Source organism: Neomonachus schauinslandi, chromosome 13 (genome assembly GCF_002201575.2).
Source record: "Neomonachus schauinslandi chromosome 13, ASM220157v2, whole genome shotgun sequence".
Classification (NCBI taxonomy): Eukaryota; Metazoa; Chordata; class Mammalia; order Carnivora; family Phocidae; genus Neomonachus; species Neomonachus schauinslandi.
The window spans coordinates 1,082,269-1,154,357 of record NC_058415.1 but is presented as its reverse complement, the minus strand read 5'-3'; the positions used below and the strand labels follow the sequence as shown (position 1 = coordinate 1,154,357).

The 72,089-nt window shown below is 40.3% G+C and overlaps 2 pseudogenes; both read right to left on the bottom strand.

Moving 5' to 3' along the window:
* Nucleotides 1–8,329: 8,329 nt before the first annotated feature.
* Nucleotides 8,330–8,489, bottom strand: LOC123326603 (annotated as a pseudogene).
* A 23,611-nt stretch (nucleotides 8,490–32,100) lies between these two features.
* Nucleotides 32,101–62,352, bottom strand: LOC110584351 (annotated as a pseudogene).
* Nucleotides 62,353–72,089: the final 9,737 nt, after the last annotated feature.

Genomic DNA, 72,089 nt, shown 5'->3' with positions numbered 1-72,089 from the left:
ACCTAGACAAGGATTCTGGGAAGATGGTGGAGTAGGAAGCACCAGGAATCTGTCTCCCATCTAGACAAAAATGGCACTGGCAGAATCTGTCTGATGTAACTATTTTGGAACTTTGGAATGTGTTGAAGCATTGCAACTTCCAGAGGAAGGCTTGGAAGGTAAAATTTTGTTAATTTTGGTCAATTTCAGCTCTTAACACAGCAGCAGCTACCCATCCCCACCCCCAGCCACATGGCAGGCAGCTGTACACATGTTCCTTGAGCAGTTTACATACAGCCTGTAGGAGTAAGGGTGGGAAAAAAGGACACTGTCCTCCAAACATTGGTGATCTGTGCTCTCACTGATGATTGGTGCTTCTGATCACAGAGGTGCAAAGACGTGGGTAGCCATTGTTGTTGAACCTTCCCCCATTGCAAACCCCTCCCTACCCCCAACCCCCACTGAGCTGACTTCCAGGAAATGTGAAGAGAAGTGCCTTTTTCTCACCCCTTCATTTTTCACCTTTCCCCTTTCATGAGCCAGACATTAAAGATTGGATATTCAAAAACAACTGCATGTACAGAGAAGATTTAAAAGTGACTGCACTTGCCCAAGGAAAGTCTCAGAAAAGACCTAAGAAGACATTATGTTTATACCTTAGTCTGATCCATGGTTGTTTGAGACAACCTCAAACAAAACAAAAACAACAACAACAACAACAACAGCCCCAAAACCCTAGGGAGTGGGGAGAACCTGATTGCCAGACTTGCCACATTATTAGATTCAAAATTCCAGTGTTCAACCAAAAACCACATAAAATTCTTTCCCAGAGAAAGAATTGGGAAAGTATGGCCCATTCGAAGGTAAAACCATTTGACAGAAACTGCCCCTGAAATAAACTTAATAAAAGATGTATTAAGGGGCACCTGGGTGGCTCAGTCATTAAGCATCTGCCTTCAGCTCAGGTCATGATCCCAGGGTCCTGGGATTGAGCCCTGCATCAGGCTCCCTGCTCCGCGGGAAGCCTGCTTCTCTCTGCTCCACAGGAAGCCTGCTTCTCCCTCTCCCACTCCCCCTGCTTGTGTTCCCTCTATCGCTGTGTCTCTCCCTGTCAAATAAATAAATAAAATCTTTAAAAAAAATAAAAATAAAAAAACAAAAGATATTAAACAAATACTTTAAAACAACTGTCTTAATGTGCTAAGAGAACTAAAGGAAGATGTAGGGGAAGTCAAGAAAATGAGGTATGAACAAAAAGGAATATCAATAAAGAGACAGAAAACCTAAGAAGGAGAGAGAGAGGCAAATCCTGAAGCTGAAAAATACAATAACTAAAATTTTAAAATTCACTAGAGATATTCAAAAGCAGATTTCAGCAGGCAAGAGAAATAATCAGGAACTTGAAGATAGCAATGGAAATTATCCAGGCTGAAGAAAGAAAAAAGATTAAAGGAAAGGAATGGAACCTAAGGGAAATATGGGACAACACAAAATGTACCCACATACTCATCATGGGAGTCCCAGAAGGGGAAGAGAAAGAGGCAGAGAAAACACTTGAATAGTGGCTGAAAACGTCTCAAATTTGACGAAAGACATGAATATAAACATCCAAGAAGCTCAACAAACTCCAAGTAAGATGAAGTCACAGACCCACACTGAGACACGTACTCAAACTTTCAAAAGACAAAGAACAAATATTGAAAACGGCAAGATGTGATGAGCACTGGGGGGATATACAACTGATGAGTTGTTGAACAATACATCTGAAACTAATGATATACTATATGTTGGCTAATTGAATTTAAATAATAATAAAAAGAAAGCAGCAAAGAGAAGCAAATCATCACATACAAGGATCCTCAATAAGATTATGTGCAGATTTCTTATCAGAAACCATAGAGGCCATAGGACAGTGGGCCAACATATTCAAAGTACTCAAAGAAAAATAATATCAAGCAAGAATCCTATATCCAGCAAAACTGTTCTTCAAAAATGAGGGAGAAATCAAGACATTCCCAGATAAACAAAAGCTGAGGGGGCTTAAGACCACTAGACCTGCCCTGCAAGAACTGCTTGAAGGTGTCCTGCAAAGTGAAACAAAATTATATTAGACTGTAACTCAAAGCCATATGGAGAAATAAAGGTCTCAATAAAAGTAAACACAAGGGCATCTTTAAAAAGTAGTGTTACTGTAAGAATGGTTTGTAACTGTAATTTTTGTTTTCTACATGACTTGAGACTGATGCATTAAAAGAAAAAATCACTATTTTTAAAAATTATTTAATTTATTTATTTGACAGAGAGAGAGGAAGAGAGTGCACAAGCAGGGGGAGCGGCAGGCAGAGGGATAAGCAGGCCTCCCGCTGAGCAAGGAGCCCGATGTGGTACTCAATCTCAGGACCCTGGGATCATGACCTGAGCCAAAGGCAGACGCTTAACTGACTGAGCCACCCAGGTGCCCCTAGGTTAAAAATGTTACTAATGTAAAAGCTAGTATTACTGTACCATTGATTTGCAACTCCACATAATGTTTTCTACATGATTGAGGAAAGTGATGCATTTATTTTTTTATTTTTTTTTTTTTTTAAGATTTTATTTATTTATTTGACAGACAGAGACACAGCGAGAGAGGGAACACAAGCAGGGGGAGTGGGAGAGGAAGAAGTAGACTCCCCGCTGAGCAGGGAGCCCGATGCGGGGCTCGATCCCAGGACCCTGGGATCATGACCTGAGCCGAAGGCAGACACTTAATGACTGAGCCACCCAGGCGCCCCTCAAGTCAGTGTTTTACTTGGTAAACATGTCTGAGACCATGCATCCCTGGCTGCTAAGCGAAAGTGATGCATTTAAAAGAATTATTATGTTTTGGGGCAGGCAATGTATAAAGATGTAATTTTGTGACGTCAACAACTAAAAGAGGCTGAAGTTCTAAAAGAGCTGAGATTTTTATTGGAGTTAAGCTGTTATAAACTACAATTAGAAAGTCACGACTTCAGGATGGTGAATGTAATCTCCATGGTAACTGCACAAAAAGAAATAAAGAATTCAAGAATTTTACAACAAAAATCCAAAACACAGAAGGCAGTAATGCAGAAAATGACCAAAAAACCCCCAACCCTATAGAGTATATACAAAACAAGTAGCATAATGAAAGAAGTGCCTCTTTATCAGTAATCAGTAATTACTTTAAATGTAAATGGATTAAAGTCTCCAAACAACAGTTAGAGATTAGAAGAATGATAAAAACACATGTTCTTTTTTTTTTTTTTCTTTGGTTTGGAAAAACACATGTTCTAACTATATGCTTCTACAAGAGACTCACTTGAGATCCAAAGACCCAGCTTGAAAGTGAAAGAGTGGAAAAGATATTACATGCAAATAGTAGTCAGAAGAGAGCAGGAGTGGCCATACAAATAGCAGACAAAATAGACTTAATCAAAAGGTATACTTTCTTGCTTTGTCAAATATTAGTTGACCATATAGTTATGGGTCCAATTCTGGGTTCTCTTCTGTTCCATTGATCTATGTCTATTTTTGTGCCACTATCATACTGTCTTGATGACTACAGCTTTGTAATATGGCTTGAAATCTGGAATCATGATGCCTCCAGTTTTGTTTTTCTTTTTCAGGATTACATTGGCTATTTGGGGTCTTTTGTAGTTCCATACAAATTTTAGGATTGTTTGTTCTAGCTCTGTGAAAATGCTGGTGTTATTTTGATAGGGATTGCATTAAATGTGTAGATTGCTTTGGGTAGTTTAGACATTTTAATGTTGTTTATTTCCAATCCATGAGCATGGAATGCTTCTCCATTTCTTTGTGTCCTCTTCAATTTCTTTCATAAGTGTTCTGTAGTTTTCAGAATACAGATCTTTTACCTCTTTAGTTAGGTTTATTCCTAGGTATCTCATTGATTTTGGTACAATTGCAAATGGGATTAATTCCTTGATTTCTTTTTCTGCTGCTTCATCATTGGTGTATAGAAAAAGACAGTCTCTTCAACAAATGATGTTGGGCAAACTGGACAGCAACATGCAACAGAATGAAACTGGACCACTTCCTTATACCATACACAAAAATAAATTCAAAATGGATGAAAGACCTAAATGTGAGAAAGGAAACCATCAAAATCCTAGAGGAGAACACAGGCAGAAACTTCTTTGGCCTTGGCCATAACAACTTCTTACTAGACACATTATCAGAGGCAAGGGAAACAAACGCAAAAAAGAACTATTGGGACTTCATCAAGTTAAAATCTTCCGCGCAGTGAAGGAAACAATCAACAAAACTAAAAGGCAGCCTGTGGAACAGGAGAAGATATTTGCAAATGACATATCTGATAAAGGGTTAGTATCCAAAATCTATAAAGAACTTATCAAACTCAACACCCCAAAAAACAAATAATCCAGTTAAGAAATGGGCAGAAGACATGAATAGACACTTTTCCAAAGAAGACAGCTGGATGGCTAACAGACACATGAAAAGATGCTCAACATCATTTATCTTCGGGGAAATACAAATCAAAATAATGATAAGATACCACCTCACACCTATCAGAATGGCTAAAAATTTTTTAAAGATTTATTTATTTATTTATTTATTTATTTATTTATTTATTTGAGAGAGAGAATGAGCAGGGGGAAGGAGCAGAGGGAGAGAGAGAAGCAGACTCCCCGCTGAGCAGGGAGCCCAATGTGGGGCTCAATCCCAGGCCCTCAAGATCATGAGCTGAGCTGAAAGCAGATGCTCAACTGACTGAGCCACCCAGGTGCCCCCAGAATGGCTAAAAGTAACAGCACAAGAAACAACATGTGTTGGCGAGGATGTGGAGAAAGAGAACCTTCTTACACTGTTGGTGGGAATGCAAACTGGTGCAGCTACTCTGGAGAACACTATGGAGATTCCTCAAAAAGTTAAAAATAGAACTACCCACAACTTGCACTACTGGGTATTTACCCAAAGGATACAAAAATACTGATTCCAAGGGACACATGCACCCCGGTGTTTATAAAAAAAAAATTATCAACAATAACCAAATTATGGAAAGAGCCCAAACGTCCATCACGTGATGAATGGGTAAAAAAAAGGTGCAATATATATACACAACAGTTTTACTCAGTCGTAAAAAAGAATGAAATCTTACCATTTGCAATGACATGGATGGAGCTAGAGAGTATTATGTTAAGTGAAATAAGTCAGTCAGAGAAAGACAAATACCATATTATCTTGCTCATATGTGGAATTTAAGAAAGAAAACAGATGAACATATGGGGAGGGTGGGGGGAAGGAGAGAGGAAAATAAACCATAAGAGACTCTTAACAATAGAGAACAAAATGAGGGTTGATGGAAGGGGGGATGGGCTAGATAGGTGAAGGATATTAAGGAGGGCACTTGTTCTGATGAGCACATGTAAGTGATGAATCACTGAATTCTACTCCAAAATCTAGTATTGGAATGTATGCTAAGTAAATTTAAATAAAAATAATAGAAGCATTTTCACCATGGAAAAAAAAATAATAAAGACAAGACAAAAACAAACATTATATGCTAATAAAAGGTTCAATATAGCAAGAAGATATACTAATATAAACATTTATGTACCTAATAAGAGATCATCAATATATTTGAAGAAAAAATTCACAGAAATGAAAGGAGAAATAGAGAGTTCTACAGTAACGAGCAAAGACTGCAATATCCCACTCACAATAATGCACAGAATAACCAGACAGAAGATAAGTAAGAAAATAGAGGACTGGGGCGCCTGGGTGGCTCAGTTGGTTGAGCGACTGCCTTCGGCTCAGATCATGATCCTGGAGTCCCGGGATCGAGTCCCACATCGGGCTCCCTGCTCGGCGGGAAGCCTGCTTCTCCCTCTAACCCTCCCCCCTCTCATGTACTCTCTCTCTCTCATTCTCGCTCTCTCAAATAAATAAATAAATCTTTAAAAAAAAAAAAAAAGAAAGAAAGAAGATAGAGGACTTAACACAATATATCAAATAGATCTAACAGACACAGAATACTCCACCCAACAACAACAGTATACACATTCTTCTCAAGCGCACTTGAGACATTTTCCAGGACAGACTGTATATTAGGGCATAAATTAAGTCTCAGTAGATTTTAAAAGATAAATATCATGCAAAATATCTTCTCCAACTGCAACAGGTTAGAGATAGAAATCAATAATATAAGGAAAACTGGAAAATTCACAAAATTGTGGAAATATAACAACACACTTGTCAGCAACCAATGGATCAAAGAAGAAATCACAAGGGAAATTAAGAGATACTTAAAGATTAATATAATTGAAAACACAACACACCATTACTTATGGGACACAGCAAGAGTAGTATTATGAAATTAGAAAATTGAGGGGCACCTGGGTGGCTCGATCAGTTAAGGGTCCAACTCTTGATCTCAGCTAAGGTCTTAATCTCACACTCATGAATTCAAGCCCCGCATTGGGCTCTTCAGTGGGTATGGAGCCTACTGAAAGAAAAAAAGAAAGAAAGAAAGAAAGAGGAAGGAAGGAAGGAAAAGAAAGAAAGATAGAAAAAGAAAGAAAGAAAGAAAGAAGAAAGAAAGAAAGAAAGAAGAGAAATTAGAAAATTAGGAAAAACAAGAGTGGTCTCAGCAGAGGAAGATGGTGATGTAGTAGGATGACCCCAGGCTTGCCTCCTCACACTAAGATAACTAGATAACTATCAAATCATCCTAAATAACCCAGAAATCCAGCTGAAGTCTGACAAAACAAACTCCACAACTAAAGGGAGAGAAGAGGCCGCATCAAAGAAGGTAGGAAGTGTGGAGATGTAGTTTAAGGGAGGAACAGATGCCTGCTGCTCCCCCTGCTTGTGCTCTCTTTCTCTGTCAAATAAATAAATAAATAAATAAATAAATAAATAAATAAATCTTTAAAAATATATATCTATACCACCCAAAACAATCTACACATTTAATGCAATCCCTATCAAAATACCAACAGCATTTTCCACAGAACCAGAACAAACAATCCTAAAATGTGTATGGAACCACAAAAGACCCTGAATAGCCAAAGCAATCTTGAAAAAGAAAAGCAAAGCTGGAGGCATCACAATTCCAGACTTACAGTTAGTTATATTACAAAGCTGTAGCGATCAAGACAGTATGGTAATGGCACAAAAACAGACAATAGGTCAATGGAAGAGAATAAAAAATCCAGAAATGAACCCACAACTATATGGCCAATTAATCTTTGACAAAGGAGGAAAGAAAATCCAATGGGATAAAGTCAGTCTCCTCAACAAATTGTGCTGGGAAAACAGGACAGCAACATGCAAAAGAACGAAGCTGGACCACTTTCTTACACCATATACAAAAATAAATAAATTCAAAATGGATTAAAGACCTAAATGTGAGACATGAGACCATAAATATCCTAGAAGAGGACACAGGCAGTAACTTCTTTGACATTAGCCACAGCAACTTCTTACTAGATACATCTGTGGAGGCAGGGGAAAAAAAGCAAAAATAAACTATTGGGACTTCATCAAAATAAAAAGCTTCTGCACAATGAAGAAAACAATCAACAAAACTAAAAGGCAACCTGGTAAATGGGAGAAGATATTTGCAAATGACATATCTGATAAAGGTTTAGTATCCAAAATCTATAAAGAACTTATCAAACTCAACACCCCAAAAATAAATAATCCAGTTAAGAAATGGGCAGAAGAGGGCACCTGGGTGGCTCAGTCGTTAAGCGTCTGCCTTCGGCTCAGGTCATGATCCCAGGGTCCTGGGATCGAGTCCCACATCGGGCTCCCTGCTCAGCGGGGAGCCTGCTTCTCGCTCTCCCACTCCCCCTGCTTGTGTCCCTGCTCTCGCTATCTCTCTCTCTGTCAAATAAATGGGTAAAATCTTTAAAAAAAAAAAAAAGAAAGAAATGGGCAGAAGACATGAATAAACATTTTTCCAAAAAAGATATATATATGGCCAACAGACAGGTGAAAAGATGCTCAATATCACTGATCATCAGGGAAATACAAATCAAAACCACTATGAGATAACACCTCACACCTGTCAGAATGGCTAAAATCAACAACACAAGAAACAACAGGTATAGGTGAAGATATGGAGAAAAGGGAATTCTCGTGTACTGTTGGCAGGAATGCAAATTGGTGCAGCCACTCTGGAAAACAGTATGGAGCTTCCTCAAAAAGTTAAAAATGCAACTACCCTACAATCCAGCCATTGTACTACTAGGTATTTACCCAAAGGATATAAAAATACTGATTCGAAGGAGTACATGCACCCTGATATTTATAGCAGCATTATCTACAATAGCCAAACTATGGAAACAGCCCATGTCCATCCACTGATGAATGGATAAAGATGTGATGTGTGTGTGTGTGTGTGTGTGCGTGCACGTGTGCTATAATGGAATATTACTCAGCCATTAAAAGTTTTCAATTAGCAATAATCACGCCTCAGACAAACCTCATTGGCTACGATACTGCCACTGCACAAAGCCATCAAAAGAATGAAATCTTGCCATGTGCAATGACACAGTTGGAGCTACAGAGTATTATTCTAAGTGAAATAAGTCAGAGAAAAACACATACCGTATGATTTCACTCATATGTGGAATTTAAGGAACAAAACAAAAAGCAAAGGAAAAAAGAGAGACCAACCAAGAAACAGACCCTTAACTATAGAGGACACATTGATGGTTACCAGAGGAGAGGTGGTGAGGGCGTGGGAGAAATAGGTGATGGGGATTAAGGAGTGCACCGGTGATGAGCCCCAGGTGATGTATGGAAGTGTTGAATCACTGTATTGTACACCCAAAACTAATATTACACTGTATGTGAACTAACTGGAATGTAAATAAAAACTAAAAAAAATAACCTTCCTACAACTCAACAACGAAAAACCCAAACACAATTCAAAAGTGAAGGATTTGACTAGATTTTCTCCAAAGAAGATGTACAAATGGAAAATAAGCTTGAAAAGATATTCCATATCACTTGTCATTATAGAAATGCAATCCAAAACCACACTGAGATAACCATACTAGAATGGCTACAATTTTTAAAAATGGAAAATATTGCATGTTGTTGTGAATGTAGGGAAATTGGAACTCTCATATATACCTGATGGGAATATAAAATGTTGCAGCCACGATGGAAGACAGTTTGTTGGTTCCTTAAAAAAGTAAAAATAGAATTACCATATGACTCAGCATTCCACTCCCATATATTTACCCAAAGGAATTCAAAGCATGAACTCAAACAGATCTGCCAGTGTTCACAGCAGCATCATCCACAAGAGCTAAAAGGTGGAAACAACACAAATGTCCATCAACACATGAATGGACTGATAAAACGTGGTAAATAAATACAATGGAATATTATTCTGCTATAAAAAGAAATGAAGTATGGAAATGCGCTACAATACAGATGAACCTAGAAAACATTATGCTAGTGAAAGTAGGGAGGCACAAAAGGAGAGTTTAAATTCCTCTTATATGAAGTATAAAGAATAATCAAATGTAGAAATTAGATCAGAGGTTACCAGGGGCTGGAGAAATGGAGGAATTGGAAGTTATTGCTTAATGGTATGGTGTCTGTTTGGGGTGATGAAAGTTTTGGAAGCAGACAGTGGTGATGGCTGTGCGCATCATGAATGTAATTAAAGCTAGCCAACTGTACACTTAAAAATGGTTAAATGAAAAAATGGTATATAAGATGTATTTTACCATACCACAATTTTAAAAAGTTACTGCTGTAATGTACCAAACCATTAAATTTCAAGCTTTAAATGGATGAATCATATGTGAATTATGTCTCAATAAAACTTTTTAAAAACCACAATGAGATCCTACTACACACCTATTAGAATGGCTAAAATTAAGAGTGCTTATTACCAAGTGCTGATGAGGGTGTGGAGGAACTGGGACTCTCACACTATTGATAGGAAAATAGTCTGGAACTTTCTTTAAAAAGTCTGGTAATGGGACTCCTGTAAGTCAGAGAGTGTGTCAGCATCCCTGTTTTTTGCCTAATTTTTTTTCTTTCTCAGTCCGGCCCTGAACTTTACCCTAGTCATGGAGAAGCACTACAGAGGCCAAAGAGATAGCAGTAAGGTCAACCCTGAGAAAAAGCCTGTCTCTTTAGCCTGGAGGCAGGAAGAAATGACCTTGTGGTCTGAAGAATGTGGAGGAAATGTATGCTTATTTTTTCTGTTTCTCTTATTTTTGCCTGAGAGCTGTTCCTTTTGGCAAAATCATGGGGCATGTTGGCAGGTAATAATCAGAGAGGAAACTCCATCTTTCTAGCCAGACCACCAGGGAAAATGGTCCCTGGGAGCCAGAGAGTCTGGGGGACATCCTGGAGAGGAGAGAGCTGGAAAGGGGCTCCCCAATTCTGTGTATGAGCAGACACATGTCCACGCTTAGCCCAGAGCTGCACATGTGAGGCAAAGGAGCAGCACTTTGAAAATTAAGTGACATTGCAACCATCACCAAGAGAGGGCAAGACAGGTTTGTGTGGTGTTAGGCTAACCCAGTGATCGCCTGATGAAACGAAAATAGCCACATCCTCCAGAGAATTGTTTAGACTTCTAGCACGCAGAGTCTACCAACATGAAGCAGACAGTCTTTGCTTTGCACAGCAGTATGAAACTGTAAAAATGACCAGGCAGGTATGCTAAAACTGTGTTGTACAATCTTTTATCAATGAGTGAAATTATGGTTTTCTGTGACTTCTAGAAATTTTCATCAAAACACTATATACAGTTATAAATGTATAAAGGAATGAACAAAATAATAAAATTAATATTTATTTTGTACCCTGCAATTGCAATCATTAGCAACACAGAGAATTAAAGTGCTTTTCGTCTTTGTAAAAAGTGTATCAAGAGTCTTTTGAGCAGTACTTGCCTTTTTCATAAGTTGTGTAACTTATTTGACAATTTGTCATAACCTTTTCTAAGTCTGGATCAGCTTTCAACGTTTTCTCCTTTGTGCTTTTAATGTCATGAAATCTCTCCAAGTGCCTTGACTGTGTTTTTGCTGGTGCCCCTTCCTCTGGGACATCTTCCCCCTTTTGGTCACACCACTTTCCTGACACATTTGATAACCCCACCTTGACTGGATCCTTCTGGCTGCACACATCAGAGCGTCTGCAATGCAGCAATGCCGGCATGCCACAGCAAGGTACTTCTTCAATGACCCCATTTATGTTGGATTCCAATTCCCGCTTTTTCACTGGTCCACTTTGTAAACTATCATGTGGATTTATCACTGGAGACAAGGAGGCAACACAGCTACATGCTCTGCTGTCTGTGCACGAACAGAGATGTGCAGTGACCGGTCCCCAACAGACTCTGCAAGAAGTGGCGTCACTGGTCACTGAGCATGATGCCATCTGTTACTTACACAGTGACTGGTGGACTGAGCATTGTCAAAAACTGACCTCGGTACTTTGGAGCCAAAATACAACACGAAGACAGAGTTTGGGATGAAGAGGAACAATAGCTTTATTGCTTTGCAGGCAAAAGAGGCTGAGGTAGGTGAAGGCCTTTAAAATTGCAAGCCTGCCTGGAGGAAGGGGCTAAGGGGTTTTATAGGGAAGTACAGAGTCTAGCTAGTTTTGACAGGAATTGTATACTTGCTGCCAGCCTCATTCATCCTGTCTCCAGATGGTACCAGGTTCCTGAAACAAAAGGCTAGAAGGGAGATGGGGAGGTTTGCAGAAGAGAGAAAAAAGGTTATTTAGTTTAAAATCGAGCTTCACTGAAGCATTAGTGCAGCTATTTTGGTTTTTGTTCAACTTTATGCTTTTAAGTGGTTTCATGAGGAGCTAGAGCAGTTTGCAGCAAGCCTGTACTTTATGCAGTTACTTAGTTAATATGCTGTGGTAACTAAAACTTGAACCATGACCTTGGGGTACTACTGCCAGCTAAAGGGCAGTACCTGACACTTCACAGTCACAAAGTGTCACTTCTACCATATAATATTCATTAGATGTGAATCACTAGTACTGGGTCACTCCCAAGGGGATGGGAATTAGGCTCTAAGTCAAGGGATCTGTGGATGTATTTTTAGAACCACCACACTCCCAAAATATATTTTCACTGCATATAAAATTCTGGGTTGAAAATGCTTTTCTACTAATACTCTAAAGATATTGTTTCACTGTGTTCTATCCTACCTGCTTTTTTACTAGATACCCCTGTATTGAATATGTTGTTTTGTTTTTCTGGTTACATTCAAGATTTTTTATCTTTGGTTTTTATCAATTAGATTATGAACATACTGGGCATTTTGTTGGATTTTGCTGAGTCTCTTGAACCTGTACATTTATTTTGTTCACCAGATTTTACGTTTTCAGCAATTTTTTCTTCAAAATATTTTTTTTCTTCACCAATCTGCCCCCCCCGCCATCTTTCTGAGACTCAATGACAAAAATATTAGACTTCTTTTTCTTCCAAGATTTTATTTAAATTCAAGTTAGTTCACATATAGTATGGTATTAGTTTCAGGGATAGAATTTAGTGATTCATCAGTTGCATATAACACCCAGTGCTCATTACATCAAGTGTCCTCCTTAATGTCCATCATCCAGTTACCCCATCCCCCCACCAACCTCCCCTCCAGTAACCCTTAGTTTGTTCCCTAGAGTTAAGAGTCTCTTATGGTGGGGCGCCTGGGTGGCTCAGTTGTTAAGCGGCTGCCTTTGGCTCAAGTCATGATTCCAGGGTCCTGGGATCGAGCCCCACATCAGGCTCCCTGCTCTGTGGGGAGCCTGCTTCTCCCTCTCCCACTCCCCCTGCTTGTGTTCCCTCTCTCACTGTGTCTCTGTCAAATAAATAAATAAAAAATCTTAAAAAAAAAAAAAGAGTCTCTTATGGCTTGCCTTCCTCTCTGTCTTTAAATTATTTTATTTTTCCTTCCCTTCCCCTATATTCATCTGTTTTGTTTCTTAAATGCTAGGCTTTTTGATATTGTCTCACAGATTCTGGAAGCTCTGTTCATTTTGTCTTATCTTTTTTTCTGTGTTTCTCAGATTGGTTAATTTGTATTGATCCCCTGTCTTGAATTCATGGTTCTTTCTTGTGCTACATCCATTCTGCTATGAAACCCACCTATTACATTTTTTTTAATTTCAGAAATTATATTTTTCAGTTCTAAAATTCCCACTTGGAATCTTTATGTCTCTGCCAAGAATTCTTCCTATTTACCCTAAGGGTTTATAATATTGTAATTATAATAGCTGCTTTCAAGTTTTTATCTGATAATCCACCATCTGGATTATTTTTGACTTGATATGTGTTGATTGTCTTTTCCCTTGTGAGTAAGTGATATATGCCTGGTTCCTTGTGTATCCAGGAATTTTGTATTATATCCTGGGCATTTTGAATACTATGTTGTGAGACTCTGCAACATGTTATAATTTTCTGGAGAATATTGATTTTAAGTATGCAATTAACCCAGGTAGATAGTCTGAAAATTATGTCTCTACTTTCCTGGATGGTGGCTCCAGTGACAGCTCTGGTTTCAAAGCTTTAACTCACATCTTTGCGTCTGTCCATGCATGTCCAGCTTAGGTCTGAGCCCGGGACTTGCACCAGTTCATGTGCAGCATTGAGGGCTCCTTCTCTCTAGCTCTCTTCCCTATAATTACCCAACATACACTGTTTGAATCACAGGAACTTTTTGGAGCCTTTGTTGCCCATCCTGTTTTTGCATAGTTCCAGGACTGAGGTCCCCCTCAAGCAGGGCTGAGAAAAAAAAAACAGGAGCAAGATATTTCTCTATCTTTATCACCATCTCTAATCTAATCTATACCTATACCTATTTCTATCTATGTGTCTGTCTGTCTATCTATGTACATACCTACCTACCTACCTACCTATTGAGGGGAGAGAGGTGGGGAGAGAGAGAACATTCAGGGATCTACCCCTGAAATCTCTTTGGCTCACAGAAAAACCATTTTCCTGGTCCTCTGGCCAGAAAGATGGGGATTTTATTGGCATTCTTGCTGTACATGCCAACTGGGGTGAGTTCTGTGACTGGAGCCACTTTCATGTCAAAGCTAGAAGAGTGAAAAATATTGGGAAACTCATTCCTGTACAGGATGTTTCTTCTTGATTTTTGATTCACAGCCCCCAATTTTCCTGTCATTATTTACTTTTCAGAGTCCACAGGGAGTTGATATATAATTTTGTCCAGAAATTAATTGTAATGAGTGGGAGAAATAGGCTATATTGTGCTTACACTATCTTGGCCAGCACAAGAAGTCCCAAGACTTTTAAAATCTTATAAAATTTAAGCTTGAATTTATTATTTTTTAGATAATCAAGTATTTTTTTCCAAGTGGCTTCAGCATTCTTTTTTATGTCCTTCCCTAGCAACAGGGATTTTTAGAACAGTTTGTTTGGCAAGTGAGTCCTCAATGTTGTGATATTTTATTCCTAAATGAGAAAATACCAAACTTTGCCTTTGCTTCCGAACTTAACTTAGCATTTCCTAAAGATGTTTCTGAAAAGCTTTTGAAAAGTACAAAGTATCACGTACTGCATTTCCGAATCCCAAACTGGCTTCTGCTGTATATTTAAATTTGATATAAGATATATGAAGACTAATTTGTCACTACTTTGTTTATTCAAAATGCTGTTTATATGAAGCAAACTTTGGTAAGAAAATGTATCCTGGAAGAGTTTTTGTAATCAGCTTAAAATCATGTCTGCTTTCTTCGGTTTAGATGTAGGAGAAAAGATTTAGCTTCTTTTAATGAAAAGGAATCTTTTCAAGCAAAAAGGTTTTTTTTTAATTGAGTCAAACAAGTTATGTAGAAGGAAACATTTGATTTTAAAACATAAATTTTTCTATCTTGCTGCAGTTTGAAGATAGACAAAATTATACATCTATCGGTAATATAGCATAAGAAACTGTATCTGTGGTTGTTTGATGAGTAAGTGTGTGGAGGTTCTGATCAGCTCTTTTGTAGTGTGCCATAGAAAAGAGGAGCTCGTTCTCCTGTTGCTAAGCAACAATGCTTCCTAGACCAGAGCTTGTGGAAACCAAAGACAGGGTAGGGGTATGAATTGTCCAAATTCACAAAGAGAAAGTGAGGGTGCAGTATACAAGTGAATAGAGATCCAGGAAACCACTTTTTGAAAACTAAGTAAAGGCAATTCAAGTGAATATTGAAGAAATAAACCAAAAGCCCAATTCTCTAGTTCTTCCATGCACAAAACACACACTGAACCCTAAGGAGTTCCGCATGTGTAAGGGCCAAAAGATTAATTCCCACATAGTTCAATGAACTCAGAGTAAAAAATAATTAAGAAGATAATTTTTTATTAACACATTTAAGGCATTTTGCTAAAAATGCTGCCTTTCATAGGTAGTAAAAGAAATAACACTGCAATTTTACTAAAAGATTGTTAAATTTCAGATATGAAGCACAAAGAATTCAGCAAAATTGAATGGGAAGGTTAGTATTGTTATAGATTTAAGAATTAGGCCTTTCCTTAAATTAAATTGCTAAGACTATAGAGAAAAATGTTTAAAGAAAAATAATCCTGTTTTATCTCAGTTGTGAAGAGATTAAAAGTTCTAGCTCTCTTTAGAAAATCTTATGTATGTAAATATAGATTCTTTGTGAGCAGAACCAGAAAGTAGCTTTGGCCCATAGCCTTTCTAAACTTAGAGAAAATATTGAATTAAAAACCTGAAGAATAGTTGGAATGGGAGATACCATTATCCCAAGTCCAGTGATTACTAGGGAATTTTCTTTTCTTTTCTTTTGTAGTTTTATTTTAAATAATTTTTTCTGACATTATTGAGGTAAAATTGACACATAAAATTGTAATATGTTTAAAGTGTTCAATGTGATGGTTTGATATACATATACATTGTCAAAGGATTCCCACAATCATATCCATCACCTCACATATCTGCCTTTTTGTGTGTGTGTGTGGCAATGCTTAAAGTCTACCCTCTGAGCAAATTTCACTTATACAATACAGTTTTATCAGCTATAGTCACCACGCTATACACTAAATTCTCAGAATTTACTCATCTTCTAACTGAATATTTATATCCTCTTACCAACTTCTCCCCACTTCCCCACCTCTTACTCCTTTGCAATCACCATTTTACTCTGTTTCTGAGTTCAACTTTTTTTTTTTTTTTTAAGATTCCACATATAAGTGATGCCATACAGTATTTGTCTTTCTTTGTCTGGCTTATTTCACCTAACATAATGCCCTCTAGTTTCATCAATGGCTGCATAATATTCCACTATATCCTTTGAGAGAATTTCAAGAATTTCAATTCTTGATGGACACTTGTTTCTATACCTTGACTAGTATAATAATGCTGTAGTGGACATGGAAGTACTGATATCTCTTCAAGGTATTAATTTTGTTTCCCTTGGATATATACCTCAAAGTGGGAGTCCTGGAAAATATGGTAGTTCTATTTTTATTTTCTTGAGGAAACTGTTTTCTTTTTTTAAAAAGATTTATTTATTATTTATTTGAGAGAGAGAGAGAGCATGAGTGAGGGGAGGGGCAGAGGGAGAAAGAATCTCAAGCAGACTCCCTGCTGAGCATAGAGCCCAATGTGGGGCTCGATCTCATGACCCATGAGATCATGACTTGAGCCAAAATCATGACTAGGACTCTTAACCAACTGAGCCACCCAGGCGCACCCTCCATACTGTTTTCTGTGGCAGCTGTTCTGGTTTACATTCCCACCAATGGTGTACAAGCGTTGCCTGTTCTCTGCATCCTCAACAGAATTTATCTCTTGTCTTTTTAATGATAGACATCCTAACAGGTGTGAATTGATATCTCCTTTTGATTTGCATTTCTCTGATTAGTGTAGTTGAGCACCTTTTCATGTACCCATTGGCCATTTATGTCTTCTTTGGGAAAATGTCTGTTTAACAGGTTCTTTGCCTATTTTAATTGGATGATGATTATTATTACTATTGAGTTGTATTTTTATATTTTGGATATTAACTCCATATCAGATATGAGGTTTGCAAATATTGTCTCCCATTCCATGGGTTGCCTTTTTATTTTGTTGTTTCCTTTGCTGTACAGAAGCTTTCTAGTTTTATGTAGTCCACTTGTTTATTTTTGCTTTTTTGCTTGTGCTTTTGGTATCAAATCCAGAAACTCATTGCCAAGACCAATGTCAAAAAGCTTATCCCCTATAAACATAAGAGTTTCATGGTTTCAATTCTTACATTCAAGTTTTAATCCATTTTTGACTTCACTTTTGTGTTTGGTATAAGACTGGGATTCAGTGTTATAGTTTTGCATATGGATATCCAGTTTTCCCAACACCATTTACTAAAGGAGCTATTCTTTGCCCATGTGTATTCTTGGTGCCTTTTTAGAAAATTAATTGACCAGGCACCTGGGTGGCTCAGTTGGTTAAGCAACTGCCTTTGGCTCAGGTCATGATCCCGGAGTCCTGGGATCAAGTCCTGCATCGGGCTCCCTGCTCAGCGGGGAGCCTGCTTCTCCCTCTGACCCTCTCCCCTCTCATGCTGTTTCTCTATCTCTCTCTCTTTCTCTCAAATAAATAAATAAATAAAATCTTAAAAAAAAAAAAGAAAATTAATTGACCGTATATTTATGAGTTTACTTCTGGGCTCTCTATTCTGTTTCATTGATCTTTGCATCTGTTTTTATGCAAATACAATATTGTTTTGATTACTGTAGCTTTGTAATATACTTTGAATCAGGAAGAGTGATGCCTTCAGCTTTGCTCTTCTTGCTCAAGATTACTTCAGATATTTAGGGTCTTTCCTGGTTCCATATGAATTTTAGATTTTTTTTATTTCTATAGAAAATGGCATTGGAATTTTGATAAGGATTGCTTTGATAAGAATGGGAATCTATTTCTTTTGTTAGGGATTGTAGATTGCTTTGAGTGGTATGGATATTTAAACAATATTAATTCTTCCAATCCATAAATACAGAATATCTTTCCATTTACTTGTCTTCTTCAATTTCTTTCATTAGCATTTTATAGTTTCAGTGTACAGCTCTTTCACCTCCTTAGTTTAAGTATTATATTGCTTTTGATACCATTGTAAATGGGATTATTTTAATTTCTCTCTCTAATAGTTTGTTGATAGTGTATAGAAAACACAGTTGGTTTTTGCATATTGATCTTGTATCTTGCAACTTTATGGAGTTTATTAATTCTTTTTTTTTAAGATTTTATTTAATTATTTGACAGAGAGGGACACAGCGAGAGAGGGAACACAAGCAGGGGGAGTAGGAAAGAGAGAAACAGGCTTCCCGTGGAGCAGAGAGCCCGATGCGGGGCTCGATCCCAGGACCCTGGGATCATGACCTGAGCCGAAGGCAGCCACTTAACGACTGAGCCACCCAGGCGCCCCTGGAGTTTATTAGTTCTAACAGGTTTTTGGTGGAGTCTTTAGAGCTTTCTATATACAAAATCATGTCTTATGCAATCAGAGACAATTTTACTTCTTCCTTTTAGATTTGGATGCCTTTTATTTTTCTTCCCTAACTACTCTGGCTAGAACTTCTAGTACTATGTTGAATATAAGTAGTGAGAGGGGGTGTCCTTGTCTTGTTCCTGATCTTAGAAGAAATGCCTTTAGCTTTTCATCATTGAGTGTGATAGCTGTAGGTTTGTCATATATGGCCTTTATTATGTTGTAGTACATTCCATCTATACCTAATTTACTGAGTTTTTATCATTAAAGAATGTTGCATTTTGTCAAATGCCTTTTCTGCATCTACTGAGATAATCATATGATTTTTATTCCTCATTTTGTTACTAGAATGTATCACATCTATTGATTTGCATATGTTGAACAATCCTTGCATCCCAGGGTTAAATCCCTCTTGATAATGGTGTATAATTCTTTTAGTGTATTGTTGGACTTGGTTTCTTAGTATACTGTTGAAGATTTTTTTGCAACTATGTTCAACAGAGATACTGACCTGTAATTTTCTTTCTTGTAGTGTCCTTGCCTAGTTTGGTATCAGGGTAATGCTGACCTCATAAAATGAGATCAGAAATGTTCCCTCCTCAAGTTTTTGGAAGAGTTTGAGAAGAATTGGTATTAATTTTGTTGTCTTTGGGCTTCCTGAATCTAAATGTCTGTTTCTTTCCCTTGGTTTAGCAAGTTTTTAGCCATGATTTCTTTGAATAAGCTCCCTGCTGCTTTCTCTTCATCTTCTCCTTCTGGGACACATATAATGCATATATTGGTCCATTTCATAGTGTTCCATAAGTTCCTTAAGCTACCTTCTTTTTTTTTTTTAAGATTTTATTTATTATTTATTTGACAGAGAGAGACACAGTGAGAGAGGGAACACAGCAAGGGGAGTGGGAGAGGGAGAAGCAGGCTTCCCGTAGAGCAGGGAGCCCAATGCGGGGCTCGATCCCAGGACCCTGGGATCATGACCTGAGTCGAAGGCAGACGCCTAATGACTGAGCCACTCAGGCGCCCCTGAAGATCATTCTTAACAACCTCTGGCCACTGACCATAAAGTATGTTTTCAAACCTCCCAGTTAGGTTAAATTTCCAATCTTGTCCAGCATTTCTCATCTTGACTTTGAATTGTACATGCATGCTCTATTGCTAGTTGTTCTTTTTTTTTTTTTAATTTTTTTATTCTTATGTTAATCCCCATACATTACATCATTAGTTTTAGATGTAGTGTTCCATGATTCATTGTTTGATCATAACACCCAGTGCTCCATGCAGAATGTGCCCTCCTCAATACCCACCACCAGGCTAACCCATCCTCCCACCCCCCTCCCCTCTAGAACCCTCAGTTTGTTTTTCAGAGTCCATCATCTCTCGTGGTTCGTCTACCCCTCCGATTTCCCCCGCTTCATTCTTCCCCTCCCGCTACCTTCTTCTTTTTTTTTTTTCTTAACATATATTGCATTATTTGTTTCAGAGGTACAGATCTGAGATTCAACAGTCTTGCACAATTCACAGCGCTTACCAGAGCACATACCCTCCCCAGTGTCTATCACCCAGTCACCCCCTCCCTCCCACCCCACCCCCCACTCCAGCAACCTTCAGTTTGTTTCCTGAGATTAAGAATTCCTCATATCAGTGAGGTCATATGATACATGTCTTTCTCTGATTGACTTATTTCGCTCAACATAATACTCTCCAGTTCCATCCACGTCGTTGCAAATGGCAAGATCTCATTCCTTTTGATGGCTGCATAATATTCCATTGTATATATATATACCACATCTTCTTTATCCATTCATCTGTCGATGGACATCTTGGCTCTTTCCACAGTTTAGCTATTGTGGACATTGCTGCTATAAACATCGGGGTGCACGTACCCTTTCGGATCCCTACTTTTGTATCTTTGGGGTAAATGCCCAGCAGTGCAATTGCTGGATCATATGGTAGCTCTATTTTCAACGTTTTGAGGAACCTCCGCACAGTTTTCCAGAGTGGCGGCACCAGCTTGCATTCCCACCAACAGTGTAGGAGGGTTCCCCTTTCTCCACATCCCCACCAACATCTGTCATTTCCTGACTTGTTAATTTTAGCCATTCTGACTGGTGTGAGGTGGTATCTCATTGAGGTTTTGATTTGGATTTCCCTGATGCCGAGCGATATTGAGCACTTTTTCATGTGTCTGTTGGCCATTTGGATGTCTTCTTAAGCTACCTTCTTGACTTTTTCTTTTTTTTCCTCTGCTTTGATGGATGATTTCCACTGGACTCCTTTGAGTTCACTGACCCTTTCTTTCACTTGATCTAATCTGCTGTTGAACCTCTCTATTGAATTTTTCAGTGTAGTTTTTCTTCTTTAGTTCTATGGTTTCTGTTGGTACTTTTTAATATTTTCTATCTCTTTGTTTAAATTCTCACTTTGTTTAGGCATTGGTCGCCTTAGCTTGGTGAGCATCTTTATGACTGTTAAACTTTGTTAGGTAAACTACTTATCTCCATTTCATTATGGTCAGTTTTTAGAGATTTTCTTACTCTATTATTTATAACATATTCATTTTGTTTCTTCATTTAAATGGCAGCCATAACAGGTTGGGTGCTAGATACATGGACAAGCTCTTTCTATGGAGAAGCTGGAGGCTTGGTTTTACTGTTGGCAAGAGACAGGAGAAGAGGAGGTTGACCACCAGTTCTCTGTTGCCTGGGTGATCCCAGGGAGCTCCACACACAGGCAGATCAGAAGCCTGATCCTCAGGCAGCAGCTTAAAAAGTATGCAGTCAATTCCCTTCCAGAGAGAAATGGGGAGATGGACATTCTTGTCAGTTCCCTCTGCCCTGAGCCCAAGAGTATATGTGCCCATTTATACCTGAAACTGATATGATGTTGTATGTCAGGTATAGCTCAAAAACAACAACAAACTTCTTTGTTTTCCATGGTCCTGTGGGATTCATGAATGCAAGCCCTGTCGGCTATCAGAGCTAGGTGATTTGAGGGCCCATATCTTAGGTGGTAACCTTAAAAGTTGGGTGCTTGAAGTGTGATCCAAACTCTTCACTCCTCAGGTAGATGCTGGGAGTTATGGGTTCCATCCAGAATATAAGGCACTGTGCTGGGAATAGGGTTTATGGCAAGAGTGTGTCACATCTTTTCCTACCCATTTCAGTGTGTTCAATCTTGAAAAAGAAAAGCAAAGCTAGAGGGGCGCCTGGGTGGCTCAGTTGGTTAAGCGACTGCCTTTGGCTCAGGTCATGATCCTGTACTCCCGGGATCGAGTCCCGCATCGGGCTCCCTGCTCGGCGGGGAGTCTGCTTCTCCCTCTGACCCTCCTCCCTCTCATGCTCTCTGTCTCTCATTCTCTCTGTCTCAAATAAATAAATAAAATCTTTAAAAAAAAAAAAAGAAAAGAAAAGAAAAGCTAGAGGCATATTGTTTTCTCAGTCACTTGATATGTAGGAGTCACTAAGCTAGTTTCTGAATTTCTCCTAAAGGGAATTTCTTTGTGTGTATCTGTGTATCTGGTGCTTCAAGGGAGGAGGAATTATCAGAAGCTGCCTAGAACACCATCTTGGTAATATCCACCTAATAATTTTCAAAATCTCTCCTATTAAGCCCACAGAAATAACTTTGTATTGTAACATAGCTTACTATACTCCTTTTGCCTCTCCCTGCTCCATTCATGCTCTATCCTTCTCTACTTTACTTGGTGCATCTAGGGATGACCTTTGTGGACTGTATCACATGGCTTTGCTTTACTTCTTTGCTTTAGTTGGATTTGGTCAATGGGTAAAAAGTCAAAGTGCAAGAGGAAAGAGATGTCAGGATCAATCTCCACTCCTTCCCTGCCTATCAGGGATCGAATCCCACTCAGATAAGAACTCTCGCCAATAGCTCTAGCATTCACTGATCAGTAACATCATTTCCCACCCTTGTCCTTTCAGGCTTGGTTTGGTCACAGCTTCCCACTCTTGCTAGTACCTGGGTCCCTCAACATCCTTTTTTCATATCTGTAGAACTTGCCACACCTCACTAAATAAGCCCTGAAATTCTCTTCTAAATCCCAGAAGAGTATACCCTCTGTTTACTGAAGATTGAAAAGTATATAAAAAGCATTTAATTATTAAATAAAAATAAAATAAATAAAAAGTAAATAAATAATATAAATAAAATAACATGTTATTTAATTTTTCATAAGACCAAGCTAAAATTTTTAGTTTATATTTTTTAAATGTGGGGAAAAAAAATTCCCAGAAAGTGCAATCAACCATTCAAATTATATTATCAGTCATGAGGGGAAAATAATCAGTCCTGTTAGTTTTCTTGATATTGTTTGTAGCTGTCTTTCAAAAAAGACATACTCATCAAATACCTCTCCATTAAATAACTGTGCTGAAATATTTCATACTTTGTTGGGCTTTATATACTGTACTAAATATAATTACAGATTATTTTACGAATTATATTGGAATGTATAGACTTGGATTTAATAATGAATACTACAATCATTACTTTTTATTTTTTCCAAGTTTTTATTTAAATTCCAGCTAGTTAAAATACAGTGCATTATTCGTTTCAGGTGTAGAACTTAGTGATTCATCACTTACATACAAAACCTGGTGCTCATCACAACAAGTGCCCTCCCTAATAACCATTGCCCATCCATCCCCCTGCCCAAGTCCCCTCCAATAACCATCAGTTTGTTCTCTATTAGTTAAAACTCTGTTTCTTGGTTTGCCCCTCTTTCCCCCCCATATTCATTTGTTTTGTATCTTAAATTCTGCATATGAGTGAAATCATATGGTATTTGGTTTTTTTGTGTTTTTTTAATATTTTTTATTTATTCAAATAAAATAAAATAAAATAAATATTTTTTATTTATTCATTTGAGACACAGAGATACAGAGAGAGAGCATGAGCAGGGGGGAGAGGCAGAGGGAGAGGGAGAAGCAGGCTCCCCGCTGAGCCAGGAGCCTGATGTGGGGCTCAATCCCAGGACCCTGGGATCATGACCTGAGCCGAAGGCAGATGCTTAACCATCTGAGCCACTCAGGCACCCCTCATATGGTATTTGCCATTCTCTGACTGACTTATTTCATTTAGCATAATACTCCCTAGCTCCAGCCACCTCATTGCAAATGGCATGATTTCATTCTTTTTCATGGCTGAGTAATATTCCATTATATGTATATATTCCAATATATGTATATATAAATGGTATATATATAGTATATGTGGTGTATATATATGTACTCATATATATGCCACATACCCACTGTATGTGTGTATGTGTGTATAATGTGGGGTGTGCATATATATATATTTTTTTGTGGGTATATGTTATATATATATATATATGCACACCCTACATCTTCTTTATCCATTCATCAGTCAATGGACATATGGACATTGGGGTGCATGCATCCATTTGAATCAATATTTTTGTATCCTTTGGGTAAATACCTAGTAATTCAATTGCTGCATTTTAGGGTAGTTTCATTTTTAACTTTTTGAGGAGCCTCCATATTGTTTTCCCCAGTGAATGCACCAGTTTGCATTCCTGCCAACAGAGCAAGAGACTTCCATTTTCTCCTCATCCTCACAATACCTGTTGTTTCTGACAGGTGTGAAGTGATATCTCATGTAGTTTTGATTTGTATTTCCCCGAAGATAAGTGATGTTGAGCATCCTTTCATGTGTCTGTTAACCATCTGGATATCTTCTTTGGAAAAATGTCTATTAATATCTTCTGTCCATTTCTTAACTGGATTATTTATTTTTCAGGTATTAAGTTTGGTAAGTCCTTTATAGATTTCGGATACTAACCCTTTATCAGATATGTCATTTGCAAATATCTTCTCCCATTTACTAGGTTGCCTTTTCCTTTTGTTGATTGTTTCCTTCACTGTGCTTTTTATTTTGATTAAGTCCCAATAGTTTATTTTTCATTTTGTTTCCCTTCCCTCAAGAGACACATCTAGTAAGAAGTTGCTATGGCCAATGTCAAAGGAGTTACTGCCTGTGTTCTCCTCTAAGATTCTGATGGTTTCCTGTCTCACATTTAGGTATTTAATTGATTTTGAATTTATTTTTGTATATGGTGTAAGAAAGTGGTCCAGTTTCATTCTTTTGCATGTTGCTGTCCAGTTTTCCCAGCACCAATTCTTGAAGAGACTGACTTTTTCCCATTGGATTTTCATTCCTGCTTTGTCAAAGATTAATTGACCATATAGTTATGGGTTCATTTCTGGGTTTTTTATTCTCTTCCATTGACCTATATATCTGTTTTTGTGCCAGTACCATACTGTCTTGATCTCTACAGCTTTGCAATATAGTTTGAAGTCCAGAATTGTGATGCCTCTAGCTTTGCTTTTCTTTTTCAAGACTGCTTTGGCTATTCAGGGTCTTTTGTGGTTCCATACAAATTTTAATATAATTTGTTCTAGTTCTGTGAAAAATGCATTAGGATTGCATTAAATGTGTAGATTGCTTTGAGTAGTATAGACATTTTAATAATATTTGTTCTTTTAATCCAAGAGCATGGAATGTCTTTCCATTTCTTTGTGTCCTCTTCATTTCTTTCATTAGTATTTTATAGTTTTCAGAGTACAGATCTTTTACTTCTTTGGTTAGGTTTATTCCTAGGTATCTTATGGATGTTATAAAGAGAGACTTTTTAAAGTAGCAAGAAAAAAGAAGACAGTTACATACAAGGGAAATCCATAAGGCTATGATCTGATTTTCGGCAGAAAATTTGCAGGCTAGAAGAGAGTGGCATGATATATTCAAAGTTCAACCAAGAATACTCTATCTAGCAAGGCTATCATTCAGAATAGAAGAGATAAAGAATTTCCCAGACAAACAAAAGTTAAAGGAGTTCATCAACACTAAACCAACTTTATGAGAAACATTAAAAAGAATTATCTGAGTGGGAAAAAAAGCCATAATCAGGAGTAAAGAAAATTATGAAAGGAAAAAAATATCACAAATAGATACAAACATAGTAAGTTTAGTAGATTAATCACTTATAAAACTAGTACAGAGGTTAAAGCACAAGAGTAGTAGAATCAATTATATCTATAAAAATCAGACAAATGATTCACAAAATAAAAGGATGTAAAGTATGACACCATATACATAAAACATGGGCAGGCGAGCAGTAAAAATGTAGTGCTTTTAGAATGGGTTCAAGCTTAAGCGACTGTCAATTTAATACAGACTGCTATAAGCATATGGTGTTATATATGAACCAAACGGTAACCACAAATCAAAAACCTGTAATAGACATGCAAAATATTAGGAGAAAGGAATCCAAACATATCACAAGAAAAAGCCATCAAACCACAAGGGAAGAGAGCAAGAGAAAAACTACAAAAAAAAAAAAAAAAACCCCAGAAAGCAAGTAACAAAATGACAATAAGTACATGCCTATCAATAATTACTTTAAATGTATATGAACTAAATGCTCCAATCAAAATACATGGAGGCCATATAATATGCTACTGACCTAACAATGGATCAACAAGAAATTAATAGAGGAAATAAAAAAATACTTGGTGAAAAATGAAAATGAAATAGTTAAGTATCTTTGAGACACAGCAATAGTACTTCTAAGAGGGAAGGTTATGGCAATGCAAGCTTACTTCAAGAAATAAGAAAAACCTCAAATAAACAATCTTATTCTACACCTAAAGGAACAAACAAGAAGAACAAAAAGAAGAACAAACAAAATCCAAAGCTAGAAGGGAGGAAATTATAAAGATCAAAAGGAAAATGAATGAAATAGAGACAAAAAAATTAGAAGAGATCAGTGAAACCAAGAGTGGGTTCTTTAAAAAGATCAACAACAATGACAAACCTTTAACCAGACTCATCAGGAAAAAAAAAGGGATGGCATAAATAAATAAAATTAGAAATAAAAGAGTAGTAACAACTGACACCACAAAAAAATGAAGGTTTATATGAGACTGCTATGAAAAATTATATGCCAACACATTGGACAACCTAGAAGAAATGGACAAATTCCCAGAAGCATACAATCTTATAAGAATAAATTAAAAAGAAATAGAAAAAATATGGGGCACCTGGGTGGCTCAGTCAGTTAAGCATCTGCCTTTGGCTCAGGTCATGATCCCAGGGTCCTGGGATCAAGCCATTCATCGAGTTCCCTGCGCAGTAGGGAGTCTGCTTCTCCCTCTCTCTGCCCTTCCCCCCACTCATGCTCTCTCTCTCTCAAATAAATAAAATCTTAAAAAAGAGAGAATAGAAAATTTGAACAGATTACTAGTAACAAACTTAATCAGTAATCAAAAAACTCCCAATAAACAAAAAGCCAGGATCAGATGGCTTCACAAGAGAATTCTACCAAACATTTAAAGAAGAGCTAATCCCTATTCTTCTCAAACTATTCCCAAAAATAGAATAGGAAGGTAATCTTCCAAATTCATTGTATTAGGTCAACATTAACCTGATACCAAAACCAGATAAAGATACTACAAAAAAAAAAAAAAGAAAAAGAAAACAAAAGGCCAGTATCCCAAATGAACATAAATGTAAAATCTTCAATAAAATATTAGCAAACCAAATTTACTAATATGATGAAAAGGCTCATTCACCATGATCAAGTGGGATTTATTCAAGGGATGCAAAAATGGTTCAATATCCACAAATCAATCAATGTGGTACACCACATTAACAAAATGAAGGATAGAAACAATTTGACCTCAATAAATGCAGAAAAAGCATTTGACAAAATTCAACATCTGTTCATGACAAAAACTCTCAACAAAACAGATTTGGAGGGAACATATCTCAACATAATAAATGCCATTTATTCCTAGGTATCTTATGGTTTTTGGTGCAGTTGTAAATGGGACCAATTCCTTGATTTCTCTTTCTGCTGTTTCATTATTGGTATATAGAAATGCAAGATTTCTGTATGTTGATTCTGTATCCTGTGACTTTACTGAATTCATGTAACAGTTCTAGCAATATTTGGTAGAGTCTTTTGGGTTTTCTATATAGAGTATCATGTCATTTGATAGTGAAACAGTATCAGTGATGAGAGTGGACATCACTGTCTTGTTACTGACCATAGAGGAAAAGCTCTCAGTTTTTCTCCATTGAGGATGATATTAGCTGTGGGTCTTTCATATATGGCCTTTGTTTGTTCCCTCTATACGTACTTTGTTGAGGGTTTATAAAGAATGGATGGTGTACTTTGTCCAATGCTTTCCCTGCATCTATTGAGAGGATCATATGGTTCTTATCCTTTCTTTTATTAATGTGGTGTATCACACTGATTGATTTGCAAATATTGAACCACACTGGAAACCCAGGAATAAATCCCACATTATCATGGTGAATGATTTAATGTACTGTTGGATTTGATTTGCTAGTATTTTGTTGAAAATTTTTGCATCCATGTTCATCAGAGATATTGGCCTATAGTTCTATTTTTTAGTGGAGTCTTTGTCTGGTTGTGGTATCAGGGTAATGCTGGCCTTGTAGAATGAGTTTGGAAGTTTTCCTTGAATTTCTATTTTTTGAAACAGTGAGAAGAATAGGCATTAACTCCTCTTTAAATGTTTGGTAGAATGCCCCTGGGAAGCCATCTGGTCCTGGACTTTCATTTGTTGGGAAATATTTTATTATTCATTCAATTTCTTTGCTGGTTATAGTCTATTCAAGTTTTCCACTTCTTCCTGTTTCAGTTTGGCAGTTTGTAGGTTTCTAGGAATTTATCCATTTCTTCCAGATTGCCCAATTTGTTTGCATATAATTTTTCTTTATATTCTTTTATAATTGTTTGTATATCCATGGTATTGGTTGTGATCTTGCCCCTCTCATTCATGATTTCATTTATTTGGGTCTCTTCCCTTTTCTTTTTAATAAGTTTGGCTAGGGGGTTATCAATTTTATTAATTTTTTCAAAGAACAAGCTCCTGGTTTCATTGATCTGTTCTACTGGGGTTTTTTGTTTGTTTGTTTCCATATCATTTATTTCTGTTCTAATCATTATTATTTCCCTTCTTCTGCTGGCTTTAGCATCATTTGCTGTTCTTTTTCTAGCTCCTTTAGGTGTAAGGTTAGGTTGTGTATTTGAAATTTTTCTTGCTTCTTGAAGTAGGCTTGTATCGTATACTTCCCTCTTAGGACTGCTTTTGCTGCATGTCAAGGTTTTGAACAATTATGTTTTCATTTTCATTTGTTTTTATGTATTTTTTATTTCTTCTTTAATTTCCTGGTGACCCATTCATCCTTTAGTAGGATGTTCTTTAACCTCCATGTATTTGTGGTCTTTCCAAATTTTTTCTTGTGGTTGATTTCAAATTTCATAGTGCTCTGGTTGGAAAATATGATCTGGTATGATCTCAATCTTTTTGTATTTGTTCAGAACTGATTTGTGACCTAGTATGTGATCTATTCTGGAGAATGTCCCACATGCACTTGAAAAGAATGTGTATTCTTCTGCTTTAGGATGAAATATTCTGAATATATTTGTTAAGTCCATCTTGTCCAGTGTGTCATTCAAAGCCCTTGTTTCCTTATTGATTTTCTGCTTAAATGATCTGTCCATCGATGTAAGTGGGGTGTTAAAGTCCCCTACTATTATTGTATTATTATCAATGAGGTCCTTTATGTTTGTTATTGTTTTTTATTTTTTGGGTGCTCCCAAGTTAGGGGCATAAATAATTACAATTGTTAGATCTCTTGTTGGATGGACCCCTTAATTATAATATAGTGCCCTTCTTCATCTCTTGTTACAGTCTTTGGTTTAAAATCTAATTTGTCAGGGTGCCTGGGTGGCTCAGTCGGTTAAGTGTCTGCCTTCAGCTCAGATCATGATCCTAGGGTCCTGGGATCGAGCCCTGCATCAGGCTCCTTGCTCAACGGGGAGCCTGCTTCTCCCTCTGCCTGCTGCTCCCCTGGTCGTGCTCTCTCTCTCTCTCTCTGTCAAATAAATAAAATCTTTTTAAAAAATAATAAAATCTAGTTTGTCAGGATGCCTGGGTGGCTCAGTCAGTTAAGCGCCTGCCTTTGGCTCAGGTCATGATCCTAGAGTCCTGGGATCAAGTACCTCATCGGGCTCCTTGCTTAGCAGGGAGCCTGCTTCTCCCTCTGCCCACAATTCCTCCTGCTTGTGCATGCTCTCTCTCTCTCTCTCTGACAAATAAATAAATAAAATCTTAAAAAATAAAATTTAGTTTGTCTGATATAAGTATCGCCACTCTGGCTTTCTTTTGATGTCCATTAGCATGATAAATGGTTCTCCATCCCCTCTGTTTCAATCTGCAGGTGTCTTTAGGTCTAAAATGTATCTCTTGTAGGCAGCATATAGATGGGTATTATTTTTTATCCATTCTAATATCCTATGCCTTTTGATTGGAGCATTTAGTCCATTTATATTCATAATAAATAATTATTCATGGATACGAATTTAGTGCCATTTTATTACTTGTTTTGTTGTTATTTCTAGAGATTTTCTCAATTCCTTTCCAGACTTTATAATCTTTGGTCTTTCTTTCCTGCTCAAAGGGTCCCCTTTAATATTTCTTGCAGGGCTGGTTTAGTGGTCATGAACTCCTTTAGCTTTTGTTTGTCTGGGAAATTCCTTATCTCTCCTCTTCTGTGTGATGCCTTACTGGATAGAGTATTCTTGGCTGCATATTTTTCCCATTCATTATGTTGAATATATCATGCCAATCCCTTCTTGCCAGAGTCCCTTACTATAGAGATAAAAGACCTAAAAACTAGTCAGGCTGTAATGAAAAATACAATAACTGATTTGAAACTGACTAAATGTAATGACCACAGGGATGGAAGAAGCAGAGGAACAAATAAGTGATATAGAAGATAAAATCATGGAAAATAGTGAAGCTGAAAAGAAGAGGAAAGAAAAATATTGGATCATGAATATAGACTTAGGGAACTCAGTAACTCCATAAAGCACCATAACATTCGTATCATAGGAGTTCCAGAAGAAGAGAGGGAAAACAGGACAGAAGGTTTATTTGAGGAAATTATAGCTGAAAACTTCCGTAATCTGGGGAAGGAAACAGACATCCAAATCCAGGAGGTACAGAGAACTCCCACCAAAGTCAACAAAAGCAGACCAACACCAAGACATATCGTAACTAAATTTGCAAAATATAGAAGTAAAGAAATGTACTTTAGAGATGAATCTTTTACTCAAATTGAATCTTCATCCAACTACATTTCTTAAACAATGTTTTGTAACATTATTTACACATTAATCTTATAAGTGAACATTTATATTTTATTCTCTCTCTATTGTATTTTAATTTTAAAAATATGCAGGTTTGCAATAAAGACTTTTACTAGTCAGCAGCAATATTCTTTTTATGGAATTATATCCCCAATACCCACAAGTTATATGTAAAGGCAACTGTTTTTGTGTATTTTTTTAAAAAATATTTTATTTATTTATTTATTCATTCATTTATTTATTTATTAATGAGAGAGAGTGGAGAGAGACAGAGGGGGAGGGAGAGAGAAAAGGAGAAAGAATCTGAAGCACTGAACACAGAGCCTAATGTGGGGCTCAATCCCACGACTGAGAAATCATGACCTGAATTGAAACCAAGAGTCAGACACTTAACTGACTGAGCCACCTTGGCACCCCTTCTGTATTTTTTTTAAGATAATAGATGTCTTGGGGCACCTGGGTGGCTTGGTTGGTTAAGCATCTGCCTTCGGCTCAGGTCATGATCCCAGGGTCCTGGCATCGAGCCCCACATTGGGCTCCCTGCTCAGTAGGGAGTGTGCTTCTCCCTCTCCCCCTGTGGCTCCCCCTGCTTGCGCTCTCACTCAAATAAATAAGTAAAATCTAAAAAAAAAGATAATAAGGGCACCTGGATGGATCAGTAGGTTAAGCTTCTGCCCCGTGGCTCAGGTCATGATCCCAGGGTTCTGGGAGTGAGCCCCTGCTCAGCAGGGAGCCTGTTTCTCCTTCTGCCTCTGCCATCCACCCACCCCCACACTGCTTGTGCTCTTTGGTTCTTTCTATCTCTCTGTCAAATAAATAAAAAGAATGTTTTTAAAAAGATAATAGATGTCTTTGGGGATGTAGTTAAGTGGTATGCTCAAAAAGAAATTTGTAGGGCGCCTGGGTGGCTCAGGTGGTTGAGCGACTGCCTTCGGCTCAGGTCACGATCCTGGAGTCCCGGGATCGAGTCCCGCATCGGGCTCCCTGCTCGGCAGGGAGTCTGCTTCTCCCTCTGACCCTCCTCCCTCTCATGCTCTCTGTCTCTCATTCTCTCTCTCTCAAATAAATAAATAAATAATCTTAAAAAAAAAGAAATTTGTATTATTTAATACTTATATTTTAATATAATAATGGCTAAATATTAAAATAAGACAACATTGATGATGGTTTTCTTTCCCTACAAGGATATTTCAGTGAGTTATCTGACCAAAAAAGAATTCCCTGGGACAATTTGGGGAAGCTCCACATCACTGCACTAGCTCACCCTCCTCAGTGGAAGGCTGAGAGATATTTCAGGGGTTTCTCTCCCACATAATTAAGGTGGGGTCCCCACAATTAATAATTTTCATCACAGATAATGTCCCCTCCAGGTGATGAGCACAAACTAACAGTTATCATGGTGGAAGAGGAGCAACAGAGATGCTTTATGACTGGCAGCTGGGAAGTAACAGGAGGCATGTGACAGAGGCAGCATTGTGAGAAGCTGGATGATCTCTCCTCACAATTGGTAAAGAAGCCTTGCTTGGGCCTGGAAAAAGAGCAGTGAAGACAGAAAGGTCTATGGCCTCATGGAGCTGGCAGCTTCAGAGGAAATGCAGGTGTTAAGGAAATCAAATAGCAGAGATGGCATGTCACCTGATAATGCAGGTTCTGGAATAGAACAAAAAGGGAGGGGTGGGGAATGATGGGGGTGGGTTAGGAGACTCTGTGAAGTCATGGAAGGTCTCTTTGAGTGGGGGTCACATAAGCAGCAAGGGCACCTCAGGAAGAGTTCTGTAGGATAAGGGATACAACAGGTGGCGGCTCTGAAGTGGACATGGGGGTGGTGGGGTAATGACGGCCTGGGAGCCAGGTCTGGAGCTCAGAGGAGCAACCACAGCTGCAGCTGTAAGTGTGAAGGGTCATTGGGGAGTGAACTTGCTAAATAAGAGTAGATGTCCACAGGGCGCCTGGGTGGCTCAGTCGGTTAAGCGACTGCCTTCGGCTCAAGTCATGATCCTGGAGTCCCGGGATCAAGTCCCGCATCGGGCTCCCTGCTCAGCAGGGAGTCTGCTTCTCCCTCTGACCCTCCCGACCCTCCCCCCTCTCATGTTCTCTCTCTCTCTCAAATAAATAAATAAAATCTTTAAAAAAAAAAAAAAGAGTAGATGTCCACAGACTGGGCAGATTCCAGGGGGCAACTTCAATAGGACTGTTTATGGCCACAGCCCTCATTAGGTTTCCCTTTGTCAACACTGCCACAAAAAGTGTCAATGGTGACTTACCTCAGTCTGTCACCACATGTTGGGCCTTAAGTTTTACAGAATCCCCTTGGGGAGGAACACCTCAGGTATGCACAGAGCCTGAGGAGAGCAACAGAACGTGGTCTGAGTCATCCCACAGAGTCATGTTGCAGGGAGAAAGTGCCGCTCTTCTACTTGGCCCTGGGAAGATGATGTCAACCAAGGTTTGACCTGGAGACTCAGCCTGTGATTGGGTTTTTAACTCTGAGTTTGCCTCCAGGTCCCCTGTCAGGTGACTTTAGGATGGTTAGACATCCCTCCAAGTCCTTCTGAGGGTCATTTCTAGCCCAATATGCTATGAATCCACCATTGAATTTATCACTTCCCACCGCTCAAGGCTGAAGTTCTTCATTCCACTATAATGAATTCATTATCTTGCAAATATGTTTGTTAAAAGTTTTTCTTTAAAGATTTTATTTATTTATTTGAGAGACACAGAGAGAGAGAGAGCGCACAAGTAGCGGGGAGGGGCAGAGGAAGAGGGAGAAGCAGACTCCCCGCTGAGCAGGGAGCCCAACACAGGGCTCAATCCCAGGACCCCGGGGATTATGACCTGAGCTGAAGGCAGATGCTTAACCAACTGAGCCACCCAGGTGCCCCACATGTGTCCATTTTAAGTCTGTATGAGAGTCATGATTTTAACTTGTTTTGAAAATTGTCCTTTAACAGGTGCCTCTGGTTATTAGAAGGTCATGTCCAAAGAAATGTAGTAAAGAAAAACACAAACGTATTTCTTAAATGATTATCTGTGTCACAGAATTTTTTAAGTGTGGTAAAATATACATGATGTAAAGCTTATCTTTATCATAATGTAAAAAATTAATCATTTAAGTGAACAGTTAAATGGCATTAAGTGCATTCCCACTGTTGTTCTGTTGTGCAAACATTACCACTGTCCATCTCCAGAACTTTTTCATCACCCCAAGTGGAATAACCCCCCATTCTTTCCTACCCTACATTCCTGTAACCTTTGCTCTACTTTTGTTCCTAAGAATGAAGATGATGTTAGTTTTGAGTTTTTCACACATGGCCTTTAATATGTTCAGGTTCTTTCCTCCTATTCCTAGTTTGTTGAGTGTTTTTTGTCATAAAACGGTGTTGAATTGTGTCAAATGTCTTCTCTGCATCAGCTGAGATGATCGCACGGGTCTTTTACTTTCGTTCTGTTAATGTGGTACATTGATCGCTTTTTGTATGTTAAACCATCCCTGCATTCCAAGAATAAACTCCCTTTGGTCATGGTATATAATCTTTCTAATACATTACTGAATTCCTTTTGCTAGTGTTATGTGGAGAATTTCTGCATTAATATTCACAAAGTGATCTGGTTGCATAGTTTTCTTTTCTTATAATATCTTTGCCTGGCTTTGGTATCAGGGCAATGATGGCATAAGAGCATAAGTTAGGAAGTGTTCTTTTCTCTCCAGTTTTCTAGAAGTGTTTGATAAGGACTTGTGTTAGTTCTTCTTTACATGTTTGGTAGAATTCATCAGTGAAGTCATCCAGTCTTGTGCTTTTTTCTGAGGTTTTTTTTTTTAGTCCTGATTCAATCTCCTTACTAGGTATAGGTGTATTCAGTTCTTCAATTTTTTCATAATTCAGTCTTGGTACATTCTGTGTCTCTAAGATTTGATCCATTTCATATAGATTACACAATTTTTTGGCACACAATTTTTATAGTACTGGTAGTAATTTTCATTTTTGTAGAATCATTAGTAATGTCACCACTTTTTAAATTTTAGTGATTTGAGTCTTCTTTTTTTTTCTTTGTCAGTCTAGGCTATCATTTGCAAATTTTGTGGATCTTTTCAAATCAACAAATTTTGGTTTGTTGATTTTATCTATTACTTTTTCTATTCTCTATTTTATTTATCTCTGCTCTACTTTATTATTTCCTTCCTTCTGTTAGATTTAGATTTAGTTTATCTTCTTTTTCTTTTTTTAAAAATTTTATATATTTATCAATATGTTTACCATTTCTTTTTTTAAAAAGATGTTATTTATTTATCTGAGATAGAGAGTGAGTGAGACAGCATGAGTAGGGGGAGGGGCCGAGGGAGAGGGAGAAGCAGGCTCTCCACTGAGCAGGGAGCCCAATGTGGGGCTTGATGCCAGGACCTGGAGACCATGACCTGAGCCGAAGGCAGACGCTTAACCAACTGAGCCACCCAGATGCCCCTATCTTCTTTTCCTAGTAGTTCCTGAAGTTATAAAGATAGGTTGACTTGAGATCATTCTTTTTAAAAATATAGACGTTTAGAGCTATAAATCTGCCCCCTTGGCATTGCTTTCACTGTGTCTCATAAGTTCATTTTCATTTATTTGCAATACTTTCTAATTTCCTCATGATTTCTTCTTTGACCCATTGGTAATTTAAGAGTGTATTGTTTAATTTCCACAAATTTGTTGGGTTTCCAGTTTTCCTTCTGTTATTGATTTTTAAGTTCATTTTCCTGTGGTTGGAGAAGATTGTTTGCATGATGTCTGTTTTAATTTATTGGTTTTTAATCTGAATACATCTTAATTTCTCACTCATTTTTATTGGGTTTTGCTGGATACAGAATTCTTGGCTGAGCTTTTTTTCTTTCAGCATTTTGAATATATCAACCTCCTCTGGCCTCCAAGATTTCTGATGAGAATTCTGCTCATAGTCTTGCTGAGGATTTCTCACATGTAATGAATCCCTTCTGTCTTGCTGCTTTCAAAAGTCCCTCTTTGTCTTTGCCTTTTGACAATTTGATTATAATGTATCTTGGTGTAGAGCTCTTAGAGTTTATTCTACATGCAGTTCATTCAGTGTCATGGGTTTATAAATTCATATCATCCATTAAATTTGGGAAATGTTTGGGCATTAATTTTTCAAATAATCTCTCTGCCTCCTTTTCTATCTTTTCTCCTGGAACTCCCACATGGGTATATTGGTACACCTGATGGTGTCCCAGATACTGTTGGCACTGTTTAATTTATTTGAAAAATTTTCTTTCAGGGGTGCCTGGGTGGCTCAGTCAGTTAAGTGTCCAACTCTTCATTTCAGCTCAGGTCATGATCTCAGGGTGTTGGGACTGAGCCCTGTGTCAGGCTTCATGCTCAGCGGGGACTCTGCCTGAAATCCTGCCCCTCTCTCTCTCCCACCCCCTTTGCCCCCTCCCCTCTCACTCTCTCTCTCCCTTTGCCCCTCCCCCCCCCCACTCTCTCCCTATCTAAAATAAATAAATCTTTAAAAAATTTTTTTGTTTGGGGCACCTGGGTGGCTCAGTCATTAAGCATCTGCCTTTGGCTCAGGTCATGATCTCAGGGTCCTGGGATTGAGCCCTGCATTGGGCTCCCTGCTCGGCAGGAAGCCTGCTTCTCCCTCTCCCACTCCCCTTGCTTGTGTTCCCTCTCTCGCTGTGTCTCCCTCTGTTGAAATAAATAAATAAAATCTTTAAAAAAATAAAAATTTTTTTGTTCAATTCTTTCTTTTGTTTCTTTTATTTTTTTGGAACTTATCCTTCTTGGTATACTCTGATCCTCTTGGATCTGTGGCTTGATGTCTGACATTAATTTGAGACAAATCTCAGTCGTTATTTCTTCAAATTTATCTTTTGTTGCCTTTTCTCATTCTTCTCTGTCTGGTATTAACATGACACTTAGGTATTCTCTTCCATCTTTTTCATTTTTTTTCTGTTTGCTTGTGAGTTGTAAAGTTTCTATTGATATATATTGCAGCTCAGAGTTCAATATATATATATTGTCTTTATCCATTCTTCTATCAACAGACAGTTGGACTGCTTCCAAAATTTGGCTATTGTAAATAATGTTGCTATAAACATAGGGGTGTATGTATCCTTTTGAATTAGTGTTTTTGTATTTTTTTAAGATTTATTTATCTGTTTTAGAGAGAGAACACAAGCAGGGTGGGGGCAGAGGGACAGGGAGAGAGATTCTCAAGTGGATTCCCAATGAGGGTGGAGCCTGATGCAGGGCTCAATCTTCTGATGCTGAGATCATGACCTGAGCTAAAACCAAGAGCCAGATGCCCAAACAACTGAGCCACTCAGGTGGCCCAGTTTTTTTGTATTTTTGGGATACTGTAGCTTAATTACTGGATCAAAAGGTAGTTCTATTTTTAATTTTTTGAGGAACCTCCATACTGTTTTCCACAGTGGCTGCACCAGTTTGCATTCCCAACAACAGTGCACCGAGGATTCCTTTTTCTCCACATCCTTGCCAACACTTGTTTTTTCTTGTGATTTTGATTTTAGCCATTCAGACAGGTGTGAGATGGCATCTCATTGTAGTTTTGATTTGCATTTCCCTGATGATGAGTGATGTTGAGCATCTTTTCATGTATGTGTTGGCCATCTAGATGTCTTCTTTGGAGAAATGTCTGTTCATGTGTTTTGCCCATTTTATAATTGAAACATTTTTGTGTGTATGTATTGAGTTGTATCAGTTCTTTATACGGTTTGGATATTAACTCCTTATCAGATATATCATTTGCAAATATCTTGTCCAATTGAGGTTGCCTCTTAGTTTTGTTGATTGTTTCCTTCACTGTGCAGAAGCTTTTTATTTTGATGTAGTCCTAATAGTTTATTTTTGCTTTTATTTCCCTTGCCTCAGGAGACAGATCTAGAAAAATGTTGCTACTGCTGGTGTCAAAGACACTATTGCCTGTGCTCTCCTCTAGGATTTTTATGGTTTCAGGTTCACATTTAGGTCTTTAATTTGTTTTGAGATTATATTTGTATACGGTGTAAGAAAGTGATCTAGTTTCATTCTTTTGCATGTAACTGTACAGTTTTCCCAACACCATTTGCTAAAGAGACTGTATTTTCCCCATTGCATATTCTTTCCTCTTTTGTTGAAATTAACTGACCTTATAATTGTGGGTTTATTTCTGGATTCTATTCTGTTTCATAGATCTATGTGTCTATTTAGTGCCAGTTAACATACTATTGATTTCTACAGCTTAGTAATATAACTTGAAGTCTGGAATTCTAACTCTACCTTTGTTTTTCTATTTCAAGATTGCTTTGGCTATTCAGGGTCTTTTGTGGTTCCATACAAATTTAAGCTTATTTGTTCTATTTCTTTGAAAAATGCTGTTGGTATTTTGATAGGAATTGCATTAAATGTGTAGATTGCTTAGGGCAGCATAGACATTTTAACAATATTTCTTCTTCCAATCCATGAGCATGGAATGTCATTCCATTTCTTGTGACATCTTCAATTTTGCTCACCAGTGTTTTATAGTTTTCAGAGTACAGGTCTTTCACTACTTTGGTTAAGTTTATTCCTAGGTGGGGTTTTTTTGGTGCAATTATAAATGGGACTTTCTTAATTTCTCTTTCTACTGATTCATTATTAGTTCATAGAAATGCAACAGATTTCTGTACATTGATTTTATATCCTGTGATTTCATTGAATTCATTTATCAGCTCTGGTATTTGTGTGTGTGTGTGTGTGTGTGTGTGTGTGTAGTCTTTAGGGTTTTTTTATATAATATCATGTCATCTGCAAATAGTGGAAGTTTCACTTCTTCTTACCAATTTGGATGCTTTGTTTTTCTTTTCTTTCTTTTTTTTTTTTTTTTGTTATTTGTTTGCTGTGGCTACTGACTTCCAGTACTATATTGAACAAAATGGTGAGAGTGGACATCTTTGTCTTATTCCTAACTTTAGTAGGAAAGCTCTCAGTTTTTCTTCACTGAGTATGTTAGCTGTGGGTTTTTCATATATGGCCTTTATTATCCTTTTTTAAAAAGATTTTTAGAGAGAGAGACAGATAGTGACAGAGATAGCGAGAGAGAGCACAAGTGGGAAGGAAAGGGAGAAGCAGGCACCTGCTGAGCAGGGAGCCCAACGTGGGGCTCGATCCCAAGACCCTGGGATCACGACCTGAGCCGAAAGCAGACGCTTAACCGACTGAGCCACCCAGGCACCCCTAGCCTTTATTATCTTGAGGTATATTCCCTCTAGACCTACTTTGTTGAGTGTTTTTATCATGAATGGATGTTGTACTTTGTCAAGTGCTTTTCCCTGCATCTATTGAAATGATCATATGGTTTTTAGGCTTTCTCTTATTTGATGTGATGTATCACATTCATTGATTTGCAGGATACCAAGTACATACCTTAACTCCTAATCCCTAACCCTTGACCCTAACAATAACCCTCCAGAGAAGTCTCTGAACTGCAGGATACCAGGCACATGCCTTAACCCCGAACCCTAACCCGAACACACACACATACACACACACTCTCCGTTTCTCTTACACTGTTTTGCTTTACAGCATTTCTTTGTGACACTCCTGTGGAGTTTCCACTTCTCCGCCCACATCATCCATCCTTTCTTGCAGCTTCTGCATGACTGATTCACTAGAGCCTGTAGCAGATCTACCATATTGTTTAAGTTCCCAATCTAAGAATTCCAAAATCTTTGTCATATACAAATCTGCTTCTGATGCTTGCTCTCTCTTTGGTGGCTCTGCTTTGTGTGCTCCCTCAGAGGCTGCAAACTGTATGTGCTGTTTCCAGGAGACTCTGCAGTAATGTGCATTCACAGTCCTTCTAAACACTTCATTGGAACCCATTGCTGCGATCAAAGTAGACTTTGTGACACAGAGGAGCAGCTCGGTGTGCAAAAGTTAGTGGCGAACCCTAAGTGACAGGGTCTAGTTCAGTCCCGGTGCTGTGGCAGCCACGTTCTGGTGACCATGTGATTTTAGGAAGTCGTGGGTGGCAGGGCTCGCCCTCAGGGACATCATGGCAGCATCCAGCACTGTCTTTTCCCGGGAGTGGAAGAAAACCTCTTATCCCCATTCCTGGCTCCTTCTCATACCATGTGGGGGAAGGAGCATGTTCTCTGACCCCCGTCACCCAAACTTTGGTTCTCTGACCCCTGGACTGGTCCACTACAGCTGACCCAGAGGGCATGCAGCAGGGCTGGACCTGACCCCTGACCTCTCCTTGACCTTGAGGTATCACTCTGGAGAAGGTGACTGCAGAGCCCTCTGACTCAAGTCCCCCATGGGAGAGACCGTGGGGTGGGGTCAAAAGCCCCTCCCAGGGATGTCCCCCTCCCCCTTCAGGGTAGTAGAGTCTGACTGTCCAAATGCAACTGCTTCATCCTTGAAGGGGATCAGAAACAGGTGGAGGAGATGGCAATATTCCAAAATACCAAGTCAGCGCTAAAAAGAGAGAAGTGGGAGCTGAAATCATTGGCTCATAATGAAGATAGTCTGTTGTGTGAATGAGCACATTCAAAACACCTTATACAGAGAGGATTCTGGAAGTTCTGGATGGCAGCTCCAACCCCTCCTTTGAGGAGTGATCGGACCTTTCACAGGATCACTCTGAGGGGCTGGGAGTAGACTGAGGGGACAAAACAGGTTGTTCATGTTGGAAGCAGCCGTTCTATAGAGAATGTCCCCTCATCGTTGGCATCTCTTGAGGTGTGGCTTGTGCTTGATTCCTTCCATTTGTTCACCAGTTGTGCAGCCGTCGGTTGGTTCCCTAGTGTCTGAGTCCATTCCCACTGCTGTAACAGAGCATCACAGAGTGGGCTGCTTCGACAACAGCAATTATTTCTCCCAGTTCTGGAGGCTGGAAGTCCCAGATCATGGAGCCAGCACGGTCGGCCCCCTTCCCAGACTGCAGTGGTGTCTTCTCCTTGCACCTCATGACCGGGCGAGGGGGAGAGAATGCTCTGGGGTCTCTTTCTTAAGGGCGCTAATCCGTTTCATGAGGGCTTCACCCTCATGGCCCTGTCGACTCCCAAAGGCCTTACCTCCTAACAAGACCATATTGGGGGCTAGAATTTAAACCTAAGATTTTGGGGGGATAGTCAATCCATAACACCCAGCAACCTCCAAAAGCAGCTAATGGGTTTTCTGGTTAATGTTTTAAAATACACAGTTTTTCAATATCTGAGGTGTTTCAAGCCATTGCAGTTATCATTGCTCCAGTGATCCCATATCTGGCCAGGGGAAGCGCCACCTCATTGGCCCCTGGGTCGTTCCCATGTGTGCCCACAAGTAGTCCCCGTCGCTTCCTTGCTTTTGGTTATAGGAAGATGCACCAGGCTCATGGTGCACACCCCCTGCCCCCGACACAGCGCAGCCATTTCTTACTGAAGGATGTCTGGGTCCTTTTGGAGGGAAATGCTATTCAGCGTCCTCAGTGAGGGCAGCACATATGCTCATTGCTACTGGCTTTATTGTTCCCAGCCACCGCCAGCAGATCCAACTAAAACATATGAATTGTTTTTTAAAGATTTTATTTATTTATTTGACAGAGAGAGAGGAAACACAAGCAGGGGGAGTGGGAGAGGGAGAAGGAGACTCCCCACTGAGTAGGGAGCCCAGTGCAGGAGGCAATCGCAGGACCCCAGGATCCTGACCTGAGCTGAAGGCAGACACTTAACTGACTGAGCCACCCAGGAGCCCCGTATTTTTTCTTTTTTTATGTCACTCTTGTATCATGCGACTTTGCAGAACTCTCTATTTACATCTAAGGGTTTGGGGTTGTTATTGCTTTCGGTGTTTTTGTTTTTTGGGTTGTTTGGTAGATTCTTGGGTTTTTTCCACATAGCCAATCACGTCATCTGCAAATAAGAATAGTTTGATTTTTTCCTTTCATTCCACGTGTTTTTATTTCCTCTTCTTGACTGATTGGATTGGCCATGTTGAAGTCCGGTGGTGAGAGCAGACGATCATACTTTATTCCACGTCGCGGGGTGGGGGGGTGGGGGCGGGAGGGGAGCATTCTGTCTCACCTAGTAGGTGAAGTAGGTCTTCTTACTGATGATTTTTATCAAGTTGAGAAAGTTCCTTCTACTCTTATGTTGCTGGGAGGGCGGGTTGCCGTGAATGGGTATTGAGTTTTGTTAAATGAATTGTCTGCGTGGATGAATATAGTCATGTGCTTGGGGCGCCTGGGTGGCTCAGATGGTTAAGCGTCTGCCTTCGGCTCAGGTCATGATCCCAGGGTCCTGGGATCGAGTCCCGCATCGGGCTCTCTGCTCCTTGGGAGCCTGCTTCTCCCTCTGCCTCTCTCTCTCTCTCTGTCTCTCATGAATAAATAAATAAAATCTTTAAAAAAAAAAAAAGTCATGTGCTTTTCTTAGCCTGTTGACGTGGTGAAGTACATTGAATTTCACTTAGGAAACAAGTCTCGCAAACCCGGAACAAACACCACTTGTTCATGCTGTGTAATCCTTTTTATCTATTGATGGATTGTGTTTACTCAAATTTTGTGGAGGATGTTTGGGTCTCTATTCGTGAGGGTATTGGCCTGCAGGATTTTTGGAGTACAGTCTTTGTCAGGTTTTGGTATCTCAGGGTTATGTTACCTTCAAGTACTTTGGGAAGTGTTCCCTCTTCTTTGTTTTGGAAGAAGTGTATATACATTGGCATTGATTATTCTTTAAACTTTTTTTTAAGATCTTATTTGAGAGAGAGAGAGTGAGCATGAGCAATAGCGGAGGGGGGGATGGGCTGGGGTGAAGGGCAGAGGGGGAGGGAGAGGGAGAAAGAGAATCTCTTAAGTAGACTCTGCTTTGAGCAGGGAGCCTGACTTGGGGTTCCATCCCACAACCCTGAGATCAGACCTGAGCAGAAACCAAGAGTTGGACGCTTGACGAGCCACTCAGGTGCCCTTGACTATTCTTTTAAACTTTTGGCACAATTCTCCAGTGAGACTCTTGAAGAGTGAGGGCCTTTTTTGGAATTTTCAAAGTTATGGAATAAATTTGCATAATAGCTGTTGAGCTATTCATATTATTTATTATTATCCTTCCTTCCCTCCCCTGTAACCCAAGGCAACCGCTGGTCCTTTCACTCTCTCCATAGTTTTGCCTTTTCCAGGATGTCATACAGTTGGAATCATGGAGCCTTCTCAGGTGGGCTTCTTTCACTTAGTAATAGGCATTTAAGATCCCTCCATGTCTTGTCATAGCTTGATATTCCCCCCTTTTAAAAAAATTTATTTAGGTTAGTGATTCATCAGTTGCATATAACACCCAGTGCTCATTACATCAACTGCCCTCCTTAATGCCCATCACTCAGTTACCCCATCACCCCACCCACATCCCCTCCAACAACACTGTATTTTTTATAGTTGACAGTTTCCTATGGTTTGTCTCCCTCTCTGATTTCGTCTTATTTTATTTTTCCTTCTCTTTCCCTATGTTCATCTGTTTTGTTTCTTAAATTCCACATATGAGTGAAATCATATATTTGTCTTTCTCTGATTTATTTCACTAGCATAATACTCTAGTTCTATCCACATTGTTGCAAATGTCAAGTATTTTATTCTTTTTGATGGCTGAGTAATATTACTTTGTATATTTATATACCACATCTTCATCCATTCATTTGTTGTTGGACATCTGGACTCTTTCCATATTTTGGCTGTTGTGGATATTGCTGCTATAAACATTGGGGTGCATGTGCCCCTTGGAATGTATTTGTATCCTTTGGATAAATACCTAGAAGTGCACTTGCTGGGTCATAGGGTAGTCTTATCAGATAAAAGCCTAGTGTCCAAGATCTATAAAGAACTTCTCAAACTCAACCCCCAAAGAACAAATAATCCAGTCAAGAAATGGGCAGAAGACATGAACAGACATTTCTCCAGAGAAGACATACAAATGACCAATAGACACATGAAAAACTGCTCAACATCACTTGGCATCAGGGAAATCCAAATCAAAACCACAATGAGATACCACCTCACACCAGTCAGAATGGCTAAAACTAGCAACTCAGGAAACAACAGATGTTGGTGAGGATGCAGGGAAAGGGGAACCGTCTTACACTGTTGGTGGAAATGCAAACTGGTACAGCTACTCTGGAAAACAGTATGGAGGATCCTCAAAAAGTTAAAAATAGAGCTACCTCTTTTTTTTTCCTGAAGATTTTATTTATTTGAGAAAGAGCACGTGAGAGAGAACGAGGGTTGGGGAGGGACAGAGGGGGAGAGAGAAATAGAATTGAGCAGGGAGCCCGTCGTCACGGGGCTTGATCCCAGGATCCTGAGATTAGGACCTGAGCCAAAGGCAGACGCTTAACTGACTACCCCGCCCCCCGCCTCTTCACCCCACCCCGGCGACCCTTCCTCTTTTTTTTTTTTTTTTTTTTAGCACTGAATAACGGTTCCACTGTATGGATTTGTCAGTTTGTTTATTCATTCATTTACTGAAGGATGTTTTGGATGCTTCTTGGCATCGGCACTTGAGAATAAAGCTGCTGTAGACACCTGGGTGCAGGTTTTTGTATGGACGTAAGTTTTGGAGTCATGTGTGACTACCAAGAAGTGTGATTGCACGGTTGTATGGTAAGAGTACATTTAATTGGGTAAGAAACTGCCAAATTGCCTTCCCCTGTGGTTGTAGCATTGTGCATTTGATACCAGCAGTAAATGAGAGCTTCTGTTACTCTCCATCCTCGTCAGCAGTTTGTGATTAGTGTTTCGTATTTTTGCGGTTGTATAGGTGTTAGTATTTCATTGTTGATTCGGTTTGCAATTCTCTAAAGACAAGTAAAACTGATCATATTTTAATATGTATATTTTGTATATCTTTTTAGGTGAGGTGTGTGTTCAGATACATCTTTAGTTTTATTTTTTATTGCGGGTAAAAGCACATAAGCTGAGATCTCTATAAGCTGAGATCTTTATCAGCAAATTTTTGGAGTGTAGAGACAGTATTAGTGACCGGTAAGCAAAATGATGTACAGCAGAGCTCTTGAACTTCTTCATGTTGTGTAACCAAAATTTTCTACCTGCTGACAGCAATTCTTCATTTCCTCCTCCCCAGCCCCTGCTAACCAACATTCTACCTTCTGCTTCTATGAGATTGACTAATTGAGATCCCCTCATTCAAGTGGAATCATGCAGTGCTCCTCCTCTCGTGATTTATTTGAGCATAATGTCCCCTCAGGCTCATCTGTTGTTAAAAATGGCATGATTTCTTTCCTTTTAAAGCTGAGTAATATTCCATTGTGTGTAAATACCACATTCTTTTTATCCATTCATCCGCCAGCAGACATTTAGATTATTTCCCCATCTTGCCTGTTGTGAGTAATACTACAGTATTATTAACACAAGAGAGCAGATGTTTCTTTGAGATCCTGATTTCAGATCTTGGGTAATTACTCAGACTTGGGACTGCTGGATCATACCGTAATTCTAATTTTAATTTGGGGGGACCTCCATACGGTTTTTACCCCCAACATTTATTTTTTGTTATTTTTATTTTTACTGTTATTCTTATTTATTTATTTTTTAAAGATTTTGCTTATTTGGGGGGGGGAGTGCGCTCAAGCACGCACAAGCAGAGGGAGTGGCAGGGAGAGGGAGAAGCAGGCTCCCTGCTGAGCAGAGAGCCCTATGTGGGGCTCCATCTCTCGACCCTGAGATCATGACCTGAGCTAAAGGCAGGCACTTAACTGAGCCACCCAGGCACCCTGTTACTTTTATTTTCTTATTTAAATTCAATTAGCCAACATATAGTACATCATTAGTTTCAGATGTAGAGTTGAGTAATTCATCAGTTACTATAACACCCAGTTCTCATCACATCATGTGCCCTCCTTAATGCCTATCACCCAATTACTCTATTCCCCTACCCACCTCCCCTCCAGCAACCCTGTTTGTTTCCTATCGTTAAGAGTCTCTCATGGTTTTTCTTCCTCTCTGTTGACTTCCCATCCAGGTTTCCCTCCCTTCCCTTATGATCCATACTCTTCCATGGTGGATACACCTGTCTTGCCAACAGTGCACAAGGATTCCAATTTCCTCACATCCTCATCAACACTGGTTACTATTTAAAAAAATTTTTTTAAAGATCTTATTTATTCATTTGAGATAGAGACAGAGAGAGCACAAGCAGGGGGAACAGCAGAGGGAGAGGGAGAAGGAGGCTTCCCGCTGAGCTGAGAGCTGAACGCAAAGCTTGATCCCAGGACCCAGAGATCATGACCTGAGCCGAAGGCAGATGCTTAACCATCTGAGCCACCCAGGTGCCCCTGGTTATTATTATTTTTTGTAATGGCCATTCTAACATGTGTGAGGTGATACCTCATTGTTTCCATTTGCATTTTCCTGGTGATTAGAGATGTTGAGCATCTTTTCATGTACCTGTTGGGTATTTGTATGTCTTTTTTGGAAAAATGTCTATTCAAGTTCTTTGGCCATTTTTAAAATAGGTGGGGTTTTTTGGGTTTTTTTGTGTGTGGTTTTTTTTGCAGTTGAGTTGTCTGCGTCCATATGTTTGTAAGGTATTAATCCCTTCAGATACCTGGTTCCTGGTTTGAAAATGTTTTTCCCACTCCATAGGTTGCCAATACCCCTTGTGGGTTGTTTCTTCTGCTTTGCAGTTTGATGTAGTCCCACTTACCATTTTTTTGTTCTCTGCTTTTTGTGTCGTATCCAAGAAATCATTGCCAAGACCACTATCATGCAGCTTTTCACCTACGTTCCCATCTAGATATATGGTTTCAGTCTTTTGTTTTTAACCTCAGTTCATTTTTAGTTGATTTCTGTGTGTGGCGTCAGAGAGGGTTCCTTTCTCATTCTTTCCTATTTAAAGATCAGGTTTCCCAGCATCAGTTTATTGAACAGATCTTCCTTTTCCCAATTGTGTATTGGTGGCATCCTTGTTGAAGATGAGCTGACTGTAAATATGTGGGTTTATTTCTGGGCTGTTGTGTTCCATTGGTCTATGTGTCTGTCTTTATGCCAGTACCATACTGTTTTAATTACTGTAAGTGTATGATATGTTTTTATATGATATGTTATTAAAAAAAAAACAGTGTGAGGCCTTTAGCTTTATTTTTGTTTGTCAATATTGTTTGGTTCTTCAGGGTCCTGTGTGGTTCCATATGATTTTCAGGATTGTTTTCTCTATTTCTGTGCAAATGCCACTGGGATTTTGATAGGGACAGCATGGAATCTCTGGACTGCTTTGGATAGCTTTGACATTTTAACAATATTAAGTCTTTGATCCAAGAACATTGGATATCTTTCCATTTATGTGTCTTCTCTGATCTCTTTCACCAATGTTTTGTACTTTTCAGTAGACAAGTCTTACTCCTCCTTGGTTATGTTTACTCCTAAGTGTTTAATTTTATTGGATGCTCTTGCAAATAGGATTGTTTTCTAAATTGCCTTTTGGGATAGTTTATTGACAGTGTGTAGAAAGAAAACTGATTTTTGTTTGTTTTTACCTCCTGTATCTTTACTGAAGTTGTTTATTAGTTCAGATTGTCTTGCTGCTGCTGCTGCTGCTGTTGTTTCTGGCCTCGTTAGGGTGTTTTACATAAAAGGTGCTCATTGCCAATGCAGAAAAGTTTATGTCTTTCTTCTCAGTGTGGATATTATATAGCTGTTTCATGCCAAATTACTCTGGCTAGTGTTGCAGTACTGTGTTGAATATAAGCGGTGAGAATGAGTATCCTTGCCTTGTTCCTGATGAGAGAAAAAAAAAAGTTTTCAGTTTTTCACTATTGAATGTGATGTTCATTGTGGGATTTTCACACATAAGCTTTCTTATGTTGAGGTAATTTCCTTCTATTCTTGGTACAAAATTTGTAATCAGATACACTGAAATTTGCCAAAGCTTTTTCTTCATCTATCAAGATCAGGTGAATTTTTATCCTTCATTCTGTTAATGGCCAGTGGTCACATTGATTGCTTTTCATATGTTGAACTGTCTTTGCACCCCAGGGAAAAATCCCACATGGCTCTGGTGTATGATCCTTTAATGTGCTGTTGAATTCTGTTTGCTGGTATTTTGTTTAGGATTTTCCATCTTTGTCCATCTAGGATATCAGCCTGTAGATTTCTTTGTGGTGTCTTTGTCTGGTTTTGGTATCAAGGTAATGCTGACCTTATAAATGAGTCTAGAAGTGTGCTCACCTTCAGTTTCCTTTGGAAGAGTTAGAGAAGGATTGGTGGTTAATTCTTTCTTGAGTGGTAGGTAAGATTCACAAGGGAAGCCATCTGGAACTGGCTTTCCTCTGTTCAGAGGTATTTGATACCTGATTCAATCATCCTACAAGTTATAGACCGGTCAGATTTGTATTTCTTCATTATTCCATTTGGGTATGTTTTATATTTCTTGGAATTTATCTGTTTCATCAAGATTATCCATGTAATTTTCATAACAGTCTTTTGTATCATTTGTATCCTTGCATCGATTTTCCTTATGGATATTGGTCTGTAATTTTCTTTTCTGGCATCCTTGCCTAGATTTGGCATCAGGGTCTCAGAAAATGAGTTTGGAAGTTTAGTTCATCTTTTCAAAAAAACCAGCTCTTAGTTCAACTGATTTTTTTTTTCCTGTTGTCTTTTGTTTTCTGTTTCATTTATTTCCCCTGTGATCTACATCGTTTCTTCTACTAACTCTGGGCTTTGTTCTTCTTTTTCTAGTTCTTTGTGGTGTAGTGTTTATTTGAGATCTTGTTTTGTGATGTAGGCGTTTGTCCTTGTTACTGTTCCTCTTAGAACTGCTTTTTCCAGCTCTTGATTTTGGCTTAGGTCATGATTTCTGGGTCCTGGGATCATGACCTGAGCCGAAGGCAGACGCTTAACGACTGAGCCACCCTGGCGCCCAAGAACTGCTTTTGCTTCATCCCATAAGTTCTGTTTTTTTGTGTTTCCTTTTTTGATCATCTCCAGGTATTTTCTGACCTCTCTTTTGATTTCTACTTTGACCCAGTGCTTGTTCAGTAGCATGTGGTCTAATCTGTAATTATCTGTTAATTTTCCAGTTTTCTTGTAACTGATTTTTAGTTTCATACCATTGTAGTTGGAAACGAAGCTTGATATAATTTCAGTCTTTTTAAACTTGTAAATTCTTGTTTTGTGGCCTAACGTGATCTGTCCTGGAAAATGTTTCATGTATGATTGAGAAGAATGTGTGTCCTCTTGCTTCTCGATGGAATGTTCTGTGTATGTCGGGAAAGGCCCATCTGGTCTGAAGTGTCATTTATGTCTCGTGTTTCCTTACTGATTTTTCTGTCTGGATGATGTATCCATTGATGAAAGCGGGATATTGAAATACCCTGCTATTATTGTATCATTGTCTGTTTATTCCTTTAGGTCTATTAATATTCTTTTTAATTATTTAGGTGCTCCTCTGTTGGGTACATAACTGTTTACAAACGGATTGACCCCTTTGTCATTGCATAGTGACCTTTGTTTCTTACTATGTACAGTCACTGTCTTAAACAATATTTGTCTGATAGAAGTATTGCTGTCCAAGCTCTGTCTTGGTTTCTGGTTGCATGGAATATATTTTTTCAGTTCGTATGTGTCCTGACATCTGAATTGAGTCTTCCGTAGGGTATTATGGGTATGGATGGGTAATGTTTTTGTGCTTTAATTTTTGTCATTCCCTTCTTTTTGTAACATTGGGATGACTTTTTCTTTTTTTTTTTCCTCTAGTTTCTTGAAATGTAAAACGGGATTATTTGAGATTTTTTAAAAATTCATTTTCTTTTTTAAAATTATTTTTAATTTAAATTTAACATATAATGTATTACTAGTTTCAGAGGTGGAGTTCAGTGATTCATCAGTCTTATATAATACGCAGTGCTCATTATATCCTGTGCCCTCCTTAATGTCCATCACCCAGTTACCCCATCCCCCCACTCCCCACCCACCCAGCAACCCTCAGTTTGTTTCCTATAGTTAAGAGTCTCTTACGGTTTGTCTCCCTCTCTGATTTTATCCTGTTTTATTTTCCCCTCCCTTCCCTATGATCCTGTTTTGTTTCTTAAATTCCACATATGAGTGAGATCATAGGATGTCTTTCTCTGATTGACTTAACTTGGCTTAGCATAATATCCTGTAGTTCCAACCACATCATTGCAAATGGCAAGATTTCATTTTTTGATGGCTGAGTAGTATTCCATTGTGTGTATGTGTGTGTGTGTGTGTGTGTGTGTGTGTACCACATCATCTTTATCCATTCATCTGTTGATGGACATCTGGGTTCATTCAGAGTTTGGCTATTGTGGACATTGCTGCTATAAACATTGGGGTGCAGGTGCCCCTTCGGATCACTACATTTGTATCCTTGGGGTAAATACAAGGTAACGCAATTGCTGGGTCATAGGTTAGCTCTATTTTCAACTTTTGGAGGAACCTCCACACTGTTTTCCAGAGTGGCTGCACCAGTTTGCATTCCCACCAACAGTGTAAGAAGGTTCCCCTTCTGCATTTCTCAACATCTATCATTTCCTGACTTCTTAATTTTAGCCATTCTGACCGATGTGAGATGGTATCTCATTGTGGGTTTTTTTTTTTTTTTGAGATTTTATTTGTCGGACTGCACGAGTGCACAAGCAGGGGGAGCGGCAGGCAGAGGGAGAAGCAGGATCCCTGCTGAGCGAGGAGCCCGATGTGGGACTCGATCCCAGGACCCTGGGATCATGACCTGAGCTGAAGGCAGACGTTTAACTGACTGAGCCACCCAGGCGTCCTCACTGTGGTTTTGATTTGTATTTCCCTGATGCTGAGTGATGTTGAGCATTTTTTCATCTGTCTGTTGGTCATTTGTATTTCTTCTTTGGAGAAACGTCTATTCGTGTCTTTTGCTCATTTCTTGACTGGATTATTTGTTTTTTGTGTGTTGAGTTTGATAAGTTCTTTATAGATTTGGGATACTAGCCCTTTATCTGATAAGACCTTTGCAAATATCTTCTTCTCTTCTGTCAGTTGTCTTTTGATTTTGTCGACTCTTTTCTGTGCAAATCTTTTTATCTTGATGAAGTCCCAGTAGTTCATTTTGCCTTTGTTTCTCTTGCCTTTGGAGACGTATCTACCAAGAAGTTTCTGCAGCCAAGGTCACAGAGGTTGCTGCCTATGTTCTCTTCTAGGATTTTGTTGGATTCCTGTCACACATTTAGGTCTTTCGTCCATTTTGAGTCTATTTTTGTGTATGGTATAGGAGAATGGTCCAGTTTCATTCTTCTGCATGTGGCTGTCCAATTTTCCCAACACCATTTGTTGAAGAGATGGTCTTTTTTCCATTGGATATTCTTTCCTGCTTTGTCAGAGATTAGTTGATCATAGAGTTGAGGATCCAATTCTAGGTTCTCTATTCTGTTCCATTGATCTATATATCTGTTTTTGTGCCAGTACCATACTGTCTTGATGATTATAGCTTTGTAATGGAGTTTGAAGTCTGGAATTGTGATGCCATCAGCTTTGCTTTGCTTTTTCAACATTCTTCTAGCTATTCAGGGTCTTTTCTGGTTCCATACAAATTTTAGGATTATTTGTTCCAGCTCTGTGAAGAAAGTTGATGGTATTTTAATAAGGATTGCACTGAATGTGTAGATTGCTCTAGGTAGCATAGACATTTTAACAATATTTTTTTCTTCCAATCCATGAGCATGGAATGTTTTCCCATTTCTTTGTGTCTTCCTCAATTTCTTCCATGAGCGTTCTTTTTTTTTTTTTTAAGATTTTATTTATTTATTTGACAGAGAGAGAGAAAGAGAGAGCAGGAACACAAGCAGGGGGAGCAGGAGAGGGAGAAGCAGGCTTCCTGCAGAGTAGGGAGCCCAATGTGGGGCTTGATCCCAGGACCCTGGGATCATGACCTGAGCCGAAGGCAGACGCTTAATGACTGAGCCACCCAGGCGCCCCTTCCATGAGCGTTCTGTAGTTTTCTGAGTACAGGTCCTTTGCCTCTTTGGTTAGGTTTATTCCTAGGTATCTTATGGTTTTGGGTGCAATTGTAAATGGTATCAATTCCTTAATTTCTGTTTTTTTCTGTCTCATTGTTAGTGCATAGAAATGTAACTGATTTTAGTGCATTGATTTTATATCTTGCCACTTTGCTGAATTCCTATGAGTTCTAGCAGTTTTGAGGTGGAATCTTTTGGGTTTTCCACAGAGTATCACGTCACCTGCAAAGAATGAGAATTTGACTTCTTTGCTGTTTCAGATGCCTTTTATTTCTTTTTGTTGTCTGATTGCTGAGGCTAGGACTTCAAGCCCTATGTTGAACAACAGTGGTGAGAGTGGACATCCTTGTCATGTTCCTGACCTTAGGGGAAAAGCTCTAAGGGACAAATATCTCAGAACGATATTTGCTGTGGACTTTTCGTAGATGGCTTTAATGATATTGAGGTATTTTCCCTCTATCCCTACACTGTTAAGAGTTTTTATCAAGAAAGGATGCTGTACTTTGTCAAATGCTATTGAGAGGATCATACGGTTCTTGTCTTTTCTTTTGTTAATGTAGTGTATCACACCGATGGATTTGCGGATGTTGAACCACCCTTGCAGCCCAGGAATAAATCCCACTTGGTCATGGTGAATAATCCTTTTAATGTACTGTTGAATCCTATTGGTTAGTATCTCCATGAGAATTTTGGTATCCATGTTCATCAGGGATATTGGTATGTAATTCTCCTTTTTGGTGGGGTCTTTGTCTGGTTTGGGGATCAAGGTAATGCTGCCCTTGTAGAAAGAGTTTAGAAGTTTTCTTTCCATTTCGATTTTTTGAAACAGCTTCAGAAGAATACGTATTAATTGTTCTTTAAATGTTTGGTAGAATTCCCCCGGGAAGCCATCTGGCCCTGGGCTCTTGTTGTTGGGAGATTTTTGATTACTGCTTCAATTTCCTTGCTGGTTATGGGTCTGTTCAGGTTCTCTGTTTCTTCCTGGTTCAGTTTTGGTAGTTTATACATCTCTAGGAATGCATCTGTTTCTTCCAGATTGCCTAATTTGTTGGCATATTTGCTCATAATATGTTCTTATAATTGTTTGTATTTCTTCAGTGTTGGTTGTGATCTCTCTTCTTCCACTCATGATTTTATTTATTTGTGTCTGTTAGGTCCACTTTGTCCATAGTATTTTTTCTAAATTTTATTTTATTGTGTTAGTCACCATACAGTACATCATTAGTTTTTGATGTAGTGATCCACAATTCATTGTTTTCATATAACACCCAGTGCTCCATGCAGTATGTGCCCTCCTTAATACCCATCACCAGGCTAACCCATCACCCCACCCTCTCCCCTCTAAAACCCTCAGTTTGTTTCTCAGAGTCCATAATCTCTCATGGTTCGTCTCTCCCTCTGATTTACCCCCTTCATTTTTCTCTTCCTTCTCTTAATGTCCTCCATGCTATTCCTTATGTTCCACAAATAAGTGAAACCATATGATAATTGACTTTCTGTGCTTGACTTATTTCACTTAGCATGATCTCCTCCAGTCCCATCCATGTTGATGTAAAAGTTGGGTATTCATCCTTTCTGATGGCTGAGTAATATTCCATTGTATATATGGACCACATCTTCTTTATCCATTCATCTGTTGAAGGGCATCTTGGCTCTTTCCACAGTTTGGCTATTGCAGACATTGCTGCTATGAACTTTGGGGTGCATGTGGCCCTTCTTTTCACTACATCTGTGTCTTTGGGGTAAATACCCAGTAGTGCAATTGCTGGGTCATAGGGTAGCTCTATTTTTAATTTTTTGAGGCACCTCCACACTGTTTTCCAAAGTGGCTGTACCAACTTGCATTCCCACCAACAGTGTAAGAGGGTTCCCCTTTCTCCACAACCTCTCCAACATTTGTTGTTTCTTGCCTTGTCAATTTTTGCCATTCTAACTGGTGTAAGGTGGTATCTCACTGTGGTTTTGATTTGAATTTCCCTGATGGCTAATGATGATGAACATTTTTTCATGTGTATGTTAGACATTTGTAGGTCTTCTTCAGAGAAGTGTCTGTTCATGCCTTCTGCCCATTTTTTGACTTGATTATTTGTGTTTTGGGTGTTGAGTTTGAGAAGTTCTTTATAGATCTTGGATACCAGCCCTTTATCTGTAGTGTCATTTACAAATATCTTCTCCCATTCTGTGGGTTGCCTCTTTGTTTTGTTGGTGGTTTCCTTTGCTGTGCAGAAGCTTTTTATCTTGATGAAGTCCCAAAAGTTCATTTTTGCTTTTGTTTCACTAGCCTTTGGAGATGTATCTTGAAAGAAGTAGCTGTGGCTGATGTCGAAGAGGTTACTGCCTATGTTCTCCTCTAGGATTTTGATGGATTCCTGTCTCACATTGAGGTCTTTCATCCATTTTGAGTTTATCTTTGTGTATGCTGTTAGAGAGTGGTTGAGTTTCATTCTTCTGTATATAGCTGTCCAATTTTCCTAGCACGATTTATTGAACAGACTGTCTTTTTTCTATTGCATATTTTTTCTTGCTTTGTCAAAGATTATTTGACCATAGAGTTGAGGGTTCATATATGGGCTCTCTATTCTGTTCCATTAGTCTACATGTCTGTTTTTGTGCCAGTATCATGCTGTCTTGGTGATCACTGCTTTGTAATATAGCTTGAAATCAGGCAACATGGTGCCCCTAGCTTTGTTTTTCTTCTTCAACATTTCCTTGGCGATTTGGGGTCTTTTCTGATTCCATACCAATTTTAGGATTGTTTGTTCCAGCACTTTGAAAAATGTCATTGGAATTTTGATCAGGATGGCACTGAAGGTCTAGATTGCTCTGGGTAGCATAGACATTTTAACAATGTTTATTCTTCTGATCCATGAGCATGGAATGTTTTTCCATCTTTTTGTGTCTTCTTCAACATCTTTCATGAGCATGTTGTAGTTCCTAGAGTATAGATCCTTTACCTCTTTGGTTAGGTTTATTCTGAGGTATCTTATGGGTTTTGGTGCTATTGTACATGGAAGCGTTCCTCTAATTTCTCTTTCTACAGTTGTATTGTTAGTGTATAAGAAAGCAACTGATTTCTGTGCATTGATTTTTTATCCTGCCACATTACTGAATTGCTGGATGAGTTCTAGTAATTTGGGGGTGGAGTCTTTTGGATTTTCCACATAAAGTATCATGTCATCTGCAAAGAGAGAGAGTTTGACTTATTTGCCAATTTTTATTTCTTTTTGTTGTCTGATTGCTGTTGCTAGGACTTCTAGTACTATGTTGAACAATAGTGGCAAGAGTGGGCATCCTTGCCATGTTCCTGATCTTAAGGGAAAGGCTCCCAGCTTTTCCCCATTGAGGATGATATTCGCTGTGGGTTTTTCATAGATGGATTTTATGAACTTGAGGAAAGTTCCCTCTATCCCTGTACTCTGAAGAGTTTTAATCAGGAAAGGATGCTGTATTTTGTCAATTGCTTTTTCTGCATCAATTGAGAGGACCATATGGTTCTTCTCGCTCCTCTTATTAATGTGTTCTCTCACATTGATTGATTTGTGAATGTTGAACCACCCTTGCATCCCGGGGATAAATCCCACTTGGTCGTGGTGGATGATCTTTTTAATGTATTGTTGGATCCTATTAGCTAGGATTTTGTTGAGGATTTTGGAATCCATATTCATCAGGGATATCGGTCTGAAATTCTCCTTTTTGATGGGGTCTTTGCCTGGTTTGGGGATTAAGGTAATGCTGGCCTCATAGAGTGAGTTTGGAAGTTTTCCTTCTGTTTCTATTTTTTGAAACAGCTTCAGGAGAATAGGTATTATTTCTTCTTTGAATGTTTGGTAGAATTTCCCAGGGAATCCATCAGGCCCTGGACTCTTGTTTTTTGGGAGGTTTTTGTTCACTGCTTCAATCTCATTACTGGTTATTGGCCTATTCAGGTTGTCAATTTCTTCCTGGTTTCCAGGAAGGCATCCATTTCTTCCAGGTTGCTCAATTTATTGGCATATAGTTGTTGATATTAATTTCTAATAGTTGGTTCTATTTCCTTGGTGTTAGTCGTGATCTCTCCCTTTTCATTCATAATTTTATTAATTTGGGTCCTTTCTCTTTTCTTTTCTTTTGGATAAGTCTGGCCAGTAGTTTATTGAGCTTATTAATTCTTTAAAAGAACCAGCTTCTAGTTTGATCTGATCTACTGTGTTTCTGGTTTCTAATTCATTGATCTCTGCTCTAATCTTAATTATTTCTCTTCTAATGCTTGGCTTAGGCATCGTTTGTTGCTTTTTCTGTAGTTCTTTAAGGTGTAAAGTTAGTTGGTGAATTTGGGATTTTTCTATCTTTTTGAGTGAGGCTTGGATGGCTATGTATTTCCCCCTTAGGACTGCCTCTGCAGTATCCCATAGGTTTTGGACTGATATGTTTTTGTTCTCATTGGTTTCCATGAATTATTTAAGTTCTTCTTTGATTTCCTGGTTGACCCAAACATTCTTGAGCAGAGTGGTCTTTAGTTTCCAAGTGTTTGAATTTCTTTCAAATTTTTTCTTGTGATTGAGTTCCAATCTTAAAGCATTATGGTCTGAGAATACGTAGGGAATAATCTCAGTCTTTTGGTATCAGTTGAGACCTGATTTGTGACCCAGTAAGTGGTCTGTTCTGGAGAAAGCTCCATGTATGCTCGAGAAGAATGAGTATTCTGTTGTTTTAGGGTGGAATGTTCTGTATATATCTATGAGGTCCATCTGGTCCAGTGTGTCATTTAAAGCTCTTGTTTCTTTGTTGATATTCTGCTTAGATGATCTTTCTGTTGCTGAGAGTGGAGTATTGAAGTCTCCTACAATTAATGTATTGTTATCAATATGACTCTTTATTTTGGTCAGCAATTGACTTATGTAGATGGCTGCTCCCATGTTTGGGGCGTAGATATTTACAGTTGTTAGATCTTGTTGGAGAGACCCTTTGAGAATGATATAGTGTCCTTCTGTGTCTCTAACTACAGTCTTTAGTTTAAAATCTAATTTGTCTGGGGGTGCCTGGGTGGCTCAGTTGTTAGGCGTCTTCCTTCAGCTCGGGTCATGATCTCAGGGTCCTGGGATCGAGCCCCACATCAGGCTCCCTGCTCAGCAGGAGGCCTGCTTCTCCCTCTCCCACTTGCCCTGCTTGTGTTCCCTCTCTTGCTATGCCTCTCTCTATCAAATAAATAAATATAATCTTTAAAATAAATAAATAAAATCTAATTTGTCTGATATAAGAATTGCTACCCCAGCTTTCTTTTGAGGTCCGTTGGCATGGAAGGTGGATCTCCATCCCTTCACTTTCAGTCTGGATGTATCTTTAGGTTCAAAATGAGTCTCTTGTAGACAGCATATGGATGGGTCCTGTCTTTTTATCCAATCTGCAACCCTGTGCCATTTTATGGGAGCATTTAGGCCATTCACATTGAGAGTGACTATTGAAAGATATGAATTTATTGTCATCATGTTGCCTGTGAAGACCTTGTTTTTATAGACTGTCTCTGTAAATTTCTGTTTTATATCACTCTTGGGGTCTTTCTCCTTTTATAGAACCCCTCTTAATATTTTTTGCAGGGCCGGCTTAGTGGTCACATAATCTTTCAGTTTCTGCCACGCTTGGAAGCTCTGCATCTCTCCATTCATTCTAAATGACAGCCTTGCCAGATAAAGTATTCTTGGCTGCATGTTCTTCTCATTTAGTACCCTGGATATGTCTTGCCAGCCCTTTCTGGCTTGCCAGATCTCTGTGAATAGGTCTGACATTATTCTGATGTTCAACCGTCTGTACGTAAGGAATCTGTTCCCCCTAACTGCCTTTAAGATGGTTTCCTTGGTTCTAAGATTTGCGAGTTTTACTATTACATGCTGGGGCGTTGGCCTGTTTTCCTTGATCTTGGGAGGGGTCCTCTCTGCCTCTAGGACACGAATGTTTGTTTCATTCCCCAGATTAGGGAAGTTCTCAGCTATAATTTGCTGAAATATATCTTCCAGTCTCTCTCTGTCTCCACCCCCTCAGGGATCCCGGTAATTCTGACATTGGCACATTTCATGGTGTCACTTATTTCTCTCATTCTATTTTCTTTTTTTTTTTTAAGATTTTATTTATTTATTTGAGAGAGAAAATGAGAGACAGATAGCATGAGATGGGGGAGGGTCAGAGGGAGAAGCAGACTCTCTGCCGAGCAGGGAGCCTGATGCGGGACTCGATCCCGGGACTCCAGGATCATGACCTGAGCCGAAGGCAGTCGCTCAACCAACTGAGCCACCCAGGCACCCCTCTCTGATTCTATTTTCATGGACTTTGAGTTGCTTTTCCCCTGGCCGCCACTTTTTTCTTTTTGTCTATTAATTGGTCTTCTAGATCACTAGTTCATTCTTCTGCCTCACTTCCCCTAGCTGTTAGATTACCTAGATTAGACTGGATCTCACTGATATCATTTTAAAGTTCTGCCAATTCAGCTTTCATTTCTGCCCTTAGAGACTCTATGTTGCCATTAATCGATTTCTCCATTCTAGCTACTCTCTTCACAATTGCTACCCTGAATTCCCTCTCTGACGTCTTGTTTATATCTGTATCCGTTTATAAATCTGTGGCATAAGGTCATAATCTCTGAGTCTTTCCTATTTTGGGGGTTCCCTCTCATAGTCATTTTGTTGAGGGGTGGTTGAGGGAATGTATAGAGTCCAAATTATTGACCACAACCCAAGCAAGATGCACCTGTTTTATAGGGACCTTAGGATTGCTGGCCTCTTGTTCTCACAGCCTGTCTTCTGGGGGAGGGACCTGCCGCACTGTTACTCAGGCAACCCTGTTTGGGCAGAGTTGCCCTCCCCCTGTTGCGGGGGATGGGCTCAGTGAAAACCGGTTTTGGGGGGCTTTTGTTCTCTGGTGGCTTTCTGTGTCTCTTCCAAGAGTCAGAGCGGAAGAGATTGTTTCCAGCCCTCTGCCTCAGAACAGAGAGATGGCAGTCTGTTCTTCAGTGAGCTCTCCAGGCCACACTATCTCCGTTTCTGTCTGTGCTGCTATAAACTGCAGCGTCCTGGGTTGTGCACGCCTCAGCAGCACTCCTAGTCCTCTCCTCCAGGTCGGAGCTCGTCTCTGCCGTTTGTGCTTCTAAAACCGCCAGCCGCCACCAGTTTGCTTGTGCAGCCCTGCTGCTGCAGGTTTCAATCTAGGGGGCTGCCCTGAAGTCCTTTCTCCATCACTACCGGTCTGTGAGTCTGTGCCCGGTCCCCCGCATGGGAGGCGATTGCTCACCGGCAGTGTAGGATCCCGAGGGGTTGGCTCCTTCCCCCTTCCCTTTATCCTCTGATATCTGCAGGTGGGGTCATGGTGCCCTGCTTCGTACCTCGAAACCAACCGCCTGCAATATTCTCTTTGTAGAGATGTCTTCTTACATCTCAGGTTGATTTCATGGGTGTTCAGAGTGGTCTGGTAGATATCCAGCGCAATTCTGGGGACTGGTTGGAATAGGGTCCCCTACTCCTCCGCCATCTTTTCCAGGTTCCAGTCCATAGTATTGTTCATCTCATTGTTTCCTCTTGAACCTTCTCTGTAGATGTTCTATTCATTATTCAAAGTGGGGTATTGAAATCCTGTATTATTATTGTTTTACTCTCTCTTTTCCCTCTAGTTTGTCTGTGTTGGCTTCTTACATTTGTACATTCTGATATTTGATGTAAATATATTTAGACTTAGATAGCTATGTACGTTGACCATTTTATCATTATATAATGTTCTCTTTGGATGTGTTTTGCTTAAAAGAATATTATTCCTGATATAAATATGATCAATTTTAGTCTTACTGAGTTAAATCTAAAGTAAGTCTCTTCTGGAACTTGGACAGTGGGCATTGTTTTGCTGTGTTTTGCTTTCTTTTGTTTACACATTTGCCACTCTTTCATTTGATTAGGGCGTTTAATCCATCTGTATTTAAATGACTATTGATAGGGAAGGACTGTTGCTATTGTCTCCTTGTTTTGTGTTTGTCTTGTACTTTTAAAAATTAAGATTGTATGTTTTAAAAAATGAATTTTAGGTTCACAGCAAAATTGAGAGAACGTACAGAGATTTCCCTTATATCCCTTGCCCTCACATAATGCATAGCCTATGCCATCCATTATCAGCATTCTCCACAGAATTGTTTATTATGATTGATAGCCACACATTGACACACCATAATCACCCAAATCCATAATTTGCCTTAGAGTTCCTCTTGATGTTTGTATGTTCTGTGTGTTTGGACAAACACATAAAGACATGTATCCATCGTTATGGTATCATATAGAGTATCTTCACCGTCCTTAAAGTCCCCTGTGCCCCGGTTACTCATCTCTGCCCCCCCCCCCCCGACCCATGCAGACAGAATGTCTTACAGTTGGAATCAAACAGTATGTAGCCTTTTTAGATTGGCTACTTTCACATAGTAATGTGCATTGATTTCTTCCATGTGTTTTCATGGCATGAATACTCATGTTTTTGTTGGTACATATGCTGATTAACATTCCATTATCTACATTTACCACAGTTTATATGTAAATGCACCCACTAGAATATCTTGGTTGCTTCCAAGTCTTAACCAATTATGAAAAATTATCTTTGTGCAGGTTTATGTGAATGTATGTTTTCAGCCAATTTGGATAAATACCCAGAAGGTGCAATTGCTGGATTGTATGGTAAGAGCTTTATATTTAGCTTCATGAGAAACTCCAAACTGTCTTCCAAAGTGGCTGTATCATTTTTCAATCTCACTATCCATGAATGACGGTTCTCGTTGCTCTACATCTTCATCAACATTTCGGGTTGTCACTGTGTTGGATTTTTGCCATTCTCATAGATGCATAGTGATACCTTGTTGTTTTAATTTACATTTCCCTGATGACATATCTTTTCATTTGCTTGACATCTCAGTATCTTCTTTGGGCCATTTTTAAAAAATAGCATTGTTTTCTCATTGTTGAGTTTTAAGTGTCCTTTGTGTGTTTGGACAGCATTCTGTTATCACACATGTCCTTTCTCAATATTCTTTACAAGTCTATGTCTTGTCTTCTCATTTTCTTGCCTTTGTCTTTCAGAGCAGAAGATTTGCATTTTTTTTTTTTAGTAACCTTGCGATTTACTATAAAAATCCAATGTTACCAATGTTTGTGGATTTTTTTTTTTTCAGATTTTACTTATTTATTTGAGAGAGAGAGAGCATGCGAGCACGAGCAGGGTAAGGGGCAGAGGGAGAAGCAGACTTCCCGCTGAGCAGGGACCCTGATGTGGGGCTCAATCCGGGGACTCCGGGATCATAACCTGAGCCAAAGGCAGACACTTAACTGACTGAGCCACCCAGGCACCCCTTGTGGGTTTTTATTTATGGTAATTCCCTGAGGATTTCATTTCACATACATCAAACCATTTTACCACATCTAATACCAATATTATTTTTTAAAGTTCTCATTAAACCTTTAAGACATTTTAAATTGCTACATCATAAATTTCAACCTAGTGATATTTACTTATATAAGAAGATGAAAAATCTGTTTTGAATATAGATACATAAAACAAAATAGTTCATACCATTTAGATTTTGGAAAGAAATGCAGTTTTTTAGTTAGCATTGAGGCAAATGATGGAACCTGCTTCTTTCCAGTTGCATTCAAGTCTTTGAAAAAGTCCACTGGGCACTGAGAAACTTTCCTGTTCACTTGGGTGAGGAGTTCTGTGTACTCTAAGGAGGAGCCGAATTTTCCCAGCATCTCAGACAAATCTTGAATGTTCCATGAGCCATTCACAGTTTCCCGATGAGAATAACAACCTTCTGCAACACAGTAACACATGAGAAAGTCCACTTCAGCAGGTAGGTGTGCACTGAGGCTGCATCCACCTCAGTTATGTTGGCATCCAGCTTGTCTGTCTGATGATCCACTATATCCAAAGGAATGACTGGCACATGGTGCTGGTCTCCTCAACATGCCTGAATAATACATATCTTGGGTTTTCCGACTAGGGTCTGACATTTGTCTCATTTGAACAAGCCAGGCAGTGTCTGAATTTCAGTTTTGGCATCATATGCGTAAATGTGATCGCCTTCACCATGACTCAGGAAAACACATAAAAAGCAGTCGGCATCTATGTGGCTAGAGGTTGATGCTTCATGAATTTTGAGCAGTAGTTCTGCTTTAAGATCATTAAAGCATTTTACTTCAAATCCTAGGTCTGAAAACCTGCGCATAAGATTGCCTCTGTCTGCACTGGTGCCCTGCCTTTCTGGCAACGTTAAGTGCCAGAAGAACCTCTTATGATTTAAGATTAAAGCAATTCCTCTCCTCTTGTGGTCCATTTTGTACTTTTCTGCCAGATCAAATATTTCATTCTTATAAAAGGCATCAGTTTCCATCACGGTTTCTTCCTCACCTGCAGGGCAAGCCCTGTTGAGCCCCTGTTGCCGAGCTCATGTTCCCCCGTGCAGAGTGCCATGCCCAGGCGGCCTCCACTTCCTGCAGCCAGGGACCCCTCTGAAGATTTGCATTTTAATGAAGTGCAGCTTATCAGTTCTTTCTGTTATGGATTATGTCTTTGGTGTTCTATCTAAAAGTCCTCACCATACCCAAAGCCATCGATGTTTTCTCCTATGTCATCCTTTAGACTTCTGCGGTTTTGCACTTTGCATTTGGGTCTGTGATCCAACTTGAGTTGATTTTTTGTGAAAGGTGTAAAGCCCATGTCTAGATTAACTTTTTTTGCATGTGGATGTCCAATGCACCATTGTTTCAGCACCATTAGATGAAAGAGTATCTTTGCTTTATTGCCTTGACTTTTCTCTCTTTTCCACTTACAGCTTTTCTTGAGTCATTATCCTCTCTTGCTCTCTGCTTTTGTGTGTTCTGCTGATTTTTGAATGAGATATTTTGATTGCTTTCTCATTTTCTTTTGTGTATCTTGTGTGGACATTTTTTGTGGTTGTCACTGGGCTTACATACAATATCAACTAGTCATAGCAGTCTATTTTAATAGCAACTTAGATTTGATCACACAAAAACCTTATATTTGTACTGCTTCCTTCTCACACCTTAGGTTATTGATGTCACAAATTACATTTTTTTAAAAGATTTACTTATTTATTTTAGAGGGGGGCAGGGAAGATGCAGAGGGAGAGAGAAACTGAAGTAGACTCTGCACTGAGTGCAGAGCTCAAGCTTATGACCCTGAAATCATGACTCTGAGCCAAACCAAGAGTTGGACTCTTAACCAGTTGTGTCATCCAGGCACCCCTCAATTTAGGTCTTTTTATATTGTATCTTTTACCATGTTCCAGTTATAGGTACTATTTACTTATTTATTTATTATTATTTTTTAAAGATTTTATTTATTTATTTGACAGAGACACAGCGAGAGAGGGAACACAAGCAGGAGGAGTGGGAGAGGGAGAGGCAGGCTTCCCGCTGAGCAGGGAGCCCGATGCGGGGCTTGATCCCAGGATCATGACCCGAGCCGAAGGCAGATGTTTAATGACTGAGCCACCCAGGTGCCCCCAGTTATAGGTACTATTTATACATTTGAATTTCAATTTCTGTATTAGAATTAACAGTAGGTTTACATAACACCATTACAGAATTACAGTATTTTGTATTTGTTTATATCCCTAACTCTACCAGTGAGCTTTATATTGCGTATGCTTTTGTGCTGTGGTTTCACATCCTTTCATTTCTACTTGAACGACACCCTTTAGTATTTTTTGAAAGGCAGGTCTAATGGTGATAAACACCCTTGGCTTTGGGATCTTCCTATTTCCTCCTTTAGTTTTGAAGGATACTTTGCTAGATATAACATTCTTTTGGGCACTTTTTCTGTCATACTTTGTATACCATCTCACTCTCTTTGGGCCTGCATGGTTTCTGCTGAGAAATCTCCTGATGGTCTTGAGGGAATTCCCTAGTATGTGGCAGTCACTTTCTTTTGCTGTTTTGAAAGCTCCCTTTTCTTTGACTTCTGACACATTGATCATAATATGTCTCATTGTGACTTCTTTGGGGTTCATCCACTTTGGAGCTTTTGGTCTTCTAGAACCTGAATATCCAATTCTTTCCCCAAGTTTGGGAAAGTTTGGGGCCATTATTTCTTCAAATATGTTTTCTGTGCCTTTCTTTTTTCCCCTTTGGAACTCCTATAAAGTTCATATAGCAGTCAGTTTGATAAGAATTCTGTAAGTGCTTTAAATTTTCTTCACTTTTAAGTTCCTTTTCATTTTGCTTCTGTGACTATATAATTTTATATGAACTGTGTGAGTCCACTTATTGTTTTTTCTGCTTCATTGTGTCTATTGTTGGGCCACTCTGGTGAAAATTTTCAATGAACTTATTGTATTTCTTAGCTAAAAATTCTGTTTTATCTTAAGTATTTTTTAATCTTGTTTTAAATACTCAATTTATGTGTTAGTTTGCTGAACTTGTTAGCATTTTTATGATGGTAATTCTGATTTATTTGTTAAGTCCGTATGTCACCATTTCTTTTGTGTCCATTGGTGGAGATTAATTTTGTTCCTTTGTTTGGGCCATGTTGGTCTACTTTTCCAGATTTTTTGACACTTTGTGTTGGTGTCAGAGCATTTGATAAAAGTTGCCCATCTAGCCTTTACAGACTGGTTTCTTATTGGGAAGACCTTCACCAAAGGTGACTGTGCCCTCTTGCTCCCTCTGGTGTTTGTTAGCTGTAGTGCAGGTCCTCTGGAGCAATTGCACACTGCCCAGACCTTAGCTTGTGTTGTTCTCAGTGGCCCTTGGACATCCAGATTGCACCTGGTCCTGTTAGCACTCTGACAGGCTTGACAGAAACTGGTGCCTCAGGTAGCCCCTGCACAATTCTGAGCATAGGATGGATGCTTCAGTGCTGTCTTTCCTTCCCCAGGGAAAATTCAGGGGCTGAGAGTCTTTCTGACTGTGTTGCACTGAGCTGGGGAGGGGCTATAGCCAGTCAGTGCCCAATACCCTAACCATTGCCTCTATTCTCAGAGGATCCCCATCTGCCCTGAAGTTTGAAGAGAACATGCCCAGCTCTGCCATTCTTTTTGATTTTGATTTTTGTTTTTTTGTAGACATTTTTCCTGCTTGGTATTCTCCGAGCCTGGCTTCTTTTGGGGGTGGGCGGGTTGGTGAGGAGTTTCCTTGTCAAACAACTTCCGTTCTGGAAACCACCAAGATTCTCATTTGCACTTTGGGTACCTTACATTATCAATAAAATACTATAATGTATTTATTTTTTGAGGAAGATGTTTGTTAAGTATTAAATTAGTTTATTTTCTCAATCCAGCATTGAAATAAGTGCTGAGGATGACAGACATGGTCAGGGCAACATATCACATTGGAAATAGGTTACTTTTATGAGGCTTCATATTTGGGACTGCTTAGAAACTTGTAGGTTGGAGGAAATGCAGTGCATAAGGCACTGTGTGGTAGACAGAATACCACACACGCCCCCCCCCCCGCAACGATGTCCACATCTTAATCCACAGAGTCTGTGAATCTGCCATTATACAGTGAAAAAGAGATTTTGCAGATGTGATTAAATTCCGGAAAGGATTCTGAGATGGGGAGATGATGGGGGTTACCTGAGTGAGCCCAGTGTCTTTATAGGAGGGAGGCAGGACAGTGAGGAAGGAGATGTGATGACAGAAGCAGAGATCAGAGGGGAGACAGGATGGTGTTTATGGTCCTTATGGAGGAAGGGTATTCAGATGAGCAATGTTGGAAGCTCTAGAAGTTGGAAAGGAACAGCCCCAAAAAGATGCAGCCCTGCTGCCACGTGACTTTACCCAGTGAGATAATATAGGAATTCTGTTCTCCAAGATGGCGATGAATTTAAGCTGCCAGGTTTGTTGGAATATTTTACAGCAAGAAATAAGAACCGAACGTAAGAATTAACCCAGCGCTAGCGCCAGTCCAGCCATTACACGTCCCAGCCCGAAGGGACACAGGGCAGGCTTGGTGGAGGAACCCCAAGGAGACACTGTGTAGACACAGCCCTGAAACCCATGGATGGAGCCAGCTCATGGTGACTTCGTCAGGAAGGAGCCGGGAGATGAATGTCCTGGGTCACACGCCTTCCCTCACTATCGTCCCGGCTTCCCCAGCAGTTGAACACAAAGAAAGCTGGAAGGATGGGAACATCGAGGCCAACACTTCCTGGGTTGTGCTGGTGGCTCTGCCCTCCCACCTGAGTCCTGGGCTCCAGACAGGAGTTGCACACACTAGGCACCCGACCCCCTGGGTTGTTTGTGACCTTGTGTCTCTGTCTGTGCGGTGACTTGTGCCGGAAATATCCCTGCCCTCTTCATTTTTAGCCCACTCCTGCACCGTAATCATCCTAACATCCTGGGGAGCCCATGTCTGCAACCGGGGCTGACATCACCTGGGCTGGGGGCGGGGGCAGCCTCGTGCTAGAAGACCCCGCTGCCTGCCTTGGCTCTGCTCGCTGCACTGACAGAAAGGGAGACCACTCATGCGGTGCACGGGGGACGTCGACTGGGCTGACTGCAGCCAGGCGCTCGGGGCGCTCTCAGCCCAGCTGGTCCTACAGCACTCCTAGAGGGTCATGGCAGGGCCAGGCCATTCCCCTCTGCCTGTGTGTGTCAGGCTCAGGGGGCCTGTTTCTGGCTGAGGCTCATTCCCCCATTCACAGAAGCCTGGTCCTGCTACAAACGTCCCAGGGGTCTCCCCCCTGAGGCTCCGTCTGTCCTTGTCTTTGGTGGATGCCGGCGGGGGACGGGGACTGGTGCTCTGGACTGAAGGGTGTCCCCCAGAGATACCAACCAAGAGCCTAGAAGATTTCCAGGTGTAACAACACACGAGACAACAATGGGACTGGCAGGGTCTGAGAATTTTGTGGATGTTCGTTCATTGTAGCCTGTTTTCCACATTGAATCCAAGTGTTCCAGGAGGGGGCGATCCACTGTTGTGGGGGTAACACAGTGACCCACCCTCCTTCCTTACTGTGGCCCTGTCATCCTCAGCTTGTTCTTCTCCAGGTGTCCTTGGGGACAGTCTCAGTTCACCAAGTCATCTTCGGAAGTGGCCTCTGCGCAGGGCCCGGGCCCCCTTTGCCTGAATTTGCCACCTCTCATTTGGTTCAACCACGTCTCCCTGTCCTCCTGTCTCTAAGGCAGACCCAGGCCAGGAGCCTCCTGACCCCTCCCCTGGACTGTGCTGTGAGTGTCTCGTCCCCAGGCCCCTGTCTGCAGAGGAAATGAGAGAAGCCCTCGCTGAGGCCATGGGGGTGTCCTGCAGGGGTCCCATGCAGGCAGGAGAAGAGGGTCTGCCCAGCTGGGGCTGAGGGGAGGAGGAAGGCAGAGCTGAAGTGAGAGGTGTTTCTCCCTTTTTGTGTCAGGAGACTGTTCTTAACAGCCTTTAGGTTTAAAGGGAAATTGAGTGGGAAGTACAGAGTGTTGCCATCTACCACTGTGCTTCCTCAGACATCAGGACACCTTGCGTTAGTGTGCTCCATCCCTTACAGCTGGCAGATCAGTACTGACTCCTCAGTATCAGCCCGTGTTCATAGTGTGCGGTATGGTTCGCCGCTTGTGTTGTGCAGTTCACGGTATCAGAGGGGAGAGTTTCACTGCCCAGAACAAGCCTGGTGCTGCGCTGCTTCTTCCCTGCTTTGTCTCCTCCACCCCGATCCTCTCCTTGTTGGGGTGGCTCCGTCTGATGGTGATGCAGCCCCTGCAGCGTTCTCAGGGTTGGTGTGAGCGCGGCAGAGCTCTGTCCACCCCTTTACCTTCCCTTTAACTGTGTCTTTGTGTTAAAGTGGGTTTCTTCCAGACAACAAAGTGTCAGGTCTTGTTTTCTGATCCTCTCTGACATCCCCTTTCTTTTAATTCTTGTATTTAGGTTGTTGATGGGTACGTTGATTATTGGTCTATTTGGTTGAATACCTACTATATTTTCATGTTTTTCTGTGAGTTGTCTTTGTCCTTTGTTTCTTGTTCTGTGTCCCACCCCCTTCTTTCGTTCTCTGCTTGAGTTCAGCATTTCACAAGAATCCTGTTTATCTCCTCTCTTAGCTCATCCATTGTACTTTTTTTGAGAACGTTTCTTTGCAGTCCCTATAGTTACAGCTGACCCAGTCTACTTCCCAGTAACACTGTACCCATCGTGGATAGTGCAAATGCCATGGAGCAGGGCATCCCCTCCTCCCTACATGTTCTTACAGCGCTGTGGTCATTCAGTTCACTTGTGTGTAAGCTGTGACCACCAATACCTTAGCTGGAGGTGACTCATCTGTTAGGTCAATGAAAACTTTTGATTGCATGCATCCCTCTCCCAGTACTCTCTTAAATAGATCTGAGTCTCCAATGCACAGCATTTTCCTTCATGGGAAGAAAAGCTTTCAACAATTCGTGCAAGACTAGTCTACTGGGGACAATTGCCTTCATCTGTTTGAGAAAGTCTTTATTCTTCCTCACTTTTGAAAGATAATTTCACAGGATGCAACTTCTGTCCTTGTGGATTCTTTTCTTTCAGCTTTACATAGTACACTGTACTCTCTTCTTGCTTCCACAGTTTCTCAAGACAAATCTGATGAAGTCTTAGCCTTGTTCCTCTGTAGGTGATACATTCTTTCCCTTGATTTGTTCAGTATTTTGTCTGTGTCCTTGATTTCCGGCAGTTTGAATGTGATATGCCTGGCTGAAGCTTATTTTATATGAGCCCTACTTGGTGTTTTCTTGGCTGCCTGGGTCTCTGGTTTAGAGTCTGTGATTAATTTTGGAAAATTCTCAGTCCTTATTTTTCAAATATTTCATCTGTTTCCTCTCTTTCTTCTCCTTCTGTTGTTGTCGTCACATTTATGTCACACTTACTCCCACATTTGTAGATATTCTCCTCTCCCCACAATGTGACCAGTCTTCTGGCGAGCCCATCAAGATGCTTTCCATTTCTTATAAAAACAGAAGGTCCAATTGAATATCTATTTAAAGAGTATTTAGAGCCCCCAATCCCCTCCTTGCCTCAGCTCAGTAGATGGCTGCCATGTCTATTCTCACCTCACCTGATGTCTAGGGTTTATTCTCTGGAGAGGTCTCCGAACTGCAGGATGTCAGACACATACCTTAACCTGGAACCCCAACCCGAACACACACACACACACACACACTCACTCTCCATTTCTCTTGCACTGTTTTGCTTTACAGCATTTCTTTGTGACGCTCCTGTGGAGTTTCCACCTCTCCGCCCACATCATCCATCCTTTCTTGCAGCTTCTGCATGACTGATTCACTAGAGCCTGTAGCAGATCTACCATATTGTTTAAGTTCCCAATCTAAGAATTCCAAAATCTTTGTCATATACAAATCTGCTTCTGATGCTTGCTCTCTCTTTGGTGGCTCTGCTTTGTGTGCTCCCTCAGAGGCTGCAAACTGTATGTGCTGTTTCCAGGAGACTCTGCAGTAATGTGCATTCACAGTCCTTCTAAACACTTCATTGGAACCCATTGCTGCGATCAAAGTAGACTTTGTGACACAGAGGAGCAGCTCGGTGTGCAAAAGTTAGTGGCGAACCCTAAGTGACAGGGTCTAGTTCAGTCCCGGTGCTGTGGCAGCCACGTTCTGGTGACCATGTGATTTTAGGAAGTCGTGGGTGGCAGGGCTCGCCCTCAGGGACATCATGGCAGCATCCAGCACTGTCTTTTCCCGGGAGTGGAAGAAAACCTCTTATCCCCATTCCTGGCTCCTTCTCATACCATGTGGGGGAAGGAGCATGTTCTCTGACCCCCGTCACCCAAACTTTGGTTCTCTGACCCCTGGACTGGTCCACTACAGCTGACCCAGAGGGCATGCAGCAGGGCTGGACCTGACCCCTGACCTCTCCTTGACCTTGAGGTATCACTCTGGAGAAGGTGACTGCAGAGCCCTCTGACTCAAGTCCCCCATGGGAGAGACCGTGGGGTGGGGTCAAAAGCCCCTCCCAGGGATGTCCCCCTCCCCCTTCAGGGTAGTAGAGTCTGACTGTCCAAATGCAACTGCTTCATCCTTGAAGGGGATCAGAAACAGGTGGAGGAGATGGCAATATTCCAAAATACCAAGTCAGCGCTAAAAAGAGAGAAGTGGGAGCTGAAATCATTGGCTCATAATGAAGATAGTCTGTTGTGTGAATGAGCACATTCAAAACACCTTATACAGAGAGGATTCTGGAAGTTCTGGATGGCAGCTCCAACCCCTCCTTTGAGGAGTGATCGGACCTTTCACAGGATCACTCTGAGGGGCTGGGAGTAGACTGAGGGGACAAAACAGGTTGTTCATGTTGGAAGCAGCCGTTCTATAGAGAATGTCCCCTCATCGTTGGCATCTCTTGAGGTGTGGCTTGTGCTTGATTCCTTCCATTTGTTCACCAGTTGTGCAGCCGTCGGTTGGTTCCCTAGTGTCTGAGTCCATTCCCACTGCTGTAACAGAGCATCACAGAGTGGGCTGCTTCGACAACAGCAATTATTTCTCCCAGTTCTGGAGGCTGGAAGTCCCAGATCATGGAGCCAGCACGGTCGGCCCCCTTCCCAGACTGCAGTGGTGTCTTCTCCTTGCACCTCATGACCGGGCGAGGGGGAGAGAATGCTCTGGGGTCTCTTTCTTAAGGGCGCTAATCCGTTTCATGAGGGCTTCACCCTCATGGCCCTGTCGACTCCCAAAGGCCTTACCTCCTAACAAGACCATATTGGGGGCTAGAATTTAAACCTAAGATTTTGGGGGGATAGTCAATCCATAACACCCAGCAACCTCCAAAAGCAGCTAATGGGTTTTCTGGTTAATGTTTTAAAATACACAGTTTTCCAATATCTGAGGTGTTTCAAGCCATTGCAGTTATCATTGCTCCAGTGATCCCATATCTGGCCAGGGGAAGCGCCACCTCATTGGCCCCTGGGTCGTTCCCATGTGTGCCCACAAGTAGTCCCCGTCGCTTCCTTGCTTTTGGTTATAGGAAGATGCACCAGGCTCATGGTGCACACCCCCTGCCCCCGACACAGCGCAGCCATTTCTTACTGAAGGATGTCTGGGTCCTTTTGGAGGGAAATGCTATTCAGCGTCCTCAGTGAGGGCAGCACATATGCTCATTGCTACTGGCTTTATTGTTCCCAGCCACTGCCAGCAGATCCAACTAAAACATATGAATTGTTTTTTAAAGATTTTATTTATTTATTTGACAGAGAGAGAGGAAACACAAGCAGGGGGAGTGGGAGAGGGAGAAGCCGACTCCCCCCTGAGCAGGGAGCCCGATGCGGGGCTCGATCCCAGGACCCCGGGATCCTGACCTGAGCCGAAGGCAGACGCTTAAGGACTGAGCCACCCAGGCACCCTAGGACATATGAATTTTTAATTAGCGTCTTGATTTTGAGATAAACGATAGATTCACATGCGGTTTTCAGACTGAATTATTTACTGAGGTCCCATGTGAACTTGACTGCAGTCACACCTCAGGAACTACGACAGCACAGCCAGAAGAAGGGCATTCCCACGGTCAGAATCCATTTCCAGCCTCGTAAGGATCCGTCACGTCTCCCTCTTAGAGCTACACCCACTTACCCTGCCCCAGTCCCTCCTGCACTCCTGGAAGCCACTGTTCTCCATTTGTCTAACTTTGTCCTTTGAGGAATGTTGTATAAATGGAATCCTACCCTGAGTAGTCTTTGGGATTGGCTTGTTTCACGCTCTAATTCTGTGGTGATCGGCCCACGTTGTGTGTGAACCCCAACATGCTGCTCCTCTGTCTGCGCGGTGCTCCATGCCTCGGGTGTGGCACAGGCTGAGTCATTCATCCCCTGGAGCACTTCTGGGACTTTGTCCCCCAACTGCCTGCTGACACAAGTAAACCTGTTACAAACGCTGGTGTACACGCTGCTGGGTGAACACGTCTTCTCTGCTCTGTGAGAAACGCCCAGGGACGCCACGCTGGGCTGTACGGTGGCGGCTCTTTGAGTGTTTAAGGGAAGTGCAGAACCACTTTCCAGAGCAGCTGTGCTCTCTTGCATCACATGTGCAAGTTCGAATATCGTAGAGCAGAAATGGGAACCAAGGCAGAAGTGACCTGGGACTAGAGCCAGTACATCTGTTACACCTCCCCGCCCAAAGGGAACAGGGAAGGCTTGGTGGAAGAGGGGTCTGTGTGTGTCCTGCGCGGAGCAAGTGTGAAGGATGTGTGTGTCCTGAGGGGAGGAGGGGGATGTGTGTGTCCTGAGGGGAGGGGGGAGGTGTGTGTCGGGGGGGGGGGGGGGGGGGGGGGGTGGGGGCCGGGGGGGGGGGGGGGATGTGTGTGCTGGGGACTCAACAGGTGCCCTCTGTCCCACTCAAACCAAAGGCCTGAGGCCTTGATGTCAGGAGCCTTAGTTTTGATTTGCATGAGCTCATCTTGGGACATTCCCAGTGTACCTCCTGGGGTCAGTGCTGAGAGTCTGGGAACACTTTGCACCCTCAGGGACCAGAG